The sequence below is a fragment of the Trichosurus vulpecula genome, chromosome 4 (assembly GCF_011100635.1).
Source record: "Trichosurus vulpecula isolate mTriVul1 chromosome 4, mTriVul1.pri, whole genome shotgun sequence".
NCBI classification, from domain to species: Eukaryota; Metazoa; Chordata; class Mammalia; order Diprotodontia; family Phalangeridae; genus Trichosurus; species Trichosurus vulpecula.
Genome location: NC_050576.1, coordinates 322,883,052 through 322,955,140, shown reverse-complemented (window position 1 = coordinate 322,955,140; position 72,089 = coordinate 322,883,052).

Sequence of the window (72,089 nt, the reverse complement as noted above, 5' to 3'; positions counted from 1 at the left end):
ATAACATAGTTTTTATCTTTGAATCTCCAGCTTCTAAAGCTTTGCACACAGGTGGAGCTCAAAGAAAATATATTCCTTGAATTGAATTGAGGATATCCTTAGGAGGAAGCAGAATTCATCTTTCAAAGGTGAAACCAACCAAATGAATTCTGAGGAAACAATCGCGCATAACCACAGAAAAACTAATAGAGGACATGGGAACAGTAAACAGTACGAAGCATTGCTAAACTAAATACAATTTGGGAAATTGAAATGGTGAAATTAGAAACTACTGAGGCATAGAAGAGGAATTTCTCCAGTCTATCAGTCACAAAAATACTGTACTAGCACACATTTCCATTATGCTATGACCCAAAGAAAAGGTGAGGTGAACTAACTAGACTTTCAAAAAAGGTTAAGGCTTTTTTTCCTGAAGAAAACATAACATGTAAAGTTCCAACAAAAACTCAAAATGAAATTCGAAAACATGCTGAAGCAGTTTTAAATGCTAAGACCTCTTTTGTTTCATAGAGATCACTTGCATTCCTATGAAAAGCTATATGAAGAAATATTTGAAAAAAACTTTTTAACCTTACATTATAAAAGGAAATAAGTTTATTTGAGAGACACTCATTTACTTGAATAAAATATGCTTTTTTATAACTTTATCTTTAGTGGTTATTTGCCTATTGCTTATTGCCCTAACACCTACCTTACGAGGTTGTTTTGAGGATCAAAGAAGATAATAGATATAAAATGTATTTAGAATAATGCCTGGCATATAATAGGAGCTGTATAAGTACTTTTTTCCCTTTTGCCTTCCATATTTGTTTTCCTTGCTCTTAATATTGGTTATGTTAGGAAGTAGTAAAAGAATAAACCAATTTTCATTTTTTCTTAAAATAATACACATTCACAAATGCAAATGCATATCCTAAACATGGAGCAGAAGATAGTCAAATAAACTTCTTCACACTGAGGAGAGTTGGCACAATCCTCCTACCTGTTTTTTTTAACCAGAAAAGAATCTGAGTTTTGATAAAAACAGAATTATCAAAAAAAAGGAGGGGAGCAGCCATTTCCCAGAATGCTGAAGGACTCAGACACCTGAGCAAAAATGTTTGAAACAGAGATTTCTGTGAAAAACAGAGTCAAGTAGGAAGTTTTCTAGATAAGGATATGAGTCAGATGCTGATGCTCCCAAGGAGCTACCTTTTTGAGGGGGAGTGGAGGAAGAGAGGATGCAAAAAGATCCCAAGGGTATTATGCTGAAAAGCCTTCAATGTTAAAACTAGTTAATCTGATCTCTTGTGTGTGTGTGCGTGTGTGTGTGTGTGTGTGTGTGTGTGTGTGTGTGTGAGAGAGAGAGAGAGAGAGAGAGAGAGAGAGACAGAGAGAGAGAGACAGAGACAGAGACAGAGACAGAGAGACAGAGACAGAGAGACAGAGAGAGGGAGGGAGGGAGGGAGAGTCTGTTTGTATGTTTTGTTTTGTTTTACAGAGCCTTAACTTGTGCCAGTATTTGATGTTTCTCACTCTTTTTGGAACAGGGGTTAAATTTGGGAAGCTCATCTGGGATATATTGAAGGACAAATTAGGCTATGTAAAGTAATAAAACAGATTAATGCTTAATATCTATCTAATTAAATGAATATACAAATGACCTGAAGCTTTTACATCTAGAGATATATTTTAACTAGTTAAGAAAAGAAGTTACAACCCTGCCCAACCACAACACAAATTAAGACTACCACACAGAATGTTTTGTACAAATTATATGGCTTTTTTGAAAGATCATAGAAAACTATAAATTGATTGGCAACTGAGAAGTATTCTTATTCTGTGTATTCATGCATCAGAAAAGTAGTTTTTATTGCACTTCCTATTAGAGGTTAAATTGACCTGGATTTCTGGGTAGAAGTGAAAGATTCTCTGACCTTTCATTAAAGCCACTAACATTTGGAGAATTTTCTTTTTGAAAATATCTACTTTTCATTTATTTAGCTTGTTAAATATTGTAGGGACTTTTGTCTGTTGTTTTTCATTTTCTCTGACAAAATTCATGCACTTCTAAATACATGAAGTACTGAATTCTAGATATCTATCCTAATACAGTATAAGAAAAATATGGAAATTAGAGAAACACATGACACCTTGTACTCAACATACTGTACTCAGCAACAGAACGGGACAACATATGGAAATCTAAGTATAAAGCAGTGTGAGTATAAATTTGAAATTAAATAAACAAGTAGTTCTGGGCAAGCAAATGAACGTGAGAAGCCTGACTACAGCTGCCATTCTCTAAAGAAATCAGGCCTGAGGCCACAGATATCATCAGTTGAGAACATTGACACCCCCAGTCTATTTGGGAAAAAAAAGATAGAATCAGTCTATGTCATAAAAAAACATTATGTTTAACTGGTCAATCTGTGACAAATGGGAAGCTTATTTAGGGGTGAACCAAAGATGATTTGCTTTTCTGGCCTGTTTATGGGTTTTTTAGGTCTATGCACCTAGAGGGAACAGAAAGAAAGAAGAGTCTTTTACCACTAATACATGATTGAATGAAAGTAAAAATATTTATTAAGTGCTTTTTATATACCAGACACTGTGCTAAATATGATATGATAAATGATATGATAAAAAAGAGATCCCCTGACTCAAAGAATGTATATTCTAACATAGTAAAGCAATATATAGGGGAGTAATGACTAGGGCTTAGTGTTTCTTTTTTGTCATGTGCAGGGTGTTCATGAGTAGCGGCAAGCAGATGGTTAGATGGATGCAATGTAAAGCTGAAATACATTCTGGTGTCTAGAGCTAGCCAGTAGATATAGTAGATAAAGAATAGGATTGCTTCATCTCCATAAGTAGGGATAAAGCAAGGTGACTTATTATCTTAGAACACATCTAAAGCAGAAGACTTTTGCAGAAGAGACTGAAGTAGGTGGACAACTGCTTCTCAAGATAAAAATACCATTCTTCATGGTTCCCTAGAAATTTTTGTAGAAAATTAAGATTTTTCTGAATGATTCCACAGAAAATTGCTTTACACACCTCTTAACACTAGATTCACAATGTGAAAGGACTTTGTGTGTATACATCAATATTATTGACAAGTGTCAATTACAAACAAGAGTTTAATGTAAATGTTTATATATAGCTATTTACATGAATGTATATATCTATATGTAATTATTTACATTTAACTCACCTTGCCAATAATGCTGATGTATACACACAACATGTATATGTGTGTTTAGATATTATTTTCTCTTACTTAAGATATGGTTTTTCCCTCAAAATTTGAATAGTAAGGTACAGTGCTAAGAACACTAGCACAGCACTCAGGGCAACCAGTTCGTAGTATACCGTTGGCATTTACCGCCTATGAGACATTGAGTAAGGTACTTGGCTTGACGTCCTTCATATGCATGTGATAGGGAACTAGCTGCTGAGTCCAGTCCTTGTGAAAATTAACAGTGTTATTCATATAATTCCTCATCTCCAAGAAATTCAGCACATCATTGTGCATGCATATTGTAAGCATTTAATAAATGCTTATTGACTAACTGTTATTAGGTTGTAGGGGAGGGGATGAAAAACTTCAAATATTTTGCAATAGCTTAATGAGCATATCCCCTAACCCTCTGGTGGCCAATAGCAGAAAGTCTCCAACCTCTATTGAAAGAGAATTAAAATATAACAAACTATGTGGGGATATGGTAATTGGACGGTGTCATCCACTGTTGTAACTACTTCTTGTCCTTGGATAAGAGACCCTATGGTGTTGTCTAAGAGGGCTTATATCACAACTAAAAAATAATGATAATAAAGATGAATATAAAAAATTTCTCGCCAAATTCCTCTTGTCTCCTGACTTTAAATATGAAATGTTTTTATATAATACATTCTGCCAGTTGCATAATAAATACTACCTTTTTTCTCTGTTCACTGAGCCTCTTTTCTCTACTTCTAAATCTCCTGTGAATTGCTTTACTTATGAATCTTAAGTTGCCACAAAATGGTGATTGGCTGTGTAATCTAAGTGGAGTTGAACAGTTATAAATTTAAGCTTTGAGTTTTAAATATAAGTTTTAAGGCAAAAAAAAAGTTTATGCTAAATTCAGTATGTTGGTTGCGAAACTGACCCACTTTTCTCTGTTTCTCTTCTGTGATTTTTTTTTCTAAATGCTCTATTGATTCCTTTTATTCTATTTTTACATCACTCTCACTAGCCCTGTTCTCCACCCCTCACTCTTCTATCCTTCAGAGAAAAACATCACTTTTTATACAAAAATAAGCATAGTCAAGCAGAACAAATCAAAACTTTTGCCATGTCTGAATATGTCTCATTCCACATTTCAAGTTCAACACTTATTTAACAAAAGGCGTGGCACACACTTCATCACTTTTCTTCTGGAGTCATGATTGGTTATTGCATTGCTCAAGGTTCTTATGTCTTTCAAAGGTTTTTTTTTTTAATAAATATTTACAATGTTGATATTAAATAAACTGGTCACCTGGTCACCTAGTTCTACTCACTGTACTTATATAATTGGGTCAGAAAGGTGTTCTTGAATTTCTCTGAATCTATCTGTTTCATTGCAACAATAACCACTTACATCTTTATATCATGATTTGTCGTTCCCCAATTGATGGACACACCTTAGTTTCTAGTTCTTTGCTTCAACAAAAAGGTGTAGCCAAGAACATTTTAAAATATTAATCTATCCCTCTTTCTCTTGTTTCTTTAGACTTATTAGTGGTATTTCTCAGTCAAATAATTATGTTCTGTTTAGTGATTTCTGTGATACAATTACAAACTGCTTTCCAGGATGCCTAGAAAAATCCATAGCTTTAACAATACTGTACCAGTGAAACTTATTGTCATAGACCCTCCAGGAATTGTCACTTTACTTTTTTAATATTTATTAATCTGATTCACGTAAAGTTGAAACTCAGATCTAATTTTAATTTCTCATGTTATCAATGCTTGCATTTTACTATGGTTATTGATTCCTTTTGTCTTCTTTTGAAATAACCATTCATGTTCTTTGACTGTTGCAAAACGGCTGTTGGCCTCATATAGTTGAATGAACTCCCTACATAATTTAAATATCAGTTCTTTATCAAAGAAAATTGTTACACAGATTTGTCCCCAGTACAATATTCCCTTTATAATTTTTGCTGCAATGATTTTGTTTATGTAAAAGGACAGAAGTCAATATTGAAAATTTTGCATGAGAGTCACTTTTCAAAATTATATGCAGAATTTATAGGGCTGGCATTCCCCAATTGATAAGTGTTCAAAGGATATTAACAGGCAGTTTTCAGATGAAGAAACCAAAGCTATCAATAGGCATATGAAGAAGTGCCCTAAATACTTTTGATTAGAAAAATGCTAATTAAAACAACTGTGAGGTACCAGTTCACACTTAATATGATAAAAAAGGAAAATGATAAATATTGGAAATTTGGGAAAATTGGAGCCCTAATGTATTATTGGTGGAGTTGTGAATTGATCCAACCATTCTGGAGGGCAAGTTGGAACCATGCCCAAAAGGCAACCAAACTATATATCTAGAAATACGACTACGAGGTCTATATCCAAAAGAGATCATAAAAAATGGGAAAGGACCTACTTGTGCAAAAATAATTATAACAGCCCTTTTTGTGTGGTGGCAAAATATTGGAAACTGAGGTGAAGTCCTTCAATTGGGGAATGACTGAACAAGCTGTGATATATGAATGTAATGGAATACTATTGTTTGATAAGAAATGATGAATAGGCAGATTTCAGAAAAACCTGGGAAGACTTGTATGAACTGATTCCAAGTGAAATGAACAGAACCAGAAAAATACTATGCACACTATCAGCAACATTGGGCAATGATTTACAACGAATGACTTAGCTCTTTTCAAGTAATACAATGATCCAAGACAGGTGCACAGGATTCACAAAGGAAAATGCTATCCACATCCAGATACAGAACTGATGAAATCTAAATTCAGATTGAAGTGTATTTTTTTCCACTACTTTATTCTTTCTTGTGTTTTTTTCTTTTGATCTGTTTTCTTCTTTCACAACTATGACTAATATGGAAATATGTTTTTCATGATAGCACATATATAACCTATATCAAATTGCCTATTGTTTTCAGAAGCAGGGAGGGGAAGAAGGGAGAAAGAGAAATTTGCAATTCAAAAATCTCATAAAAATGTATGCTAAAAATTGCCTTGACATGTAATTGGGAAAAAATATAAAATACTATTTAAAAAGATGAAAAAAAATTATAGGCCTGGATTTATAAATCATATATTGCTTCAATTCTAGTCCATATCTGGAGAGATATAGGCCAATTTTCTAACATATAACAATCTATGTGACTGAACATTCAATCAAAACACTAAGTCCAATATTTACTGTTACCATTTTTATTACAACAACTTTTCTCCCACCAATGATCCCATATTATAATGAAAAAAACAGGTAAAATAAATTGGCACAGTGACAGTGACTGACAGAAGTTTCAGCAATTTCACCTGTAATCCACTACATTTCTGTTAAAAGGGCAGAGAATTTTTGAGTTTCACCAGTTTTCTGGATCCAAGACAGTACTTTCTGCATTACATTTTAATCTATCCCCATATGCTTGGAATAATAGCTGAAGTTACTTGGCATAGTGCAAATTGTATCCTCTCTAGAATTCTAGGATTAGGTAAATTGCATGTTATTTGAAACAGAAAAAAGTATACAACTATGCAGTTCTCTCTATTTGTACTGACTGCTTCAAAATGAGGTCAAAATTCCCATTAAACATTATATTGAAATGATATGTAAATAAACTGATCTGATTATTCATTTTAGGATACCAGCTCTAAAGTTTGGTCTATTTTATGCTCAAATTCACTCAACCTTAGTCTTCTTTGTTCTTATTCCTTTCAAAGGTCACATTGTAAGTCATGATTTTTTCCCTCCTTTTCGATCAGGTTTTAACCAAAACGTACTATAATACTCATCTCATCCTTTTCAATCCAGATTAAAGACCAGACTTTCCCAAATTAACCTGATAATTTTCAAAGACATCACATATCATCTATATGGATATAACTTTACACTATATATCATTAAATGTAACTATCTTGCATCAGCAACATCTCAATGATATGAGAACAAAGTTGGAGAAAATGTGGCTCCTTCCTATTCAGAATTGATTAAAAAAACTGTGGAACAGTAGATACTGGTCCACAATTTGTTAAGAAATTCCTTTTCATCATATGGCAAGTGACTTGATTTGTGGATTGATTTACAGAAGTAGATGATAGTTTAGACTTTGTCAAACCTATTTTTATTAACAAATTTTAATGCTACAGTAAGAATTATACAAAGAAAATGATAAATTCTCTGTCAACTTCTGTGACTTCACATAAAAATTATAAGGGATTGCATAAATCTAGTATTTTGCTATATTATTGGTCTTTTAATGAGCAAAGGGGTACATTTGCATTTCTTTATTAAATATTGATGTAAATCAAACTTGACTAGATATAATTTATCTGATGATACAAAGTACATAAACTAAAATGTGAAAATCTGCATTCATATAATCCAGGAAAATCTTTGGAAGAAGAAAACAAGTTTCATACTGTAAGATTAACAAAATAAAAGAGAAAAGCAGTTTAATAGGTGGTAGGATTAAATTAGAAAGCCAGGGAAAATAGAAATATATTTAAAATATTAATTTTATTAATTATTCTTAGTAGTTATCTAATCACTTTTTGCTATTAACTGGAAAACAAGCTATCTTAATAGAAACATAAAATTATTAAGTGGTTTAGATAAAGGACAAATTGCCACAGGCAGGTTCTAGAGGCCACTTACTGTTTATATTATTTTGACAAATCACTTTTGCTCTCTGTGCCTTAGTTTCTTCACCCATAAAATGAGAGAGTTAGGCTAAGTTGTCTCTAAAATATTCTTTAAATAAATGGTCAAATGACTACTAAAAGGAAAACCAAAAAAGGAAGGACATATTAGCTTTATCCATCCATTTTCTTTATCAAAACACCCAACAATCTTATGTATTGGTGTTGATAAGTTATTTTTAAGAAAAAGAAAAAAAAAGAAGCACATGTTCCTGAAAACTGTGACATTACAGAACAGTCTTATACTATCAGTTGAAGACTTTCCTGATAAGGAGATTCAGTGCATCACATCAACTGTAGAACCTTACATACAAATGAAATATATATTTTAGGTAATGCTCCTGTGATCTCATTGTTACAGGAAACCCTCAGTGAGGCAACTCTCTCTATTGCTGTAGATTGGCTCTTGTTATACAACTTAAAAGCTTACAAAGTTGCTAGGAGGCACTGAGAAGTAAAATGATTAGTCCAGTATGACAAAGCCAATGGGTGTCAGAAGTGGGACTTTAATGTTAGTCTTCTTGACTCTAAGGCCAATGTTAAATCCACTGTATCATATTGCTGATGCAAATACTGTTAATAATAACTTTAAAAAATGACATTCTAGAAAAATCCTGGCCTGTAAGATCATACACAAATTTAAGTATATATACCATAAGAAGCATAATACTAGCCACTTGGAAGAAGTTATACAGCAATAGAAGCTGTGATTTCCTATGTTTGAGGAATTTAGGAGAATAGGATTTAAATTTAAATTGAACAAACTCTTACTAGATATTATATATCCTGAAACTATTATACTACATGTCTGCTTTTCTCAGCCAAACTTCAAGGGAAAATATTTTCACTTGTCTCCATTTCCTCTCTTCTCATTCACCCCTTAAACTTTTGATTTCATCTGACCTCATCACTTAACTTAAATTGCTTTCTCCAAATTTATCAAGTCTCTCTCTCTCTCTCTCTCTCTCTCTCTCTCTTTCTCTCTCTCTCTCTCTCTCTCTCTCTCTCTCCCTCTCTCTCTCTCTCTCCCTCTCTCCCTCTCCCTCCCTCCTTTTCTCTCTCTCTCTAACATTCACCACAAAGATTACTTCACATCATTCTAGACATAGTCTAAGCACCAACTTCTACCAAGAGCTTTTCCTAATGTTTCACCAACTGCTAGTTATCTTCCAGACTCACTACTTTGTGTTCAACTGTTTCTATTTAATTACCTGTATTTATTTGGCCTATATTTCTTTCTGTATGTTCATAATTATTTCATAATTACTTAATATTGTCTCCTTCAATAAAATCAAAGCATGTAGTTAGTAAAGGTTCTTTCAATTAAGGGGGAAAGACATATCTAGATTTATTTGTATGTAATTTAATTAGGACACTAAGTATTCTTTTAAGATATCATAATTTAGCAGACTAAGTTTATCTCCAATGAGAAGGTAATAGACAAAAACTTTCAATTACTTTCTATTGATATTTTAGTATTTTGGAAGTATTAAATGTGTAACTTAAGGACAAATTAAGGACGTCTCATATATTTTAAAGATTTGTAAAATGGTACCCAAGCACAAGTATCAAAACTACAGAGCAACCAAAAAGTTAGTAAGTTAAGTACAAACTACAGGTACTTAAATGAGAAGAATGATCCTGGGGGAGCAAGCTGGATGACTTTCCATGGACAACTGTTCTGTCTCTCAACCCAACCCATGGAGGAGCTCAGGTTCAGAGACCAAAGTTATTCCTAGGGTCAAGATTCAATTCTTTTAAGTAGTTTACATTTCAAATGTATGAATTTGTATGTGAACAGTTTATGTACTGAGCTATCAGCACTATACTATGAAAAGACATAGAGGCTGAATTCCACTGTTTGGAGACCTCCCTCCCTCCCCCCCCCACCTGCTTTGCAGAATTTATGAGTGGAAAACAAGAACTAGAGATGTAATGGTTGAGAAAACATAGAAAGACCTGCAAAATAAAACACTACTTTCAGTTTTTTTCCAGAACAAAGACTTATTTCGAGGTATTAATTATTTAATATTTTATAGAAATGACGAAACTCTTTTCAAAATGTTCTTTTATTCCCTGATGAAATTTCAAAAGTTCCCTGAGTATGTAATATTGAAGGAATATTTGTTAATGTTTTAATGTTTTAATTTTTTTAATTTTTTTCTTTGAGTCTCTGACATATTTCAAAATCTATAAATATGACAACTAAAAACATTATTAAGTCTTCACAGAGAGTATCAAAATTATATATATATATACATATATATGCATTTTTAAAAAGAATTTTGTGTTACAAGAATATCATTTGGTAAATCCATGTTGTGTTGTCATTTCTTCTCTACTGTACTGAACATTCAAAATTCTTTTGCAGTCCCTAGTTTTGACTCACTGTTTCGACTTATAAATGAGCACACGATTTTGGAACTTTCTTAGGTCCTTTGCCATAAAACAAATTATTTCACATGATATATTATCTTGAATGAGTCTACCAAAGCCATGATTACTTTTTATATCCAAAATACCAAGGAATTTTGTTCTTGACTCCATACTTAGAGAATAAAGAAACTACTAATTTCTTTTGTCATAATTATATTAAAAAAAACACTTTTCATGGGGTTAAGTATAATCAGACACTCTAGATTGTGTATTTGTGTTTTTTTAGGTCAATTAACTGCCTGAAGATGAGTGATCATGATAATGAGTATCATGGTAAGGATGACAATGATAGTAATCAGTTGATACTATCAATGCAAGGGAATGATGCTGCTGCTGCTGATGATGATGAAGATAGTAATCATAATATAGTTTTCATTTTTTAAATAAAATCAAAAATTAAAAAATTGAGTCCAGCATAATAACATAAAATGTTATTATGATTACTATCATCCTCATCACCATTGCATCTATATGGCTTTTTAAAGTCTGCAATATGCTTTGTAAATATTATTAAATTTTATCTTCACAAAAACTATGGGGTATATTGCTATTATTATCCTAATTTTACAGATTAGGAAATTGAGGTAAAGGTAGTGAGGGTCTGAGGCAAGATTTAATTCAGGTTTTCTGTAGGTCCTGTGTTCTACCTTCTGTGGGTTCAACATAACTTTATTTTTCTTGGTTCTGTATTTTCAATATTTCATTCATTAAATAATATTATTATTTTTTACCTTACCTTTACATAAGGTCTCATTCAAGACAATATACAATCTTACCTAGCTATCTAGTCTTATCATATGAAATTCTCTCTATAGAAATTCACTTTTCTAGTCAGCTAGTCTAGTCAGAAGACTTGGGTTATCTGTATTTCTGACTACCTTCAGCCCACATAGATTCTCCTACCTAAAACTCCTAATTTCTTTTTCTCCACTGAACCAATTCCTGCTCGTTTTAAATGGTTAAGCTTAGATTCTATCCCTTCCATGGAGGCTTTTCTAACTTTTCCAAACCACAGTGACTTGTCATACTTATTGCTTATAGCAAATGCTGTATTCATCTATCATTTGAAGGTTAATAATTACTGGATTCTTACTTAAGTTTTCACACAGGAGTGATTGTAAGATATTTATGGGCAGGACTTTTATTTGTCATAGCATCTGACACAATATTATGCACATTGTCATAGCCATTAAACTCTTATTGAACAAACAAAAGTTTCCTTTTGTATGTCCAAAAAAATTATAGCTGAAAAATGGTATATTCTACTTCTCTGATTTGTATTTCCTATTAGTTTGGATAAATTGGGTTATTTACTATTCAATAGGTATTATAGTCTTTGTATAACTAGTCTTTGTTAGGAATGGAGTAAAGATTTTGGATATGTAGTTCAGTATCTCCTTCATAAAAAGGGATAATGACCATTTTTATATCAAACAAATGATGGCGTGATGAGTGTCTCTTATTATGATCAACGTGAACAGGTCTATATAATTCTGTTCCCAAATGGATTTTTGAGCTATGAGTGTGATTTGTTGTTCATTTTGTCATGTCCAGACCCATCCCCCTCTCCACTGCACCACCTAGGTTTCCTGTATGGGATAGGGATCAAAAAAGAAATCAGCATTAACTAGTTATCCGGAGGTCTTTAAGAAGCAGAAGGAACTTCAGTCCTTTAAATATAAGTAGTCTTAGATAAGCACCCAGGAGAAGAAAAGACATTTATAATGTGTCCATTCAGGCTAACATACACATATGAACATTTAAGAAAAGTTTTATTGATATATTTTCTTTTTATTTCATAGTCATTTCCTCCATGTTCTAAAGTGAATGTTTAGACTTGCAGAAAAGAGTCACAGAATTTTAGAGCAGAAAGGGATTTCAAGGGGCATCTGTTTGAAATATCTCTATTTTACAAAAATGCAAACAAAAATCCAGTGAGATAAAGTGATTTGTTTAAGATCACAGAGTTATTTAGTTGGAGAGTTGGAAATGGGGGGGGGGCAGATTTATGATTACAGATCTGGTGCTCTTTCCATAACATCAAGCTACACACATATGAGTGCTGCAAACAAAATGTTAAGTTCAATAAGAGAAAGGTCATTCCAACTGGTGCAGAAGTATCAACTTGGGAAAGGCATATAGGAAGATTTTGTGGATGTTGTGGCTTCTGTTGACTTGGGATTTTAAAAAGGAGTTATATTTTGAACCACAAAAGCTAATTAGGAGAGATAATAGCATGATCAGATGCATAGTGGCTGGGAAAATGTAGGGCATTTATGAGCGTTAGTGTACTGCCCAGTTTAGTTTAAGAGTAGAACATGGAGGGTAGTCTGAGGTGAAGCTGCATGTGTAAGGTAGGGCCATATTCTGGGGAAGCTTAAAGATTTACAAAAAATTCTGAAATATAACTAGGTTGGCAGCAAGACATATTGAAAGATTTTGAGCATTTGAGTAGCATGACCAGGTCTATGACCAAGGATAACTATAATTCACCATGCAATGTGAAAGAACAATGAGAGGTCCAGCAATGCTATTTTTAGATAATTGGAGACTGATCATTGCCAGTATGCAGAGTTAAACCAAGTTTAAATGTTATCTGATGATTTTAAAGTTATAAAAAACCACTTTGATCTAGCTTTACAAGGTGCCTATTTTCCTATAGTGTTTCCTTTTTTCTTTGATTGTTTTTAAATAGTGATCTTTAAAAAGTGATTTTAAAATTACTTTATATAATGATTTTTGAAACAAATAAATAAATGAAAATTTAAGAATTATTTTAAATATTTTTACAACATAACAGAATATTTCCTAAATAATAGAAGTAATGTTTTTCTAGGAACACAAGACTTAGAGCTGGAAGAGACTTATGAGTCCACCTGATCTGGCCTCCTTATTTTATAGGAAAAAGAAACTTAGACCTAGAGAAGTTAAGTGACTTATTCAAGGTCACTCAGATGCTAAGTAGTACGGTCAGGATTTGAATCCAAGTTGTGTAATTTCAAAACCATTGGCTGTTATTATCATAACACTACCCTTCCTTTCAATATAGAGCTATGGACATTAAAGTTTTAAAATATATTAGGAATAGCTGGATAGCGCAGTATATAGAGCACTGGCCCTATAGTCAAGAGGACCTAAGTACAAATCAAGCAACAGAAACTTAATAGCTATGTGTTCCTGGAGAAATCACTTAACCCTGATTGCCATATGTGTATATCTCTCTGTCTTTGTACACACACATACACATATGTATGTGTATATATATATATATATATATATATATATATATATACACACACACCCCTATATAACTATATGTATGGATGAATGGATAGATGTATCTGTATATCTATCTATCTATCTATCTATATGACTGTGTTTGTGTGTATTCTTACAATGACCCTGTAAAATGTGCAGTGTAAATATTATGAGTCCATTTTGCAGATGATCAAACTTAAACTTAGATGTAGTAAGTACCTTACCCTGGTCACAAAGCTCTAAAGTTTCACAACAGGCATGGTGCCAAGTTTCTTAATTTTAAATCCAGTGCAATTTCTTTCTTTTCTTTCTTTTTTGTGTTTGATAATTTTTTAAAACAACTTTTTAATTATTATTTATTTATTTCGTTTTCTTCTGAATTCCAAGTTATGTCTCTCCTTCCCTTACAACCCCACATTTGATATAGATATATACATGGAAACATACAATACATACTTCCATATACAACTGGAGATAGTGATTAGGTCAGAGTTGGGAGACCTGGTTCATCAAATGTGAAAGAATTCACTTAGATCTTCTTTGTAGCCATTGAGAGCTTTATTTATGCAAAAGCAGTGGGCCTGAGATTCAGCAAGGAGCTAAACAAAGGCACTGATGTAGGGAAGGAACCAGACTTATACGGCCCAAAAGATATACACCCTGCATGATGATTTTAGGGTTTCTTATGGGGGTTGGAGATTTAGGGATAGGATAAGTCTTACAAGATAAGGAGACAGGTAGAGGACAATAAATGGCACAAGATAAGGCAGACCAGAAATTTTATGACCCAGGATGGGGCAGGAGACAAGAATTCCATGGTCCAGGGTAAGGGAGAAATTATATGGTAACTCAAGATAAGAAGAGAGAATCTAGGATGCCCTCAGGCTCAGGAGGGGCCTCATAAGGTGCTGAGAAAGTAACCCTTAATATTATTTTTATTCCTTAGAGATCCACATCTATAGTATTTGTCTTGATAAGTCCTTCAAAGTTGATATGAACGACCATATTTCTTAGAATAGCTTAGTCATTCACAGTTACTCTTCAAACACTATTGCTGTTACTGATTACAACATTCTCTTGGTTCTATTCACTTCACTCTGTATCATTTCATGCAAGTCTTTCCATGTTATTTTAAAACTATCCTTTTTGGCGTATCTTATAGCATGGTAGTATTCCATCATAACAACAAACCCCAAATTTTTCAGTTATTCATCAATTGATAGACATCCCCTCAATTTCCAATTCTTCACCAACCCAGAAAAAGCTACTATAAATATTTTTGTACATATAGATGCTTTTCCTTTTCCCCTGATCACTTTGGAAAACAGTTCATAGAGTGATATTGCTGGATCACAAGGTATACACAGTTCTATAACTCTTTGGGAATAATTCCAAATTATTCTTGAAAACGGTTGGAACAATTCAAATTTTGACAAATTTTTCCACATCCCCTCCAACATTTACAAGTTTTGCCTTATTTCATTTTAGCCATTCTGAAAGGTGCAAAATGGTGTCTCAGACTTGTTTTAATTTTCGTTTCTCTACTCAATAATGATTTGTAGCATTTTTTTCATGCCCTGTAGAGGATAAAATAAAATTTACCCTTTAACAATTAATCCTCTTTCAAAACTGGATCTAAACTACCTTTCCAAACTTATTATATGTTACTCCTATTCACACACTCTATAGTCCAGTAAAATTATATTCTATGCCCTATTATTGGAATGTCCCCCTTTGTTTTCTCTGCTCTTGAGACCCCTGGTTACTTTCAAAGATCAATTTGAATAGCATATGAGACTTCCCTTCCTTACGTCTGTTGTTAAAGCTTTCCCCTTATGAGCTTACTTTAAATTTGCTTTATAGATGTTCTGTTTTCAAGTTAATTGTGTATATATTATTTGCCTTGAGGAGAATATAACACCTTTGAGGGAAAGGACAGGGTTGGTTTTGTTTGTTTGTTTGGATGTTTTTGTATTCTAAACAAAACTGTGGTTGTAGGCAGAGAGTAAAGATTTAACATATGTTTTCCAAATTAAACTACTGATGACAATGTAATAGTGAATTTGCATTGGATAAATTAATTTGGAAAGAGAAAAAATTGTAAGGAGGAAGATTCTACATCCTAAGGGATTTAATGGACTTGAAAGAGCTGATTATTAAATTTTCAGTGTAAATATTTACAGTCAGAAAACAGCAACACAAATCAGAGCATGCTTCATTGTTTTTTTAAATTTTCTGTATTTGAGAAAGTGATGGAAAAAATGCTAATAACTTAAACTGACAAGTTTAATTGATATAAATATTTCTTTTCAGAGAGCTGCTTGTTAAACATTTACCAGCAATCTACTAGGCTAAAGCCAATGAATATTCTAAGAAAAGAATTGCTAGAGGAGTGAATAAGTCTTTTCAAAAGAAATTATTTTTTTTGACTAAAAATAAAACAATTTTTTCTATCATATTTAAATGGTCTATGACTTTTTTTTGTAGGTAGTCTAAGTAATGTTTTAAAGAATGAATGTGAGGGTCAAATCAGTACGCGATTTCCATTACAATGCAGATCCCTCAGAAAGGAAATCCTATTGAGAAAAAGGCCAACCAATAATACATCCCTATGGTGTGTATAGGAAGCTTTGTTTTATGAATCATTTTGTAAGAAGGGATATTATGATATCTTGTTTTCTTCCTACAGAAGTTATTTGGAGATAATCCATAGCTGTAAGGAAGCTCAGGCTTACTAAGACAATGGCCATCCTGACTAGGCTGGGATGATATGGTTGGACCAGAAAGACTAGGCCAGGACAACCAGTTCAAGCCTGAAGGGTCATATCCTGGTCCAGTACCCTCACTACCATGCCTACGTAATCTGCATAATCTACATAAGTTAAGAAGGGAATGTAAGGAAATAAAGAATGTAAACTAATCCTAACTCAGACAAGGAAGGTAAAACTGGTTAACCTCACTCCTGCTCCTGTATTGCTGTGGGTGTTCCTAGTGAGCAGTGTACCCACTTTCCCATGAGAAGTGTAATAAATGTCTTCCTCTGCCCACACTGTTTCTGAGTTCTTTGGGTGAGAGTAGGCTATCACATGGATCTTCCTAAGGCTACGCAACCAGGAAAGCAATGAGCTATGGAAGCACGTCTTGGGCTTACTTCCTAACCCCGCCTAGGGAGTCCTGTGATCTTCATAGTTTAAGGGGCTATCACTTGAGTCTTCCTCTGGGTCTGACCCTTCCTAGGGAGTCCTGTGATCCCCAGAGCCATATTAAGGGGCCATCATGTGGGTCTTCCTCAGGGTCTAACCCTGCCTAGGGAGTCCTGTGATCCCCACAGATTAAGGAGCTATCACTTGGGTTTTCCTCTGGGTCTGACCCTTCCTAGGGGGTCCTGTGATCCCCAGAGCCATATTAAGGGGCCATCATGTAGGTCTTCCTCTAGGGAGTCCTGTGATCCCCACAGCTATGTTTCTCACAATTTGAAAAATTTGGAGGAGCTATCTAATCTTGTGACTTTAAGGCAAGGGTAGAAGTAACACCACATTGACTGCTTCTTTTCAGAAGTAACACAAAGACCATAACATACTTCATGAATAGTAGGATGAATGCTATTACTAATTCTGGGTTGCAGAAAATATACTTGGCCTATAATTTAAGAGAGAAGATAACAGTTCACCATTGACACAAGAAGTATTCAACTTATGACTTGCCAATGGAGAGTAAAGGAAATAGAAAATAAGAGTAAGGAAGTGGATCAGATTACACACACACACACACAGACACGCACAGACATGCACAGACACACAGACACACAGACACACAGACACACACACACACACATATATATATATATATGTATATATATATATATATATATATATATATATATATACATACAGACATATTTCTAAGAGAAACATACTGAAAATAGCCATGTTACCAAACATAATAACATCACTGTTATTCAGAGTAACTGAGGTCAAAGATAGTGGCTGAGTAAAGATGCAAGCATCCAATGTCTATCCAAGGAAAAGTGATAAGAGAGAAGAAGAAACAAAAAGTGTCTTGAGGATTGGATTTCTTCAGAAGATCTTATCACACATAACTGATTTGGTTACTGCTTACATTAGGGCAATAACAGGAATCCACTAATTGCAGTGCAATTGTGTCTGGAAAAGTCACGCAAGATAATGTGATCAAAGGCAGGAAAGTCCAGCATGCATCAGGAGTGTGAAGAGTCCCTGGTGGCAAAGGCCAGATGAGGGAATGAAGGAAAAACAAGTTGTGAGAGACTTAACTGTAGTACTTGCTAGGAAGAGCTCAGAGAACTGAGCATCTCATTTTCAGTAGACATAGAGATCAAAGGGAAATGCTCCAATATCTTTTAGAGTTTGTGCTACCTCTATGTTTCTTCTGGAGTTTCAAAAATTATGTGTGCTCAAAGTGCAGATTGGTTGACTTATTAAGAATAGGTTGAAAAGGCTATAGAAATGCATCTGTTATTTGGAATATATTGTATTCTTTGAGAGAAAGAATATTTAAATAGTAAAACAAAGGAGGGAAAAGATTCTGAAGAGAGAGGGGGATCCATATGGGTGTCAGAGAGTTGGTGGTACAATTTAACATAGAGGAGGAAAGGAAGAATGATATCTGAACAAATAAAGCAATATAAGAAAGGTGAAGATCTTTTTATTGGATGTGGAATAGACTTCATTAAGAAAAAATTCTCATACTTCTTGAAAACTCCCCACCATTTGATACTAATGATTGAAATCTCCTCAAGAACACATCCTATTCTCAGGGATTTTGTGAAAACTACTCTCCATGGGTTCTCATCCTATCTGTCTGACCATTCCTTCTCAGTCTCCTTGGATGGATCATTATCTACTCTATATCCATAAGTCCTACCTGTGCAGGAACTACAATGATTGCCCCAAGCCTGATTTTCTTTTATATATTCCACTCTTGGCAATCTCATCAATTCTCATAGATTTAAATATTATATTTGTGTACATTCCCTGTCACTGTAGTACGATAGGTGGTATTCTTGATATTTAAGGAAAAGGAAGCAATATTGCGATTTTCCAGGAGATTTAACTAGATTGGTCAACATTTAGATGGGCAGCTTTTTATTATTTCACAGAGAAAGAGTTGACTCAGGTGAGTCTCCAGAGATTGGGCATGTGGCCAGTGCATTGTTTGACTTGCCTAAGGAAAAATTTCCCTCACAAGGTTATGTCTCTGTATTTCTTCCCCTTTTTACTAGCTGGCAAGAAGGAAGCTGGGGAAAGAATGTAATTGTCTGCATGGGTCTTCATCCAAATCTGGCTTCTTATAGAATTACTTGGTAACAGTCTCAGTTGGCAAGAGGATGTTTTAGGTAAGGATTTAACCTATAATGAAAAACATTTTCAAAGAAAACCTTAGCTGCATTTCCGACACAAAATTTGTTCTGGGACCACACCTTCATCATTATGCATGTGTGTTTGAGAACCTAAATATTATAGAGTGCAATTAAGCTAATCCTCAAATGAAAAAAAAATGTTTTTCATTATTCATAGAATCATGGTAGCAAAAGAACTAGAAGAGGAAAATACGGAGGATAAATTTCAGGTGATGATTGAAAGGGAGGTCCTACATAGAGATGGGATTGAAAATGGAAAACTAGTAAAATGACTTTTTGAAAATGATAAAAAATATGCTATAAATCAATGAACTTGGCAGTAATTTCTGGTGAACTTCTGGGACACATTTTAAAAGAGATGACTTGTGAGCACTTATGAAGGGAAGCAATGATCACTATTAGCCAGCATGGATTCATTAAGAACAAATCATGCCAGAATAACTTCATTGCTTTCTTGACAGGGTTATGAAACTAAAAGATCAGACTACCATAGCCACATGATATCTGAATTTCAGCAAAGCATGTGGCATAGTCTCTCACAATTTGTTTCTTTTAGACAAATTTGAGACACGTGCCATACATAACATTACAGGTTGGTGGATTCAGTTAAGGTTGAACAATAAGATACAGTGATTGATAGATTCATGGTATCCTGTAGAAAGATCTCTAGGGGAATGAGATAAGAGTTATAAGGCTCTAAGACCAATGGCTGACACATGGCGGGTAAATAAATGTGTCTTTCCTTCTCTTCTTTCCCTTAGGCTATACTATTAGCTCAGCTCTACAGGATTATAGGATTTAAAAATGGAAGGGGTCTTTGAGATCTTCTAGTCCACACATGTCCCCCTTTGGCAAATAAGGAAACTGAAGTCCAGAAAGCTTAATGACTTGGCAAAGTTAACAGTGACATTTTTTAATCAATGATTTCCTTCAAAGCAGTCATTTTTTCTCAAACTTGTAGAAGAATCATAGCTGAGAGGGCTAGCTATTAAGTCTGATGACAATTGGGATAAGATATTATCCTACACAAAGTATAACAGGGAAAAATTTAAAGTCTTAAAATTGGGTTAAAAGAATTCACTGCATAATTACAGAGGAGGGAGATGATTTGAGACAAAAATACATGTGGAAAAATTCTTTTTTTTTTATTTGTTTGTTTTGAGGGAGTTTTTTTGATAGAAAAAAAGCTTCATATTAGTAAATGATAGGATATGGCATCCTAAAGAGCTAATGTTCCCAGTCAGTTTTAATGGAAGCATAATTTCTAAAATAAAGGAGGTAATAATGCTGATGGACTCTACCCTGGGACAGGCCAAGTCCGATGTGTTGCACTGGATTCTGGGTACTATGCTTTAGAAGTGCTATTTGTTCACTGGAACTGTCAGGAGGAAAGGGACCAGTTTGGTGAGAGGGCTTTAAAATTAAGCCACATAAGAAGCTTTTGAAAAGTAATAGGGTTTTTTTTTGTGTAGTTAAGAGAAGGTAGAAGGATAGCATGATTGTTGTTTTTAGTATTTTAAGGACACTCATGTGGAAGAAGGCTTAGACATGATTTGTATGTCCCCAGAAGAGTGAATTAGCATCCGATGGGTAAAAGTTGCAGAGAAGAAAAACAAGAAAGTGGAGAACTTCCTAATAGTCAGTGCTACACAAAAGAGTCTTTCACTGCCTCAGGAAGTGATGAATTCCCTGTCACTTTAGATCTTCACGCAGAGGCTAGATCATCATTTCTCAGGAATATCATGAAGGTAACTCATGTCCCAGGCAATAGCTTTTCTTTTTAAGCTGACTTGTGAGATGTCTAAGATTTTTTTATTCTGTGATTTTCAGACCCTGGTACTTCAGGAGACATTCAAAGGCATTTGAGCCTGGTTAGTTCAAGAAACCTGCAGGTACACTAAGCAAGTCACTCTGGTATCTGTCCAAGCTCTTGCTCAGGGAAAACCACAACTGAGAAAAGAAACTGAACCATCAGCACAAGCATTTTACATTGTCCCATGGAAATCTCCAGACATGCTCCTCAATCTCCCAGAGCCATTGTGGAATTCAGTAAAAAAAAAAAAAAACAAAACTCAAAATAAAAGGCTCCACAGTAAACTTTAAGGAGTGGGAAATTCTGGTAGCTCCCAGGGGACAATGGCTTGACATGGTACCATAACTACTACTGGGTACCTTAACTACTACGTTTGTCAAACCAGGACTTAAAACTAGAAGAAAATATTAGATCATTTTTTGATGTGATGTGTGTTCTTCTTTAATTTTTTATTTAACATTGACATTAAACATGATATGACGTGTTCTTTTATTTGTTCTTTAACACTGATATTAAACATCCTTTATAAATTCTGTTACCAAATCGATTTTTGCAAAATAAAAAGAAAAAAAATTTCCTGAAACAGCATTAGTCTGTGCATTTCTTAAAATAAAATTATTTTGAAATGGACAGATATCATTATTAATAGACTCATACTGGATTTGCTTTTTAAAAATGGCAAAATCTCCCAGGATTAGTTCAAGGCCCATAGCTATTTAACATATTTATTAACAATCTGGAAAAAGAACTGAGAAGCAGATGATTTAAAATAGGGAGGAAAAGCAAATACCATGCTCTAAGATTTAACATTCAATAAAATGTAGAATGATTAAAAGAATGGGCAAAGGGGTTCTTAAGTCAGCTTCAGCACATATATTAGTAAAGTAGGGAGCAAAAAAATTATTTGAAGTTATAAGCAGACTCTCCTTTTGTAGAGCAGATCTGCAGAAGTGTATTTTCTAACGGAACATCATTTGAAATATATATAATTAAAACATGTAATTATGTATATCATTATTTAATATGTATGAGTATGTAATGTAACATATTAAAATGCCAGAGAGGGATTCTAAAACACTGAGATCTAAAACAACCACAACACCACTAGAAACACGGCTGCAGATGGATTATGGAGAATAGGTAAATTTTATTATAGCAATGAAAAATGAAACAGTTGGATACACAACTAAGGATACTGAACCTCAATCATTGGGGGAAAAAAACTACAGCTGTAACATGATTCTCCAGTGTATTTCTCTTTCAAGTACACACTGAAAGAATGGGGTGTTGATATTTTGAGTACGTGTAAAATGAAGAATGAGCAATAAAATAAGTTTTAATTGGAAAAAAAATAAAACAAAATGAAAGATAATGGGGAAAAAAGGCCTGCAAGTTGTATAGAAAATGCCATGAAGAATTCTTCTCATAATAAATGAAAAACTATAAAAAAGAACTATTCAACACAAATACATTTCTGTTGGAATACATGAAGCATATGGAGCAACTCTGACTCAACTCAACTCAGGCTCAACAAACCCAAAACAAGGTGGTTATCTTTATACCTAAATCTGCTCCCTTGTTTGGATTTACTTCTTTCATGGGCTTATATAAGAGATGTTACAAAGTTAAAATTGACCAGATTGGGAACAGTTTGGATATCAGGAAAGGAGGAATCAGTATGACACTAGCTGGAGATGCAAGATGACTGGGAGGATAGTGTAATTCTCAGTAGCAATAAGAAAGTTTGGAGTAGGGTGAGTTTGGAAGGAAAGATAAAAATTCACTCTGGATAGGCTGATATTAAGATGTCTATAGGACATTCACTACAAGATGTCTGACAGGCACTTGGAGATATGAAACTGGAGCCCAGGAGACAGGATATGAATGAATAAATAGTTTTGGCAATCCTCAGTATTGAGATGATAATTGAATCTATGGGAGCTGCTGAGATCGTCAGATGAAATAGTACAGAGGAAGAAGAGAAGAAGGCGAAGGACTGGACATGCACATGTCCTTGTGGGACATGTGCAGTTAGCAGGTTTGACCTGGATGAAGGAGCTAGGTAGCATAATTGATACAGCATTGGATCACAGTGAGGAAAATCTGAGTTTAAATCTGGGCTCAGACACTTATTAGTTGTGCGACCCTGGGCAAATTACTTAGAGTCTGTGTACCTCAGGTTCCTCAACTATAAGACAGGGATAATAACAGCAGCGATCTTGCATAGTTGTGAGGATCAAACAAGATAATATTTGTAAAGGGCTTAGTACAGTGTCTGGCACGTAGTAAGTGTTGTGTAAACACTAGCTATCGTTGTTCTTTGCTGCTGCTGCTGCTGCTGTTGATGGTGCCATCATTATCATTATCTAGCAAAGGATACTGAAAAGGAACAGTTAGATAAATAGGAGGAGAGGCAGGTTAAAAGTGTCACCAAAACCTAGAGAGAAGACAGAAGCAAGGAAAAGAGGGAGTTTGACAGGGTCACAGACTGCAGAAAAGTCAAGCAGAATGATAATTAAGAAAAGGCCCTTAAATGTTGTAATTAGATCATTAGTAGCCTTTGGAGGGAACAATTTTGGTTGCAAGAGGTTGTAAGCCAGATTGTAGAGATTTTACAAAGGAATCAACAGAAAGGCTACTGTAGACAGCTTTCTCAAGGAACTTAGCCACAAAAGGTAGGAGAGATACATGGCAATAGCTAGTTGGAGATCGAGTACGGGATTTTTGAGGGTGAGGAAGCAGCCAATAGAGAAAGACTGAATATAATGAGGGAGTATGGATGATAGAGGGGGCCATCTGCTGGACAAGATGAGATATAAAAAGATATGAGGCCGCATCTTCATGTGAGAAGGGGTAAAGTAGGAGATAGTCGCAGAAGTGATATGCCTAATATGAGGAGGAGGGAAGAAGCATCCCTCAGCAAATGGCCTCAGTTTTTTTCAGTGAAATATAAGATAGTGTTATCACCTGAAAGGAAAAGGTGAGGGAAGAATGGGAGGTTAAAGGAGTGAAGAAAAGATTTAGAAAAAGCCACACAATATTATATTAGTGATGTATTCCAATCTTCATTATAGCTTTTAATTAAGATAGAATCTCTAGTTGTAAGTGGTAGAATTAAAAAAATCTATCATCCTCACAAACATTCTCACCTAAAATAGCAATATATAACCACCAATTTCTTAAAAAGTTCATCTCTGTGGGAAATGGATTACACCAAAAGAATACGAAAATATTGGTTTTATTCACAGAGAAAATTATTTCTCTGTTGAATTTGGCATGTCAAGAGAAAATTCCATTCGCAGAAATTTTCCTGATTGGCTTGGAGAAGTTAGCATAATAAGGACTACATTGAAAGGGACTTTAGAGATATTCTGGTCATTCATAGACTTGAAGTGAATTGCCCTAAATCAAGCTACTGGAAAAATCAGGGTCAGGATTTCAATCCAAGTTTTTGCCTTTCTAAAACATTATTCTTCCAATATTCTCTTAGTTTTAGGTTAAAATACACATTTGAGTTCTCTTTCTTTTGAGGTCATGGAAGGCTGGATCTGGGAAATCTCTTTCAATCACTTTGCTGTGGACACATTTTTGAATTTTATCATATGAATATATGTAGATAACTTAGAAGGGAAAAACATAACAGTTACTAAATGTAGATCTAATGATTTTGTGAAGTTTCCTTAAATATTCATGAGGAAATTATTTTAGCATTGTAAATGAAGGTTGATACAGTGACAGCATTGTAGACACAGATTATGAGGTTTTAATATGGCAACAATGTAGTATACTAACTGTGAAATTGTTGCTGTACTTAGTGTTTTTATGAAAATATGAATATCTTTCTGAATGAGTTAGAAAGCACCAAGATGACTGGCTGAAACATAAGTCTGAATCATTCTTCTCTTGGACACTATATGTATTGAGAGCGACTACAAACCAAGGTTATGGAGGTGGAAGGGTCACAGAATATTTTGTAGCTACTGTTTTTACTGTGTAATCTTAGTAAATACCTTTGCTAAGAGTTAATTATGTCCACTGACAAAGTTAGTCCACCAGTGCAAACTCGTGAGCTATACTATTAGAATGGTGACACCACTGGCTAATTCTTGAAAACTAAAAATAGCCACTCCTCTGTGGCTATACCCAGCCTACAAAACCCTAAGAGCTAAGACTTTGAGTGCAAATTAGAGGAGTAAAACAGATTCTTGGTGTCTGTACTTCATTCTCAAAGACGACCAATGGCATCAGGAAAGTGATGTCTTGACTTGCAAATGAATTGAATTTAAATGAGGCAGGGCTGTGCAAAGTCACTAGCCTCATGCTCGCCTCCTGAGTCATCTGGGTCCAGTGGCAAGACATAGATCAGAACAACTTGACATGACCCTAAATGTAGTGGGAGACTTTGGCCTTTTTAAGCTAAGATCTTTCCCAGGTCTCAGTTTGTCTGAGGTAAAAACCATTCAGTTATTAAAGCTAGGTAAGAAATGAGACAGAGAGTGGCCTCTTTTCCTTCTTAAAAAAAAAAAAAAAAACAATTTGGGAGAGGAAGACCCTCAAGAGTTCCTGGCCAGAACAGATAACACTCATGTGAGGGAAAATATAGAAGAGGCAGAAGTGTTCTCAGTGACTTATAAGAAAAGTTTTTAAGACTGTAGTGATCATGCGAGCCTAGAGTCACTTCAGTTTTCCCATAGGTTAGCAGGGGTGGGGAACCTGCAGCTCCGAGGCCGCATGTGATCCTCAAGGTCCTCAAATGTGGCCCTTTGACTGAATTTAGTCCAGTCAAACTTCAGTCAAACATCAGTCAAAATTAAGACTGAATTGAATTCAGTCAAAGGACCACACTTGAAGACTGAGGACCTTGAGGGTTACATGAGGCCTCAAGGCCACAGGTTCCCCACCCCTGGTAATCTAGCCTATATTCGTCATAGGCTGATATGGATTATTTCACCTCTGTCACAAAGTCCTTTGATTCAAATTCATTGTCATACACTTTGAGTCCCTTTCTCATCCCCTTCTTCTCCTCTTATCTCCTTTTCTTTCCCTCTCCCATTTCTTCCTTCTTTTTTTTCCTCCCTTCCTTCCTCTCTTTTCTATTCTTTCCCTCTGGTTAATATTAATGTATCAACAAATAATTAGTTTAAGTGCTCTTCAAATTTCTTCTCCTAAAGATATTATCCACCTATTAAGTTTCAGACAAATCTCATTATTAAGCAAACAGGCACTGTCTCCTTCATGGTATCTGATAAAGAAAATGAGATTATGGTTCTTAAAATATCATTTAAATGAAGCAAAACATTTTCCATTCTCATCATTTTTTCATTGTTTGTAAGGAGTTTAATTTTGTGACTTTTTTTGATCTTCTATTATCCTTGATTATTATTCAACAAAATAGAGCTTTACTTTAGAAGCATTCTCATTTTTAATGTAAAGAACAAACATCATCATTAATTCCAAGCATAAATTGCTTTTAAAATCTTAATTTGTGATACACAATTCCTTTTTTTCTGGGGAAATTTCAAGAAAATAAATGCATTATCTGTCCATATTGCTATGGCAATGCTTCAAGAGCTATCAGAATTCCTAACATACAAGATGCAGATAGCATATAATAGCTTATTTATGAATATTTTAGGGAGTATTTTTAGGATGCATCCTTCTGCATTACTTACACAAAGTTAGATTGAGAAGGCTAGTTCAATATAAGTTCCTCAAAAAGTCTAGGTGTGATCTGCAATTCAAACATCCACAGTGAGTACCTCTGACTACAGTTCACACCTGGTATTTCAGGCAACATATCATTTGACAGCAAGGAGATCCCAGGAGTCATCCTAACCAAAATCATCAGAATTCAGTCACTCTTCAAGTCAGAAAGTCAAGTTAGAATGGATATTATATACTTGACTTTTTCTCCATCCAAATTTATCTATACTGCTTTGGAACTTGAATTGACAAGAAGAACATAGTAAATATAGGAAAGGAGACAAAATTATCTTCTTCTATGTCAGAGGCATAAGACACATGGCCCGCAAAGGACAACATATGGTCCATAATGTTCCCAAGTGATGGGGAAATTTTTAACATAATTAATAAAAATGTAATAAACACAGTTACTATTACACTTTAAAACTAAGGCATTATGCAGTCCACAGGAATGCTTATGTAGGGATTAGTGATATCCATTTCTATTTGGGTTTGACCCCACTTCTTTCTGTGACTGCCTCCAAGTTTTTGCTCTTATAACACAGAAATCAGTAGACTTACTTTTTGAAAAATGAAAAGGTTCACCTTTAGAGTTATGTCAAGAACATAACTAGTTGCTTGGTTGTAGAAAGCAGTTATGACACAAAAATAATTTAAAGTTTTAAATAATAATTTAATAGTTTAAATGATTTTGCCATTAATTTATTCCTATTATATGAAAATACATTGTTGAAAAATGGTCAATCTGGTGCCTCCACTCATGACTCAACTATTACAAATTTTCTTTAGCATCCCATTAATGTTTTTTAAAACCGACTTTAAAATATTTAATTTATGGCCTTTTTAGATGATTTTAGTATTGTGTTTATTATTTTTTGTTTAAATTTCCAGATTGACATTATCATTATAGTCTTACCAATTACTGTTTTCTGGAAGACAAACAATTATAAGGGGTAGAAAAAATGTTTCGGATCAAAAAAAGAGTATTTCATAAAAAGTACCAATTCTCACATAAGATAATCAGTTCTTTCATTTTGACTAGGACAGCCTTTGTTTTTCATTACAGGATAAGCATTTATACTGCGACTACTTATGCTTTCAGTTATGTAAAAGATTTATGTGGTACTTTATAAATAATATTTTCTTTTTCTTTCCTAAAACTCCTCAGAGACAGGCACTACAACTATAATTTTGCAGATGAGGTAAACAAAGGCTCAAAGAAGTTAAAGTGCTTTGCCCATGGTCATAGAGATAATACATTTGGAAAGTGTGATTTAAACCCAGGTCTTACTGATTTCAAGGCCAGTATTTTATCTACCACACCCGATGTCAAGAGGTTAAACTAAAGATAAATAGAATAAATGGAAAATCATTTGTGAATTTCCACATTAGAATAGTAAACAGACTAAAAAACTTTTTAAAAGTTCTTGAGATCAGTGACTTCTTCCCTTACCTAATGTTGTAAAATACATTAGAGATAAATATAGCTATGAATGGGAAAGAAAATGGACCCTTCCCATATTTAGAATGAAATACAGTAGATGGACACTGGTTCACTGGTAATAGTAATTAGGTTAGTGGTCCACTGGTAATTTGGTAATTTGGAACAATTAAGAAGCATTTGTTAAGCTTCTGCTTAATTGTGGTAGGCATGAGGATTCCTTGTCCTTAAGAATCTTATATTGTAATAGAGGCATTCAATGCATAGAATTAAGAAGTGGTTAGAGGAGAGTTTGAGGGCCTGGAAATTAACAAGAATTGTGAGTGCAGTCATAAAGGATTAAATCATCAGGTATTTCCCAGTAGCAATAGTAGTATTTATTCGATTATTATTGCCAAAGCATAGTCAAGTAGGTAGAAAGCAGTGGGGGCACAAGGTAGGGTGGGGTTGATTTTTAATGGCAGAGCAGATAGGTGGGTGAGCAGGCCCTAGTGCATGGCTGGATGGGATGAATGTTAAGTGTTTCTGAGGCTGGCTAGATACAGTGGGTAAAAGAACAAGAATATGCATAGTTGATATATTGCTTGCCTTCCCAGTGGTGGGAAGGAGAGAGAGAATTGGAAACTCAATTTTTTTAAAGGTTAAAAGTAAAAAAAATAATAATATTTTTTTAAAACGAATAAGAAGGAAGGATACTATAAAATTGGGTAGATCCTCTATAAGGTCTTATGAAAATATGGAAAAGAATTGCATAAGAGAAGGTACATAATAGAATGTCTGTCCATGATCATTTACTTTATATTTCTTTTTAGATATATTTCTCCCCGAAAGAATGCCAATTCTTTGAGGAGAGAGACTACTTCATTTTTGTTCTTATATTCCCAGGGCCTTAGACCATGATTGACATGTAATAGACATTTGACACATGCATATTGATTGAATGATTGATACCATCTGTATTAATGGAAGAAGTACCCATAGCAATGAAATCACATATCTGCCAAAGTAAGCTGTTAAATATTTAATATTGTGGAAGCTAAGCTACCTTAATGTCTGGGAGCCTTGGCCTTGTCTAAGATTTGGAGATATCTTATTGCTAATCAGTGGTGGATCATGGAAAGCTAGGACCACTCTCTGGGCCCCTCTGGTTCCTGGTATTGACTAGTCTGGGGGGTTAGAGGATAGGTAATTAAGCTCCTCACTGATGCTGAAACTGAATTAAAACAGTGCCTTGTTGCCACATGTACCTTATTTAGCCCTTACCCTTTCTCCCTTCCTGGATGGTGCAAGGTTTATCTTCCTCAACTAGTCAGTTCAAAATAGAGTGACATCTCTATATGGATCGTTCTTGTTTTCTTACAAAATACCAAGAAAATCTCTTCCCAGCAGTATCATTTCTTTTCTTGAAATTGATTTTATTTCAGTCTTTCTTCATTCTTTAAATAAAATTTTAAAATATTTATAGGTTATGTAACTTCTTTATAACTTCTAGGAGATTCACACAGCCTTTTTGATTTTAAAATTCAACTTAAATCTTTGAGATCTTACTAAGTGCAAATAACAGTGCAGCTTAAATTAAGCTATCATCTCCTTAGTGCTTTGTGTTAGAATCAGCAGCAGCTGCACTGGCTCTATTTCTGCAGAACTTGATAAATCTCAACAAATATGGGTGGGTAGAGCAAGGAAAGATTTTTCTAAAAGTGAGAGAATATTTCAGTGGCAATCTATTGAGTCACTTCTTTTTCCCATTCTTATTAAAGCACAATATTAGGGGACAGTGTTTGAAGGTTGCTGAAAAATAAAATTCACTCCGCAGGACTTTTACTCCCCAAGGTCATGTGCCTTCCAGCCTGGCAAGATGCCATTTTTGGCAGATAGGAATGAGGCTCTGGTGCTATTGCCTCATTAGTTTCCTCCACAAAGGCATGAATGCCCTTTCAGAAGAATTAAAGGAAAAGTCAGATGAAACTAGGGCAGAAATTGCTACCATGGATACAAAGCTGGACCAAGTACCATAGTTGCATATCTGAATAAGTTGGTGTACAAAACTACAAGAACAGGAAGGGTGAAAAAAGGAGAAAGAATGTCTTGTTACAGATAGAAAAAAAAAGATTTCCAAGGGCAAAGCAGAAAAAGAACCCCCAGTTTAATTTAGCTTTCCACTTACAAAAGTCACCCTGATGCTATTAACAAGAAGACACTGGAATTATAAGACACACTGGAGAGGGGGAGAAAAGTACATAAGGTACATCTGAGTCATTCTCCAGACAATCAATAGTAATTTTTGCGATATTTAAATAAGGAGGAAAATCAATACTCTATAGAAAGATATACAAAGTCCTATGGAGGAAAAAAGATAGGAATGTCATAACTGGTAAAAACTAAAATGCAAACTGTCAGATTTAGAAGATAAAGATAAAATAGTAAAAGCCACCCTGGGCCACAAAGAGAGAGTATAAATTCAAACAATTTTGCTTTTCCCCTTTAACCTAAGCATCTCTGTATAGACAAAAAGGACATCCCCTGTTTTTGAAAAAGCTCTTTCTTAAAGAAATGAAAAAAATCCATTTCTCTCACAATAGAAGGTGATACATAATAGAAAATTGTATTTGTTTTTGTAGAAAAGAAGCAGTTGCAGCAGAGGCAAAGGTTGCTAAAATATGGCCTAAAAATCTCTAACTGGAAACATCATGGAATCAAATGTAGAAAATGTTGAAAAAGAACACTGGTGTCCCCTATTATTGCTAAAGCATATCATTTTGTAGAAGTCATAAAAGTGGTGCTGAAATTACTATTCAGTCTTGTTTATTGCACTCACATATCCCAGACAGTTAGTTATAAAAACCAAAACAGTAACTTCAGGGACAGTCCTTGCTATTATATAATGAGAGGGAAAGAGAAGAGATAGAGAGGAAAGATATTTTAAAAGGTTATGAAAATATATAGGGATCCATTGAATAAATCTTCCTGAGAGAAATGAAGGAAATTGTACCTCCATGGCAAAAGAAAAGAAATAAAGCAGTATGAAGAAGTTGTAACTGAAAGAAGTTTTGAAAGTAGAAGCTCAGAATCCTGGGTCTATTTTGCCCCCCAAAACTCTGGGAAATCTTTCTATCTAGCTTGTGCATAGGTTTCCACAGATTTCAGTCAGTCAAGAAACAAGACAAGAAATGTTTATTAAGCACTGACTTTATGTAATTCATGCGTGCTAAGTGTTAGGGATAAATAAAGAGGCAAAGTGATCTTTGACCTTTAGATTTTGTCTTTTGATATGAGAAACAAATAAAAATTTGTGAAATTTTTGTGGAAAAAAAACTATGACAGACATAGAAGTAATATAGAGACTATGTGTGATCATCTGACACATGAAGATATAAGCACATGGGAGAACTATGAAAGGCCTCCTTCATAAGGCAGGGTTTAAACTGAGTGGTAAAGGAAACCAAGAAAGCTAACAGGTAGAGGGAAAGTAAAGTGATCCTCTAGATATGGGGGCAACAAGTGCAGAGACACAGAGATAGGATACATAGTGTCCTTTACAGACAGATAACTAAAAAATGGCAACATGGCCAAAAGAGGTGACCATGTTTCTGGAAAGATTGGAAATTATACCATATCAGTGAGAGTTTGAGGAACTACCTTTAGTCTAAAGGAAAGAATATTTAGGAGGGCAGGATAGGGAAGCAGGTTGTAGTGCAAATGTAGGGTATTTAATATTGCCCCCAGATGAAGTGGTCCCTGAGCAAACAGAGGGCCCTTTTAGCAAGAGAATTTCAAAGAGTAGTTTTTGAAACTGAAGTGGAGACCACTGGGAACCTGAGACCACAGGGAATGTCTTTGAAGATTGCTTTTTTAAAACCTTTCTGCTGCAGAACCCACAAAACAACAGAGGGAAGCAGGGCTCCAGACCAGGACAGCCTGGATGGTCTCTGGGTGAGGTCTATCCCACACGGAGCTGGGAGCAGAGTGGAGCAGAGCAGAGCCCAGCTTGAGCAACGCGGACCAACCAGACCAGGAGCCAGGTGGAGTGTGCCCTAGTGCCCTGAATCAGTGAGCTGCAGCAGTTACCAGACTTCTCAACCCACAAACACCAAAGACAACAGAGAAGGTTAGTGGGAAAAGCTGTGGGAGTGGAAGGAGTTGGCAGGTCAGCTACTGCCCTGGGGGCAACAGAGGTGGGGAGCTACAGAAGTACAGCTGTAGTTGCTTTCAGCCCCCTGGCCCACCTGGTGGGAGGAATTAAGTGGCGGATCAGAGCAGGAGTGCACAGCCTGCTGAAGATCTAACTCCAGTCCAGGTTGGTGGATCTTGGGGAGCAGGAGTGCTGGTGTGGCAGAGGAAAAATTGGGAAGAGAAATGAGAAGGATGTGAGAAAACCATGAGAAACAAGTCAATGACTTGCTAAAGGAGACCCAAAGAAATACTGAAAAATATACTGAAGAAAACAACACCTTAAAAAATAGACTAACTCAAATGGCAAAAGAGCCCCAAAAGGCCAATGAGGATAAGAATGCCTTGAAAGGTAGAATTAGCCAAATGGAGAAGGAGGTCCAAAAGAACACTGAAGAAAATACTACCTTAAAAATTAGATTAGAGCAAGTGGAAGCTAGTGACTTGATGAGAAATCAAGATATTATAAAACAGAACCAAAGGAATGAAAAAATGGAAGACAATGTGAAATATCTCATTGGAAAAACCACTGACCTGGAAAATAGATCCAGGAGAGATAATTTTAAAATTATTGGACTACCTGAAAGCCATGATCAAAAAAAGAGCCTAGATATCATCTTTCAAGATATCAAGGAGAACTGCCTTGATATTCTAGAGCCACAGGGCAAAATAGAAATTGAAAGAATCCATCGATCACCTCCTCAAATAGATCCCAAAAAGAAATCTCCTAGGAATATTGTCGCCAAATTCCAGAGCTCCCTGATCAAGAAGAAAATACTGTAAGCAGCCAGAAAGAAACAATTTGAGTATTGTGGAAACCCAATCAGAATAATCCAAGATCTGGCAGCTTCTACATTAAGAGATCGAAGGGCTTGGAACGCGATATTCTGGAGATCAATGAAGCTAGGATTAAAACCAAGAATCACCTACCCAGCAAAACTGAGTATCATGCTCCAAGGCAAAATATGGATTTTCAATTAAATAGAGAACTTTCAAGCTTTTCTCAGTGAAAAGACCAGAGCTGAATAGGAAATTTGACTTTCAAACACAAGAATCAAGATAACCATGAAAAGGTAATCACGAAAAAGAACAAGAAAAAGAAATTGCAAGGGACTTACTAAAGTTGAACTGTGTTGTTTACATTCCTACATGGAAAGATGATGTGTATGATTCATGAGACCTCAGTATTAGGGTAGCTGAAGGGAAGATGCATATATATATATATGTTTATGTTTATGTTTATGTGTATATATATATGTTTATGTGTATATATATGTTTATGTGTGTATATATATATAAGTGAATGTGTATGTATGTATATATGTATGTGTATATAGAGAGAGAGAGAGAAAGAGAGAGCAGGTACAGGGTGAGTTGAAGATGAAGGGAAGATATCTAAAAGAAATAAAATCAAATTAAGGGATGAGAGAGGAATATATTGAGAGAGGTAGATAGGGAGAGATAGAATGGGGTAAATTATCTCGCATAAAAATGGCAAGAAAAAGCAGTTCTGTAGGAAGAGAAGAGAAGGCCGGTGAGGCGGGAATGAGTGAATCTTGCTCTCATCAGATTTGACCTGAGGAGGGAATACCATACATACTCAGTTGTGTATCTTACCCCACAGGAAAGAAGAAGGAAGAAGATAAAAAAAGGGGGGATGATAGAAGGGAGGGCAGATGGGGGTGGAGGTAATCAAAAACAAACACTTTCGAAAGGGGACAGAGGCAAGGGAGAAAATTCAATAAAGGGGGATAGGTTAGGAAGGAGCAAAATATAGTTAGTCTTTGTGGAAGGGTTATACATAATGGTACACATGTGGCCTATGTTGAATTGCTTGACTTCTTAGGGAAGGGGGGTGGGAAGGGAGGAGGGAAGAGAATTTGGAACTCAAAGTTTTAAAAACAGATGTTCAAAAACAACAAAAAAAAAAGTTTTTGCATGCAACTAAAAAATAAGATACACAGGCAATGGGGTGTAGAAATTTATCTTGCCCTACAAGAAAGGAAGGGAAAAGGGGATGGGAGGGGAGTGGGGTGACAGAAGAGAGGGCTGACTGGGGAACAGGGCAACCAGAATATAGGCCATCTTGGAGTGGGGGGGAGGGCAGAAATGGGGAGAAAATTTGTAATTCAAACTCTTGTGAAAATCAATGCTGAAAACTAAATATATTAAATAAAAAAATGTGCATTAAAAAAAAAGAATAAAAAAAATAAAAAGAGGAAAAAAAAACCTTTCCTCATGTGGATTTCATTTGTTTTTTTTTTTTATCTACTTAACTATTTTAAGTCACTTTGGACGGGAACTGTTATAAAAGCCCTAAAAGCATTTAATTGGTAGAAGAATCTAGAAGATCCAGGACCTTGCAACCAAGAAATGGGGTGGGATATTTAATAGGGTCATTATCTACCAGGATTCCTTCCTCTCCACTCTCCTATTCTCCCTACAACACGAATACGTATAGGTTTTGGGTTTTTTGTTTTGTTTTGTTTTGTTTTCCCCTTTAAAGGTGACAAAGCTGGCCCTGGCAACATGATTAACCCAATGAGCTACAAAGCTCAAGCTCTTCCTTCCCTAATGTAGCTTTTCAGTAGCCTCTGGTTGTATCAATGGGAATCTCTGGTCACCTAAGGGCATAAAGAAAACATTATCATGTAGGGTCTGGTCTTACAGAATGGGCAGAGTTCAAGGACTGTCAGAGATATGGAGGGAAGGGTACTGAATCTACTGAAGCTAAGTGCTGGTGTATCTTTCATAAATAACCTTTTATGCTCTGACTATATAAACCTTTTTTCTTTATTAATAGCTGAATGACTTATGAGTACCATATTTGTTCCAACATTAGACCTGAAATAATAGAGACTTCCTGAGTCTGGCCAATCCTTGACAAGAGGAATGGGAGGACATTACAAAGGGGCAGATTTCAACCTAATATACAAAATACGTAATAGCACAGCTTTCTCAAATTGATGTTGGAATTTTATCAGCACAGTTGCCCTAGATAATGATAAATTGCTTATCAATAAAGATCTTTAAATGGAAAGTCAATGATCATTTTTAAGGAATGTTGTAGAGGACATATCTTTTCAGTCAGAGATAAATTAAATGACCTCTTAAGTGTCTCCCAACTGTGACTCTATAGTTCTGAAATTCTGGGTGGGGCCGGGAATAGAAACAGATTAGCTATTTGAATGGGACAAAATTGCAAATAAATAACTGCTCTGTAAGACTATTGTTTTGGAGATTAATGGTTAAATGATTACTTAATAAATATTGGGACTATCATCTTAAATAAAAGTGTTAAGAGTTTAAAATAACTACATGATGCATATTGTTCCATATTTATTTTTTCCTTTTTATCATTCTGAAATTGACTTTTTTATGTGAAACTTCAAAGTAATCTTGGTTTACTATTCCATTGGTTCAGGCTGTTGCTAGACTAAGTCTTTCTGGATTCTTACATAGTTCCTTGCTTGTAGGCAATAAACTACTTAGTTTTCCTAAACAAGATAAATTTTGCCCTCGTATTTTACTTATCTGAATAAATACTGTGTGTGGATTTAATAGTATGATTGGAACATGCAATGAAGCAAGGAAAAGGAAGGGAAGGAAAGGAGTGAGGGTGATGAGGGTTTGGGGTGAGAGGTGCTCGACACCCCAAAGTACTGACACACCGAAAGAATTTGACTCAAGCTTTCTCAGCCAAGGGAAAAGATAAAGTTTATTAAGAGTTAGCCACATAGGCCTGCCCCCAAGACATCCCACCCCTTGCGATGCCTGTAAGGGAAGCGGGCCAGATCAATCTGAGCTAGATTGGATCTGATCCCCTTCATGGAGGCAAGATGGAGATTATATACACAAAGGTTGTGGGAGGGATTGAGGGGTGGTCTGGGGTGGCCAGAGGAGGGGTCTAGGGAAGGACTTAAGGAGGAGTCTAAGGAGGAGCCTGAAGGGACTGGGATGAGGTCAGACTCCAGGGTGGGGGAAATAGCTGAAGGCTATATGGAAATGATAGACCATAAAGGGCTGGGGTAACAGAGCTAGGGTATAGATGTTTTGATCAGGATTAAGGATGGAAAACAGGATTAAGGGTGGGAAACAGCTGGACAATAGAGGACTGGGCAAGGTAGGCATTTGGGCTTAATGGTTATAGCCTCAGGCCAAGGCCAGGTCGAGTGGGAAGATTCAAGGAGAGTTCAAGGGTTCAAGGGGTTCCCAGAGACTGTGCCCTCATCAAGGGAAGGAAGGAAGGAAGGAAGGAAGGAAGGAAGGAAGGAAGGAAGGGAGGAAGGAAGGAAGGAAGGAAGGAAGAAAGGAAGGAAGGAAGAAAAGAAGAAAGAAAAGAAGGAAGGAAAGAAGGAAGGAAAGAAGGAAGGAAGGAAGGAAGGAAGGAAGGAAGGAAGGAAGGAGGGAGAGAGGGAAGGAAAGAAGGAAGGATGGAAGGAAGGAAGGGAAGGAAGAAGGAAGAAAGGAGGGAGGAAGGAAGGAGGGAGGAATGCAAGGAAAGGAAAGGGAAGGAAAAGAAGAAAAGAAGGAAAAGGAAAGAAGAAAAGAAAAAGAAACACTAGTTAGGCTAAGAGGGAAAGAGACTATAGCAGTTTTTCTCGACTAACATATTAATTTTCCTAATAAAATTGCATGCAAAAATGAGCTGAAACAGAGCCATCTTGAGTATTTTGTATTCTATTTATGGATATTAAATTATAGGCAGACAGTTGGCGTCATTTCATAATTGTACTACTTGCCAGAGTAGTGCTATGAGATGAAAAATAAATAGTGTTGTGTTGTATATTAGTTTGTCAGGCATACATAGAAATGTCTTAGTGAACATCGTATATCAAAAAAATCACAATATCCTATGATATTAGAACTAGTGTTTTGAATATGGTACATACATACTATCTGTTACTCTTTTATCATGTACAAAGATAATTTTTTTTACTTGTTTAAGGTCAATTATTAATCAAAAATCAAAAAATACTTTAAAAATCTAAAACTGTTCCACATATAAGCACATTTAAGAGTCAAGAAATCAAAACTCTGGTCTCAGTTCCACCATCCATTTGAATATTTAAAAAATATTCAGTCTCTCTGCATCCCAATTTCTTCACCTGTAAATTGAGAGGTCCAGACTAAATTGTCTTTAGGGTCTCTCACAATTTTATATCTAATTTTTATATGGTTCTAATTGTCATTTACCAGATTATTCACTTAATTTTGGGAGTTCAGGTTAATTGCATATCTTGAAAGAAGATAAATAAATTTTCAATATGCTTATCATTAAATTAGCTCCATTAATAAAGATTTTTGAAATCATTAATATTTAGAGGTCTGTTGCAAGGTTAATGGCATATGTACTTAAGTAAAGATTATGGCCTTAGTTACAAATCTTAGTAAATCAAACTATAGTTCTATCCCTCAAACTGTAGTTGTATCCTACACATCTTCATCAAGGTGCTAGTCTCATCAAAAACAGTCATGTGTTAGGATGTAAGAACAAACCTTTAGTTATATAATTACTCTAGAATAAGGTGGGAAGACGTATGTTTTTTCTTTAAATAATTACTCTAAAAAGGGGGATAAACTATCCCAGAGAATAGACAAAAAATCATTGGAGAACACTTTTGGAGAAACATTACCCAGGCAATTTGACAAATCTAAAACTAAGACACATTTTACCTAATGGAGCTAGCCTTGAACCTTAGAGTTTAGTTTGTAGTCCTAGCACATCATAGATGAATTCCTATTAATTGATTGATTCATAATAATTCTGTCATAAAAATTATTTAGCCTGATATGTCTGTTTGTTTTGCCATCTGCTGATGGTTAATATTGTGAAAAAGCAGCTAGGCAATTCATACTGGGTTTGATATTCCCAAGTATCTATAGTGTCAGTAGCCAAAGGAGTATATCTGGTGAAGAGCCAGCACAAGTACCAAGCCCAGGAGTGGACTGGCCTATTAACCAAGACAACACCCTGCAAGTAACCAACCCAGTTGAATGAGGGAACAGCATTACCTGAATTGAAATGTGTTAGGGCTCCCAGGAATGGAGAAAATTACTCTGAGGATGAGGAGTCTTCAGGTACCCTTCAGCTCCATGTATTCCCTATATCTGTGCATCATGATTTGTGCTTTAAATCTGAGCCCATTCTCCACCAGGGCCATGGGTATGCAATGGAAAAGTGGGCTCCCTACTTTGGGGGCATTGTTTTTCAATTAATGTTTTTGCTATGCCTTTTTATTAAATATCCTTTTGTGTGATATCAAGCAAGTCACTAAGGCTCTGTATGCCTCAATTTCTTACAGGGAGGATCAAATGATTTCCAAGATACCTTCTAGTTTTAAATCTATTAACCTGTGAAAAGTGAATCCATGCCAGCTGGTTAATTGATACTGGTCACGAGATGAAAGCTTGTGAACTAGGAAATTGTTCTAGAAATTCTAACTTTAGGAATACTCTAAACCCTAGAACTCTGAGGGGAGTAGTCAGGCACCTTCTGAGGACCCACCTTCCTTTGTAAATAGGGCTTGGGAGAGTGAGCCCAGAAACTGTATTACATAGACATATCAACTCCATTATGAGGAAAAGCAAGAAGGAAAGGAGGAAAAGAAGAAGGATAAGGAAAGAGAGGAAAGGAAAGAAGGAAATAAGGAAGGAGGGAAGGAAGGAAGGAAGGAAGGAAGGAAGGAAGGAAGGAAGGAAGGAAGGAAGGAAGGAAGGAAGGAAGGAAGGAAGGAAGGAAGGAAGGAAATAAGGAAGGAAATAAGGAAGGAGGGAAGGCTGTCAAGGTCGTATTTGTGAGTGTGTTCTTTGGAGTCAGTGTTTCTCTTGATTTTTTTCCCTTACACTGCACTGCCCCATCTCTTTTCCTTCCTCTATCCTTTATAAGCATTGCTACTAGCATCACTTTTAGAATGTCAAAAAGTCAAAAAGGAAAGTGGTTCTATACAGTAACCAGGTAATTCTCTGGCTTGAAGCCAAATTTAATCTTGACTGCAGTAAACATTCTACTATATTGAACATCAGTTATGAAAACTAAGGACTCTCTAGAGGACCTGGCTGTAATTACCATCCAGAAACATTCACTCCTATAGAGGAGCAGACTTCTCCTAGCCCTTAATATCACAGAATAAGAAAGTTTAAAAGCATGGCAGAGGGCATAAAACCCTTGTCCTATAATCAATAGATAAAAAACTGGTTGGCCTGTTTTTTGACCCTGCCTGCCTATGTTTGATCCTGAGGTATTACTAATGTCTCCTTCTCTGGACATTTTTATGGCTCTTCCCTTATACCTGGTTTGAACCTTTAACCCTGGTCCTTGTCTGTATTCTCCAATTGTTTATGCCTCTTCCCTCATAATCTCTCTGGATTTCTGAATGCTGACACTGACTCATCACAACAAATGTATACCTTCCCTGTTGCCTGTGAATTGGTCTGATGTATCTGGCTCTGACCTAGACTTTTCCCTTGAAATGACATGATCTCTCTGTTTCCTTGACTCCATACTAATCAAATCCCGGGTGGTAATGGATTGTCTATGTGTCAAAGTGTCCCCTTTGCCCTACTGGCTTCTAATCCTGAGGTCTCTTTGTCAAATATGTCCCTTTGTTGCCCACTACTGAGTGCTGATAGTAATTAATAAACATACAATTGATTGTCTTCTGAATACGAGGGGATACAAGGGAATACACATAGTTCTTAATTCTGATTTCATTGGTCAAAAGTAGTGATGTCAAATTTTTTTTAAAAAAAACCTGGGCCAGTAAATCATACTTAACGATCCTGTGATCATGTATTGACTTAGAAAAGTACAGATTAATATTTTATATATATATATATATATATATTATATATATATTTATATATATATTCTATTGTACTTTTCTTTGTTTTGTGAAATATTTTCCAATTACATTTTGATTTCATTCTCGTACAACAGTGTTGCAGGCCTGTCTGTGACACCTTTGATTTAGAATTCAGTGTGAAAATCCTTTCCACCAATGAAAATCATAAACTTGTCTATAAGGTATGGGTGTAGAGAATTTTCTGGGGGCACTGAGAAGCTGAGTGACATATCCATGGTCATACTTCTATGGTATATCAGAGGCAAGCCTTGAGTCTCAGTCTTCCTGATCCCAATGTCAGCACTCTACTAAATAGGACACACTTCTCAGGATAGCAGAATGCATAATGAAATAATAACATAGGTAAATGTGAGTTAATTTTATACATGCATATTTATTAGATAAGCACAGTTACAGAAGGTGTATTGACTTTTCTACCCAAATCTCTCTCAATATTGCATTGGGTGGTATGAGCTGAGGACCTACCTTTCATGAGATAAGTGAAATATTCAGGTACCAAAAAAACTGGCAGGTATAAAATCTGGGTCACTTTATATTTTATGTTTGAAAGATCTAGGGGAATAGAAGAGGTTTCATAATACTGGTGAAGAAAAATATCTCAATTAAAAAAATCAGGGTGAGAGGAGAGAGAAGGTAGAAAAGAATTTGCAAACTATAAGCCAGAAATCTTCACTTGGAAAACTTTTACGAAGTACTAGTAAAGAGATGCTTGGTTAATATCCACAAAAGGGATCACTGGTCACAAACAGACTATATGTTACCAGATAAAACTCATTCCACTTCTAAGAGGCAGATATGATATGCCTGGATTTTAGTAAAAAGTTTGTTAAAGTACTCCATAATATTGTTGTAGAAAAGATGAAAGAGATTGGCTGGATGATAGTACAATTATATGAATTTGGAGGTGGTTGAGTGGTCAGTCCCAAATAATAGTCAGTGATGGTTTCATATCAACCTGGGAAATCTCCAGTGGAGTACCGCAAAGATATTTTACTTGGCACTGTACTGATTAACATTTTTTCTCAACAAATTTGATGAAACACTTGTCATGCTTATTAAATATGAAGATTACTCGAAACTAATACACTGCCTCAAATAGCAACCATTAGTGCTTGAATGTCAGGCACTGCATTAAGTGCAGGAGATAGTATCAAAATCCAAAAAGATAATGACAGTCTAGAACACTGAGCTAAATAAAACTGAATTAGAGTGAAAGTAAAGTCTTTCTTTTGCATTTAGAAATCAGCTTCACTTGTACAAGTGTGTTAGCAAGGCAATAAACACAACATCGACAATAATCATGAATATGCCTATGTAGTTCTGTATCACAAAATATGACTCTCCATATAGAAGGTAGAAGAAGTAAAACATTTATTCAGACACCAGATAACCAAATCCTATAACCAATAAGTCCAACCTATCCAAGCAACAACCAACTCCCAAAACCAGTAAGCCCACTTCATCATAATAGCAAGGAACTTAAAACACAATATCACAGCATGGAGCCTCACCATCCCATTAGCCTTCCACTCCCACCCCCACCCTCCACCTCCCAGTGGGGCCTTCCCACTAATACACTTACAACACAACTAACTTGCCTGTGTCTGCTCTTGCCCTCAACTCTAACTGCTCTCCCTCCACATTTCCTGTGACACACTTCCCTTTTCCCCCAGCGAGCTCCTCCTGCCACATGTGACTTAGGCTTCCTGTGATGTAAGCAGGTCACGTGGCCTATTAATGGGTGGAAAAGATCTTCAAATCTAAATTACCATTACAACAAGATAGGGGAAGCATGGTTAGACATAAGTTTGTTATTTTTTTTTTCTGAAAAGGTGAGTATGTTGGTGAACTTTAAATATATTATGAGTCAATAGTGTGATATAGTAACCATAAAAGCTGGTGTGATATCTGTCTACATTAAGAGAAGCAAAGCTTTAAGGAATAAGGTCAGAGACCCATTTGTACTCTTTCTTGGTCAGAACATATTTGAAGTACTATATTCAGTTCTAGGTACTGCATTTATAGAAGCACATTGATAACTTCCAAAGTGTCCAGAGAATAACAACCAAAATAGTGATTGCCTACAAGTTCATATCATTTGAAGATTGGTTAAAGGAACTGGACGTGTTTACATAAGAACAGACAATACTTAGGAGATGATGTGCTAGCTATATTCAAGTACTTTCCATACTATCATATGGAAGAGCAATTGGGTTTACTCCGTTTAGCCCCACAAGGCAGAGCTAGGAACAGTGGAAGGAAGAAATGAAAGGAAGTTGTAAAAAAAAATCTTTCTAAAAGTTAGGAAGAACTATCACAAAGTTGAATGGGCTCACTCAGCAGTTATTTTGTTTTACTTCTTTGAAGATCTTCAAGCAAAGGTTGGATGGTCACTTTGGACGGCATGTTATACTGGGGATATCACATACATGTTGAATGAGGTCTCTGCAATACTTTCTAACCCATTTTTGTCATTCTAAATGAAGAGATAGAACAAAGAAATGTCTTCCCTTACATAATTACCGCAAATCAATTTGCCTTAGAGTTGCTTGCTTCCCTGATATACTAATAGATAAAATGAAATGCATTCTGAAAGAATTATTAACTGTGACTTACATATACCTGATAGTCAAAGTCACACACTCTTATTAATTACCCAATCTGTGCAACACATTGAGTTAATCATTCTTATGGGAAGATATAATTAAAGCAGACTGGATAGAGATTATAATCTAGTATAGGATATGATATATTCATATTTAACTAGAAGACAATATAGACCATAAAACACATGAATGTAGAAACATAGGGCAAAGCAAAGGAAAAGAGAATAAGCAGTTTCTAAAATAATATCTCATTTGATTCTCAAAACAATCCTGTGAAGTACATACTATTATTATTCCCATTTTAGACTTGAGGAAATTGATGCAGAAGTTAAGTGACTTGCCTAGGGTCATATAGCTAATAAGTATCTGGAGTTAAATTTGAACTCAGATCTTCCTGACTCCAGGCCAAGCTCTCTATCCCCTAGTACGTTTCAGTTTCTGAAGAGAAACTGTTTTTGACTAAAGAAATCAAGGAAGTTTTCATGAAAGAACCCTTGAAGAATGGGCATAGTATTCCAAAGATAGAAATAGGGTCATAGAAGAAAATGGCATGAGTTTCCAATTTGTTATTATTCACTTGAGACCCTATCTACATGACAGAAAAAAAATTACTAGTTTAATGTGGGAAACATTGGTCAAATAACGGGCTGTTTTGTCTTCATAATTCCAATTTGATTCAATTTATTTTGTGAGAATAAGTCAATTTAAATTGATTTTCCCTCCACAGAACTGACTGATCATTTTGACATGCAATTCAGCAAATACCTACTGAATGTCTACTGTGTACAAGACATATATAACCCGAGGTGTTTATAGCTTTAATAGGGGGGATAAGACCTGTATATAAATAAGAAAAATTACAAGCAGAATGTGACAAATTTTATAGTGTAGGTATAAACAAAGTGATGCAAGAGTACAAACGAAAGAGATAGTCTTTTAGGGTCCACAAAATACAGATTCTGGAGATAGTTCATGAAAAACACAATCTCTGAGTTGGGTCTTAAAGAATGGATAGGATTTTGAATCAATCTAACAATCAGTTATTAGCAAGTTTCCATTAAGCACCTACTATGTGTCTGGCTTTACTAGGCAGTGGAGATAAAAATACAATAATGAAATATTCTCTTGTGAACAAAGGCAGAGAGATGGAAAGGTGAAAAGTAGGTTTGGGAAATTGCCAATACATACGATTTCAGGGAGCCGCAAATCACAAAGGGCCATAAATGCTATGCCAGCCTCAGTATTTATTCCCTTCCTACCTCTTGAGCTTTTCTAATGCATACCTTGCTTGAAGCTCTACCTTCCATCTTCCCCTTGTGTTACTTATTCAGTTTACCTACTGTTTCAACAATCCAGCTAGCAGCTTCTGTGGGGGTATGAGATCCACCAACAACCAGCACCCAGAAAGCTGCCAACACAGGCCCTTTTGATCTGCTTTACTTAAGGAAAGCAACGTTAAGGGGTTAACAATCTTACTTTAATCCAGCATACAAATATCATTTGCTTAATCCAGGGGGAAAAACCAGCACCCTGAATTACAGACCAAATGTAATTCAACATCTGGGTGTACAGCCGGGAAGCTCATTATAACGGCTGGCCCAGAGTCATGCACCACTCCTGCTGTGGCTCAGAGCCCTGAGCGACAACACTAACCTCTGTGCTTATGTATCCTGTTCAGGGCCCCCCGAAGGGCCCCGACCTCACCCAGGCTGGGCGTGGAAAAGCTCCCCATCCCCAATATCACATCAGATACAAATCAATGGCTCCCAATTGTCTCAGCGCTGAGAAATACAAAAACATCCCACTTTATCTGCCCATTCAAACAAAGGCCAGAATCATTAAAGGTCAACAGCAAAAAGTCCCACCTTAATTACTATTACACCTACATCGATAAGAAATTCAACACTTCCCTACCCTTACTAATTGCCCTACACTATACCTGCCCTTGTCCCTCCTGTCTCTGATTCCCTCAAATTTACTTCCAAATTATATGATCTATAGAAGTAAAGATCAGGAGAGCCTATGGATAATATGTAAATTTTTCAATCAGTCAAGTTAGGGTTCTAATTATTACTTTGACAAGGATAGTGATATATGAACAAACACATTGAGGCCTTGGTTTGTGGAAGGAGGGAACAGAGGAAAATATTTTTCCTTCTCCTTACTTTAAATTAGTTTTCCATTACAAATGCTATACTATATCCAAAACACTTTTGTTTACTTCTAAATGTATAACCTATAGGAAAGAGACCTAAGCTCCGATTTATAGACACCAACCAGAATCTTGGACATTGCTCCCCAAATGCTATTTCTTTGTCATGTTTGCCTTCATCAAGACATTCTACTGAGAGCCTCAAAATGTAGCTCATGTCTGAGCCTACATGTATATGAGTTAAAGAATTACCATGCGAGCATTCAAATAAAAAATGTACCTTATATGTAGAACAGACTTTATTTCACCCCACAGAAAATGAAAGAGAATACAAAGGACTCTCAGCCATCGTAATTCCTCTTCCCTTTCTGACAGAAGAGGTCCAGTACTTCTAAAGGTCTCAGACCACACAGTGCCATTATAAGGTTTTAGACTCTCCTTTGAGGGAAACAAATGGACTTACTAAAGAGGAAACCCCCTTTCCTATTAGACCTATACTATTAAAATAATTGATGATAATAACAGAGGGAAAAATCCAGGTTTTTGATTCTCTTTATCATTGTTAGGTCATTGCTGACCCATTATCTTAAGGACCACCTTATAGATTCTTAGTTTAGGAACTCTTGACACACCTCCAAAAGTCTGGGACTTCAGGTATTCTCAAAATTCCTCAAAAAAGCTGAGTGATTAGTGAAACATTGACATTCCCTCCAAGTCTAAAGTTCAAGAACTTCTACTATTGGTCCTTGTGGTTCCTCTCTCCATAGTTTCCATATCATAGGCAGAAAAGTTATACTACTTCTTCTCTGAAACTGAGTCAAGAAACTTTCTCTTCCTCTATCCACAAAACTGAGTCATGTGAGCCTATATTCTCGCAAAGCTCCGTGAGGGACCACCTTATGTACTTTTGCTGTGACCTCTTGGGCAGCATTGATGAAACCATGGGCAACTGCAATGTGACTCATCCTTGCCTTGAAAAGTGAGCCATTAAAGTTCCTTGGACCCTACCGCAGTATCCAAGACTGATCTTAGACCTCTATTAGCTCTTTTTCCAACTATCTTAATCTCTTTGAGCATCTTTTTTTTTCTCAACATCCCATTTAATAGGTTGAATAAAAAGAGGCTGACTCTAAATCAGGAATATCTGAAGTCAATCAAACTATCCCTGATTGCTGGGACTTAATCACTCATTAATGCATTGACACTATAGTACCCAGGTTATTGAAACATCCTAGAACCTTGCACCTAGGTATTGATGTGCATATCCACATTTCATAAGGAAATTATAATTAAGGTCCCTAACAAAGACTCACTTTCCAGTAACTCTAACTAATCAGATTCCCCTGATTATCTTTCTATATATAAGTGGAGAAATTAGAAAGTGGAAAGAGGTATAAATGGCAACTTGTGTGATATCAGTATTTTTCTGGTTTCACAGTGACAAAGTAGGCAACCCTTTCACAATAGCATCAAAGTGTCATACAAAGTTTATATGGTCTTTGGTTGGAATAGACTGCTCTTTCAAAGAATTAATACGTCTTAACAGGCTTAAGCCCAGTTTATACTGAGAATGTGGATAAAAGCACAGGAAAGATCTCCATGGTCTGAAGGGTTTATGTGTCCATCCAGTTATAGAAAGAAAAAAAACTGATTTAATTTAATAATTTTATTCGACTTTTGGAAAGATACATGTTTTTTAATTTTACAAAAACAAAAGAGAAAAAGACTCAATCATGACTATTAGAAATTCAGATTGATCATATTGAAATATGGTTCTTTTCAGATGGATTTCCTAGTGGGTACATGACCTAATAGCCTACCTCTGTGTCATTATAGTAAACAATTTAAAAAAAAATTTTTTGTTATCTCTAGTTATTCATCTACAAAATTGTATTCATTATCCAATTTCTCACTCTTTGGTTTTTGAATTGCTTTGATAGCAAATAGAACTATGAAACTACAGTTGTTAGTTGGAATAGTATGAGATGCAGTAGGTTTGCTTAGCAAGAATTACAATAAAAGCAAAGACTCATTTATACAGTACTTCACATCTTAGGTAATGTAACCTCAAGCATTATGATGTACATTTTAAAGAAGAAGAAATAGACTAAGCAATCCAGTTGTCTGTGTTCACAAAGCATAGTATTAGTGGCAAGATTTGAATTGAGGTCTTCTGACTCTTAGTCTCATATAACTCCCATTCTGCCAGTTCCTTCCATGTAGGAATAAGTAGGTGACAACCATCAAGATCAATTAACTGATATAATCAGTCAGTGTGGATAATTCTGACTGCTAAGCTTTATTTGTCCTCTGTTTCCTTGGATGTTTAATTTTGTTTTCATTAACTAATTTAAAGGTATTTTAAGATATGATATAAATCACTTTCAAATATAAAGAACTTATTTATAGAGAAATATATGTAGGTGCTTGACTCCTGAGTCACTTTCAACTTCATTATCTTATCACTACAATAACATCAGCAGGAAATATAACATATTCACATCTGCTTATGAATCTCTTCTGATCATTCAGAGATAGGCAAAATTACCTTGGTGGAAGTAAAGGCTCTGAGATGACACAAAATTTCCCAACTTATAAGCATTTGATGCTTTTCTTTGCCTACTGACCTAGTCCATGAGGTTATAGTTTAATTTTGTTAGTTTTGGAATTTTTGTTCGGTTCTTTCAGCTGAGTCCAACTCTTTTTGCATCCATTTGGGGTTTTCTTGGCAAAGATACTGAAGTAATTTGCCATTTCCTTCTCTGGATCATTTTATAGATGAAGAAACTGAGGTTAAGTGACTTACCCAGAGTCACACATCTAGTAAGTGTCTGAAGCCAGATTTGAACTCAGAAAGATGAATCTTTCTGACTTCAGACCTGGCCTTGTATCCACTGTGCCACCTAGCTTTCCACTTTTGGAATTACCACAATAATAAATTATGTTAAAGGATATCAAAATTATATTGATTTAATAACTTATTTTTATTAAAAACTGACCAGTAATTATCAGGGTGGTATGTTCGAAAGACAGTTTCACTGAGAATGATTGAATAAAACAAATGAAAAAAAAACAGTTCGCAAATACATACCAAGCATTTTGCAGGAAATCAAAAGAACATGAGTTCTCATCTTGGCTTACTCAGAAACTTACTGTTTCACGTTAGGTGAAATACTTAACCTTTTCCAGTCTCCATTTCCTCGTGTGCAGAATAACAGTGTTAGGCCTACATGTTCTCTAAGGTCCTCTCCAGCTCTAGAGAGTGATGATTTATCATACAAAAATAAACAAATAATAAACAAATAAATAAAGAGCCATGCATTACTTACTACCAAAAAAAAATTATTAAACTGCCTGGAACAATTCTAGACTTACATAAAACTTTAGCACTTATTCCAAAATTCAATTTAGATTAAAATAGTTCTTGTACACTAAATACATGATATTTTAATAAACTTAAATAAGTAAGAGCAGTTTTATCTAGTTGCCATATAATTAACCCAACTAGGCAAGCAATAAATGTGGTATTTTACCCTAATTGATACATTAAACTTGCAAAGAGTTTGCACATTTAACTGGTGTTCAACAAAATAACTGTAGTGGGTTGATTGGATATCAATTAATTGACAAAAATTAGCATGTTAATTAGCATTTATCTTATTATAGTGGTAGTTATCTAGTCAATTGCTAATTAAAACATTTAAAGCATTTCCTTCAATTTTCAGGAATGAAATTATACATGTATTACCCCCTTAATTTTTGAGATAATTATATGGCAACTAGATTTATTTCTCATATATAGCAACTCTCTGGAGCTGATATCATAACAATCAATATTTAAGTCCCATTAAGGAGTTTTATTAAATTTAAATATGTGGTCTGACACTTGAATTAGAAGATTATTATAAGGATTTTTTTAGGAGGTGACATCTTTGATTAGCACAATTAAATTGTTTCCATTATTTGCTAATAACTTTAAAGTGTCACCATAGCAAGAGACAGGAGAAATGGAATAGTGGATACTTTTTCTGCTTTCTTTGCTTATTCTTGGTAGTATTATATCCATTTTTAGAAGTGGTATAAAAGGGTTATATGACTTATCCTAGGTCACATAACTAAAAAATATTAGAGTGAGTATTCAAATGCAGGCCTCTCCTGACTCTAGGTCTGATATCAGTTCTGTCTATTAAATCTCACAGCTTCTAAGGAGTAAATAGTCCTGAATGAATTGAAAACAATAAAAGAAACAAATAATTTTTATGACACTAAGATAAAAAAATAATAGTTCAAATATAGGGGAAAATTTGAAATCATAAGGCTGTTATCCTTAGTACTGGAACCATCTCAATGAAGATAATTAAATTGACTATAGGTCAACTTAAAAAAAAAAAAACAACTAATTAACCCTTTTTAGCTACTTAGTTTATCCAAGTAACTTCCTGCTGTTCACAGGTGTTGGTGGATGGATTGAGTTTGGGAGTTTGAGAATTCTGGGGTAGGGCTAAGGCAAATAAAGTACTCTCCTAAGTCTGGCACCAATATGGTGGGGAGGGGAATGGAGTAGGAGAACATCAGCCTGCCTACGGAAGGTCAAATGTGTTTAGACAAAACAGATCAAAATTTCCTTGCTGTTTAGTTCGTGGGATCCAGATTGTGAGAGGAAGGAAGGAAGGAAGGAAGGAAGGAAGGAAGGAAGGAAGGAAGGAAGGAAGGAAGGAAGGAAGGAAGGAAGGAAGGAAGGAAGGAAGGAAGGAAGGAAGGAAGGAAGAAAGAAAGGGAGGCTCACAGTGAAGTTCCCTCACTATTATCTCCCTTCTACACTCTTATCTCTCTGCTGCACCCTGCCTGAGTGAGAGAGATGGCCTACAATGCAGTTCCCACAAGCCTAAGTTTCATTCCTCCAGAAAGCCTTGAGTTAAGTTTCAATTTTCCCTGATAAGTTTCTATTTCTCCAGAAACATGTCAGCATGGGTGGGGCGGGGGTGGGGGTAGGGGTGGGGGGCGGTTCGGTACCTGGTCGCTCCCATTTCCTAGTACACATATGGGTCTAGTCCAAACACGGGCATGTTTGCTTCTATTGGTTATTAGCTGCTGCATTTAGAATGTATGCCCTGAGTACCTAGTCAAAGGAGAAAGGGGTAAGAGAGTGGGAGGGGCAATGCAGGGTTGGAAGTGGGAGTTAGAATTAGGATAAAAGAAACCTGCGAGCTTCCACATTTCTCACTCCCTTGCCAGCACTATCTTGGGCCACACTTAAAACTCCTTTTTGCCTTTTCTCAAGAACGGTCTCTGTCTATTTTTAATGTGAGTAGTGGTCTCTGACCCACACAAGAAGATCATGTGATCCACAAACTGTATGACTGTGACATCTCATGAAAACATAGGGAGTCATTCTTCATTCTCTTCCCAAAAAACAAGGTTGGTAATAAGACAGGGATTTATGAGAGTGCCCTAGTTGGGGAGCCCGAGGAAGTGTGGGGAGATCTCAATACTTATACCAATGCCTGCCCAGTGAGCTGTAGCCCTGACAATGAGGGGTAACAGCAACAATATGACATGTTTGATCCACAGCAGGACTTCATGAGCAGAACATGGATACAGCAGGTGCTTATCTGATAGTTCAGAGAACACCTTGTGCTGGTTAAAGCAATACAATAATTATATGAGACAATTCTGGGATTTTGCTATGGCTGAGATCATCCAGAGGGTGAGCGAAAAGGATTTTTGGTATGCTAAGCTCAAAGCACAGCCTGATTACTGGACCTTAGCTCTGGAAAACAGGGAGTCTCCTAATATCTTGATACCCATTTTACAGATGAGAAAACTGAGGTCCTCAGTGACTTGCACAAGGTCACAGAGATGGAATTTGAATGCAGGCCCTCTAATTCTAGACCCATTTCTCTTTCCACTTTACCAAGTTGCCTATACCATAGGCCTATCCTGCCTCTCAAAAATTGCTTCTCTATTACTGAGAAGATAAGGAGTGAGATAATTAGTGAAGGGAAAGAATAATAAATATTAATGGTAAAGCACATTGCTCACACTTAGTTGAAGGTTATTCCAGTGACCGAAAGGGTAACTGTTGGGGCTAGAGGTAAGGATTTGGCAATAGGATTATGAAAAGATTGGAAGACATTTTATTAAAGACCCATACTAGTAAGGATATCGAAGTGGAGCACCGAGGGTCCAGGTAATAATAAGAGACATTAGTAAGGTTGTTAATGAAGAAATCCCAGGAATTTTCTCTAATCTTCATATCTCACCCATATCAGAGTATAGATGTTTTTTGGTATCAGCAGATATTCTATATCTGACAGCATTGTGTTTGAGAGAGGGGTAGTAGGGAGAAAGTTTTTTTTTTAATTAGTTCTTATGGGAAGAGAATTAAAGTAACTTGCCAGTCAATCTCACCGTAATTCCATCACCATAACTACCTTTTCCTGTTTCAGTATTTCTGGTGGGAGTTAAAACCCCACTGAAACACATTAACCATTGCAATGCTTCCTGTTTAGAGGATAGCATCAGAAAATAAAATTTCAGATTTGTAAGGAGATTCAAAACTAATCAACTCCAGTTTCCTACTCAGCCTCCCCATCAATCAATAAATATTGTTAAGTGCTTAGCTGGTCCTGAGCACTGCACTAGGTGGGCCTAAAGACCAAAGCCAGTCTCTAAGCACTACCTCACAAGGCAGTTCACTCCATTTTTCAACAGTTTTAAGTATCAGACTGTTATCCCTTACATTGAATTAAAATCTGCCTCACTAGAATTTTTATTCATTTGTCCTCCGGAAGTACAAAATATCTTGCTTATTTTTATTTCCTTTCATGTGGCAGCCTTTCAAAATCCTGATGACAATTCTCACAACTCCTATTTTCAAGACTATGCATCCTCAGCTCCTTTTCTTGTCCACATTGCACAATCTTTTGCTGTCAGACATTCATTCATTCATCCATTCAGTCAATTGTTGTTGTGTTTGTCCTTCGTTTTTGAAGAGGACTATGGCATCATGGAAATGATGACATGAGACTTGCAGTTGAGTTTGATTTGAGTGAGGGAGGGCCGTGCAAGGTCACCAGCCTCACATTATCCTCCAGAGCCCTCTGGATCCAGTGACCAGCTATTCATCAGGATGACTGGAGATGGCCCAGGATGCAATGGGAGATCCTGGCCCTTTTAGGCTAAGGCCTTTCCAGGTACTCACTTAGGTGAATACAGGTGGGGAACATTTACCTGAGAGGCTTTGGTCATCTCCTGTTGGTTTGCTTAAGTATGAGGCATCTGAATTGTCTTTTCACTTCCTTTTTCCTCTCTTCTCCCAGTGCGTCCTGTGAGTTCTGCTTCCTCTCTCTCCAACAACAATAACATTCATTCAATCAATAAACACTTTACTGTGTAAAGAGTTGGGAATACAAAAATAAAAAGAGAGTCTCTGCCCTCAAAAAGCTTGCAAGCTAAAGCAGGGGGCAGGTATAATACATAAAAAGAAGTTGAAAAAGTGGAGGAATTGTAAAGACGATAACTTTCTCTGGGGCATTATGAAGAAGTCTAGAGTAGTGGAGCAGGATAGGAAATATAGAAAGAGCTGGTCTGGGCCTTCTCTTTAAATGGAAGTTTTTGGAAGAGCTCTCCAACTCAGAAAAAAGAGTCCCCAGGGGAGACAGTAATGATGAGGGAACTTGATGTGGCTGACTTTTACCTAGCAACAATGAAAGCCTTGCCTAAATCTAAATCTTCCCAGTAACAGGGTATTCTGTCTGTTGACAAGAAATCCTTTTTTATTTTCTATGTATGTGACTAACATCTGTGGTTTGTGCCCATATCCTTGAATGTTGCAAGTTAAGTTCCCTACTTTGTGACCACATCCCTGAACTGTTTTATAAGTACTCAACACACCTGAATCTCCTTTCCTGACTCCCCTTACACACCTGCTTCCCCTTTCCTGATATCCTTCCCTGTGGTTAACTGCCCACGTAGGAGTATGACCCCCATCCTTAGCTGAGTGCCCAAGATATAAAGAAGGACTAGCCCGCCAGTTTTGCAACAATAAAGCTCTCTTGTCTAGGAGAACTCTGGCCCTTGAATTCTTTCCAGCCAACCCAAATCTGAACGTCATCTACCTCTTCAGTACTCATAAGGATAAGTTTCAGGGATAAGTGATCTTGCAGAATGAAGAAGTTCTTAGGACGTGATGGAAATGTCATCATGTCATTCTCCCAAACGTGAGACCCCAGGGAGATAATGGAAGTAGTTAGATAGTGCAACGCACAGAGTGATTGACTTGGAAGTCAGGAAGACCTGAGCTTGAATCCTGTTTCAGAAATTAGTAGTTGTGTAACTCTGGGAAAATCTTCTATTCCTTGGTTTCCTCATTGTCAAATGATAATAATAATAATAGCACCTACATTCCAGGGTTATTTGAAGGATTAAATGATTATAGCACATTTAAAGTTCATGATAAATATTAAAGAACTATATAAATGTGAGCTATAATTATTCATTAAAAATAGTCCCTTTTTGCCAAAAAAAAAATTGCTATCCAGATCCCCTTTCTCAGGGCAGTTCAGGTGGCACTCCTTCTGATTTCCCCAATTTTCTAGAACCCTCAAAATGTGAGCGGTCTTTCCCTCTTCATGTTACCTAGTATAGTCCTGTACTGGACAGTATATTGGATCTATTTCCTTAGCAGAATATGCCTTTTGAGTTAAAAGGAAGAAATGTTGAGATGCTAGTAGAAATGCCGAGGATGATAGTAGAGGTAGCAGTGGACACTGACTTTCTTCACACAGGCTTCCATGTGGCCATTGATGTATGGTGTTTTGAGTTGTTCCCTTTTTCTCGTCTTTATTCTTCCCTATTCCTATGTGAGTAACCATTGGAGACAGAATGACTTTGTGAACTTTGAATGGTTGGAAAAGCTAATGGAGGTCCATGAAGAGGAGCACCTTGCAGTAGCTGAGCCCAGGGAACCAGCACAGACATGATACACAATGAGTCACTGCTTGATTAAGACAAGCACTGAATATCTAGAAGCTGAGAAACCAAGTTATGAATGTGAGGGATTGAGCTGTCCACTGGCTATCCTGCAACAAAATGTGAATTTGGTACAAGGAATGTTTGTAGCAGTCACTTTAATTTTGTGTCCATTCTCTCCAGGGAACAAGGTGATAGAAGTAAGTGGACTAATGTTTTCAGAGTTCTATATTTGGGGTATATGTTTTCAAGTAAAGACTCACTTGCAAAAGCTAATTGATATTAATTGGTTATTTGTAATATCGAAGTGAGGAAACTGAAGCAGAGATTAAAAGACTCAGGTCACATAGCAAATATCTAAGGTACAATTTGAGCTTAGGTCTTCTTGACTCCAGGCTGAGCACTCTTATCTGTTGAACCACATAGCTACTTCAAATGGTCAAAAATCATATTGGGGCACTAGTCACTTTAATTGATATTAAAGATAAAATAAGTGTTGAAACTGATATCAAGACATTAAATTACTGGAGAATAATATTAGAGAAGGAATACACCAGATGGGGGCTCACAAGAAATAGTATTAGAAGAAATACATTTCCAAACCTCAATGCTCCCTAGAACTCTTAAGGAAGTAGTAGTCAAGTTTTATTGTTGTGATTTAATAGTGAGGGTTGTAATAATGGCCCCCAAAGTCTATAAGCATTGCATATGTAAGCAGCAAGTTGTTATGTCATCCAAATGATCTGATGTATATAGTTTTCTAATTATAACATTCCACAAAATATAAACACTAATGAATAGACATAAAATATTCATCAATTATTTATGAAAATGTAATACCTAAGACCCAACTATGGAGATGCTGAAGTTAAAACTTAAAATTATCTTCATATAATTATATAATTTGAGGGCAGGAAGAGATTTTGATATTTTCTTATCCTACTTCACTTAAAGATGAGTGAAAGTTTGTGAAAAGAACTAAAGTTACTGTAATGGCAAGCAAAGTGGGACTTTTTGCTGTTTTTTTTTTATTTTGGAGTGCTTCTTGGCACTAAGGCAATCAAGTGCCTTTGATTGAGCCTTGCATTTGTTTGAATAAAGAGTCTTTGAAGACCTGCGTAAGTCACAAGAAAGCCGAAGTCACTTGAGTTTGAATCACATGGTTGTGACATCCTCTGTGGGCTGACCCTGAAGAAGTGTGTATACACTCTAAGGTTAGCCTTTTGCTTTGGAGGCTCATTCATTGGAAGAGTGTTTCGTGTGATTTGGCCAGACGACTCTGGGTAGCTGTTGAGGAGCTCTCCAGCTTTGAAAACCCGGATATTGGTGCTTCTCTCTCTGGTAACTTTGTGTGTTTTGCTATGGACAGAGAGTTAGAAGCCCTGTATGCTGATTTGTGTTATTTGCTCTGTTTGTATAATTTCTGCTTGTAGTTTCTGTTTATGTTTTCTCTGAAGTTCAGGGTGCTGACTTTCTCCCCTGAACTGAGTGCATGATTTATGTATGTTTAATTAAAGTGAGATTGCAAACCCCTTAAAGTTGTTTTCCTTAGAAAAGAAGATCAAAGATCTGTGCTAGCAGCCATCCTGTGTGCTGGTGTTATTGGACTTACACCTCCACAGCAGCTGCAAGCAACATTGTTGTTACAGTTACTAGTAGAAATTTGGAAATTTGTTGCAATTATATAACAAGGCACTCATCAGTTTGGTGAATTTAGGTTTGGTTAAAACTAGGTTTAAATGAATATACGTTATTTTGGTGATACCAGTCATTTCAAATATAATAAGATTGAGATTAATTACCTAATACTGGTATTAGCTCATTTATGACTCTGGATACAAAAGAAACATTTAGTTCATCTATGGCTGTCTATTTTTTTGCTTGATTCTTAGAATAAAGCATCCTTATCTTATTTACTTTCACTTTGACACTTCTTGTACTGATTATGTCTCAAAAAGCCCATGATATATTTTTTTAATCCCTAATGAATTACCTAATCTGAAGCAGCAAAGAAATGACCTTTTATTGATTAGTAATTAATTGACTTTTGTCTTTCTATCATACGTGAAATGCCATTAGCCTTTCAGAGAATAAAGAGTAATTGTCAAGCATGTCCGTGAAATGTTTTAAGAAAAAATTCAAAAATGTAATCTCGGTTACAGTTTAGACAGAAAACTGAGTTAAAATCTATAATTAGCAAGATTATTGATTTGCTTGGCGTCATTATAATCCTTGAACAATGACACTGTTTATATACTTGTAGTATATGGGGTATATGCTGAACCATGTTGACTAACCTTAGAAGCTAACTTTCTTTTTTTACTTTGCATCATGACCTGAAATTAATTTGTGTATTTACAGCCTCAGACAATTGTTACCTGCTGACTTCTACTGAAGTGAGTAATTGGGTATTCTAATTCCTACTTTGATTTACTAATTCATAGCAGGGTTAGAAAGTGTTGTTTTATCTTTGTCTTCTAGGAGACACATAATTAAAAATAAATACAGAAATGAGAGAAGAGCTAGAATAAATGATTTACTGTAGTCTATATTGTCAAAAGCTATTTGGAGAATTTTCAGTTCACAGGTCATTGAAACATTTTTTTAAAGGGCCCATTATTATCTTTGGAGTCCACTAAGTGTTAAGCATGCATAGTAATGGTTCAACTCTGCCCTTCAAAACAAGGGTGCACAAAATCACCTATCTTCTAAAGATATTATAAACTATGGATAAAAGCAAGCATATCAGGTAGTTTCATTTTTAATTGTCATTTTCTCATTCAAAAATGACTCTGCTGACATGCTATTAGAAGGGCATCTGTAATAGTAATTAAGGTGGGACTTTTTGCTGTTGATCTTCAATGATTCTGGCATTTGTTTGAATGGGGCAGATAAAGTGGAATGTTTTTGTATTTCTCAGCACTGAGACAATTGGGAGCCATTGATTTGTATCTGATGTGATATTGGGGGTGGGGAACTTCTCCACACCCAGTCTGATAGAGGTCAGGGCCCGCTGGGCCCTGAACAGGATATATAAGCACAGAGGTTAGCGTTCTCGCTCGGAGCTCTGAGTTACAGCAGGAGTGGCACATGACTCTGGGCCAGCCATTATAATGAGCTCCCTGGCTGTACACCCAGATGTTGAACTGTATTTGATCTGTAATTCAGGGTGCTGGCTTTTCCCCCTGAACTAAGCAAATGATATTTGTATGCTAGATTAAAGTAAGATTGTTAACCCCTTAACGTTGCTTTCCTTAAGTAAAGCAGATCAAAAGGACCTGTGTTGGCAGCTTTCTGGATGCTGGTTGTTGGTGGATCTTACACCCCCACAGAAGCTGCTAGCTGGATTGTTGAAACAGCATCTTTCTTCTATAGTAGCAATGCTGATTTTGTAATACTACTTCTACAAACTTGCTTGGTACTTCTTGTGATCTGAGTAGGTGGTCAATACTTAGACAAGTTAATTCTATGTCCTACTGGAAATGACAGCAGGATTAGGGAAAGAATAAAGCCAGCACTATCCCCTGCTACCTACTCCATGGGGAATCTAGAAAAAGAAAGCCTGACTTATAGTAGGGTACAATAGAAGCAAGAGATTCACCTTTAAAGCTGTTTCTTCTTTTAATTGACACACCTACCTAAGTGCTATTGAGAAATGGGAGAAATAAGGGACTTCTCAAGGTTTGCCACTATGTACTAAAAAACAAAGTTCTCTTAACACTGGGTGATGGCTGATGGGGTCAGAAGCACCTAAGGAGTATTGTCTCTGAATCACCTTGCTTCTGGAGACACAGAAAGTTTCCAGGGAAGCTCTGAGCACCAAGTGCTGGTGTAGCCTCTGTAAGCCAATTCAGTCCACACTGCATATTGCATTGGGGAGGGGGTGGAAGGTAGTGGGGAGAGAGGAAGAAGGTCAGCTTTGAAACCTGGCAGCAAGTATTAAAAAAAGGAAAAGGGAATATGTTAAGACCAATAAAACAAAAACTATGAGTGATAGCCCTTCAGGTAAAAGACTGTATTGTTTTCTTTTTCTTTGTAGTTCCAGCATCTGACACTGCCCACATTCTTAATAAATGTTTGCTGCATTATTTTAAAAAAAAAGAAGAAATAGAAGAAGAAGAAATACATTTGGGTCTTAAGAAGAGGTGAATTAGAGTAAGCTCTGAGTGAGAAAAGATAAAGACATGAGAATTGTCATCACCAAGATGAGCAAAGGGAAAGGTCAGAGATATTTGATGGCTAGAAGCAGTTAGTGAAATTTACATCTATAGATAAAAGGTTTGGGAATGCTTGAGTATAGGCAATTTAGACATTAAAGGTAGAATATGAGTTCAGATGTTTATGTTTGCACCAATTAACATTTTAAATTGTAGAGTGGCTCAGATGATTATGAAAGTTAAAAGACTGGGGGGCGGGGTATTGATAATGTTCATTTTTCTCTCCCCAGGGAGGCAATAGGCCATGGAGTGAATTAGCAACAATAAACATAATTTTTTAAATGCTACTACCTTCCAGGAGGATCTGTAAGGCATCATATAGCAGGAAATACAGCTCTCTCCACATTAAGTAGTATAACTACTGCTACAAGAACTTTGGCACCTAGTAGAATATTTATTGCACCTGGTTTTATCATGAGGAACAGTTAGGGACCATGTATTCAGAATCCATAGAAGTTGCTCCCTTAAATTTCCATCTAATACAATCCATCTCTTTCATTTCCAAATACCCGAAAAAAGTGATTTTTCATACTTACTAGGACATACCATTGTTTGTCTGAATTTACCAGGTCAACTTTTCAACATGGGCTAGAAAAAACTAACACACTAGAACCAAACCACCTTCAGAGACCAGGTTTTGAAAGGAACCTCAGAGATCATCTGGTATAAATTCTTCATTTTACATATGAGGAATTGGGGCATGAAAAGTTTAAGTGCCTTGCCCATGGTCACACAGGATAATATGTATCAGAGGCTTGAATTGAACCAGGTTTTTTGACTCCAAATACTACATGATTTCTAATGTGGAAAGAGTTGGACAGTAACTCTAGGACACATCTTGGAAATATTTAAACACAAAGACTCCTTAATCCTCTATTTGACATTTTTAACCTTATTTTTGCTCATTACAATATGGGAAAATTCCAGTTAATTGATTATGCCAGTTGAATTTTGGTTAATTGGGATTCTATCACTCATTAATTCAATTAAAATGGAAGATGGTATGCCAGTCCACTTTGCTGCAAATATAGGCTCAAATTTGCTCTTTTAAAGTGCCTTTTTTGAAAGCCCTCAAGACTGCATTTTTTTTTGAAAACTGTTGTATCTCTTCACATGATTTGGTAAATTTAGGGGCAAACAGGCAAACAGGAATTTTAAAAATAGTGCCTCAATGTTTCTAGAGCTGTGATTAGTGCTCTAAGTAAGTAATTAATTCTCCTTTGATTTGGCAAAGTAAGGATTGTTATTCCATGAACTAGTCCACTAGTGTATTAATCAAGCTGTTTGATTTCTACTTTATGAAGACAGAAGAAAAGGGCATAGAAAAGATTAGAATATTATATCAGTAGCTCAATTTGTGCTTTATATTATAATTCCATAGTTCCTCTTTTTTATGAAGACAAAGCTGTGAAGGTGAAATATAATACAGCCACACATTTGTCATTTCTTTTTCATAGGCAATATATTCAGAGGAGAATTTCTAGCCACTATTCGCAATTTCCATACTCAGAATACCTAACAAACTCTTTTGAAGTAATACTGAACTCCTTGATGGAAAACAATATCTAATCCTTCCCCAGTGTATGAGTAGGGGCCTCTAAATCATGTCTGAAAAGTTTAGTGAATAATTGAAAGAGATTATCAATTGGAGGTAAACAATAACAGAGAAAATTCATTCTGAATGGCTGGACACTTTTAAAAAATTAGTTTCCATAAAAATAGGTTAAAAATGAATGTTTAGGGAGGTGAACTCAGATCATTTGTTAAGAAAAGATATGATTAGTAATGCAGATTAATTGTTTTACTCATCCTAGCACTGAGGAAATTTGCATAGACAATGAGCTCTTTGAAAAGGTCAGATTTATTCACTAGGGAGATGACGTCCAGGATAGAGCAAAGGAAGAAAGAAGGGGCACAAGTAAGATTGAAATGAAACCAGTTTAATCTACAACTGATCTAAACTTGTATTCTCTCCCTTTTCAACTCTTAATAATTCAACTCAATAAAACAGAATTTTAGGGTCACCATGCCCATTAATAATGATTATTCTAATAGTTAACATTTATTGAAGTTTACAAACCAATTTTACATATATTATCTCTTTGATATTTATAACAATCCTATGAGTTCGGTGCTATAATTATTCCCATTTTTAGATAAGTAAACTGAGGTTGAGAAAGTTTAAGTAGCTTGCCCAGGGTCACTCAACTCTTAAGGTCTTACTGACTCGGATCCAGCCCTCTATCCTCAATCATATTAAGGACCAGACATACAGTGAGGAAAATCCATACGATCCGTGCCCCTTAAGGATTGCACGAGGCAATACATACAGACTAATGCGATCCCAGATACAATGTTACATGGGTAAAGGAAATAGCCTCATAATGAGCTGAAGGAATATTTGGAGAGATTACATCACTTTCAGCTGGGAGAAGTCATTAGTCATATCTCTGCTGAAATTTTAAGGAAAAGGAGATTTTCAATTGGTTGGGATATTTTGCTGCTTCCTTCCCTCATGTTTTTGTTGTTTTTTTTAATTAATTTATTTATTTAGGAGAGGACAAGGATAGGACCATAGGTTTAGGGCCACAAGAGACCTGAGAGGACGCAAAGAGTAACAACCTCATTTTTTAAATGAGCAAACAGTCCCAGAGAAATAAGAGGCTTTGCCCTAGGTTGCATAAGTAAGAAGAGATGGAAGTAGAATTAGAAGCCATGGGCTCTGACTCCAGAAACAGGTCTCTTTCTAAACCCTGAGATGAGGAAGGAATGCATTTTATAAATTAGGGATGATCTATATGCATGTGACTCCCAATAAACCCTTCCATGATAAACTGTTATAGAAACATACCTCAGAATTAATATCCTTTAAAAGTTAACTAACCAGGTTTTGTAAAGAAGCTCTAAAAGAAAAAAAAGTCTTCTTTCCTTGAAGAAAATAAGTGTAGGCATAAAATGACAATTTACCTTTATCTATCTATGCCTATATACTTTTTGAATACCAGAAAAGAACTATATTTCTGTATACAAAGACGGTGAAGAATCTGGTCAAAGACATTTATCACTGAACTCTTTCTTTAGAATCATTTATGGAAGCAGAACTAGCTACTTCCCATTTGCATTTACTTAATCTAAAGAAACATCTTCTCCAGTTTTCTATGTCTGGGAAACATAATCTACAACAGAGACAGAGAAAAAATACAGAAGAATCAATATTGAATTTAAGTAAACTATAAATTGAGATAATATCAGTGAAACATGAGTAATTATTCTAAAAGAGCAAAATTGAATTTTTAAAATGTAATTAAATGCCTAAAACTATTCTGAATTCTTAGAGGCATATATTTATTTGATATCTTTCTAATGAGATTTGATATAAGAAAGAATTTACAAATAAATTAGGAACGACATGCCTATGTCATAAGGCTAAATGTGTCTTCTTATAAATATGTGAAAGAAAATACTAAAATATACAAAAATTCTGATGTCATACTTGAAAAAATCAGCATTAATGTAGAAGTTATGATTTAAAAGCAATTCAATATAGTAAAGGAATATAAATCTGTTGTTGTTTTTCAGTTGCATCCAACACTTCATGACCCCTCTTGGGATTTTTTTGGCACTGATACTATAGTAGTTTGCCATTTCCTTCTCCAGCTCATTTTACAAATGAAGTATATAAAGGCAATGGGGATAAGTGACTTTCGCAGGATCACATAGCTAGTAAGTGTCTGAGGCAAGACTTGAACTTATCAAGAAGAGGACAGCACTCTGTTGTGCCACCCAGCTGCCCTTTAAAGAAATATAAATACCAACCAACATATGACATTTTTTTTCACAAGTTCAGTTTGGAATTTTAGTTAGGGTACATGTATTACCATTGCAGAAAAAAAATTAATTCTTAATGCCTCACATTGAGTCTGTGATGGGAAAATGTTAGAGGCCACCAAAATTCACTGTTACAAATATTTGGCAGCATCCTAGAATTTCAGAATTCAAAGGGATCTTAGTGATTAGGTCACCTAGAGCAATATAAGCCAATATGTTGTTGTACGAATATGAATATGTTGACAGAGAAAAGAGAATGGAGCAAAGACCTGCTGCGTAGCACAAATAAAATATCAAGATAATCCAAAGCCAAAAACTAGAATATATGTATATTTAACAATCATGGTATACAAAGAACTTTAGACACCATTGGGAGAGATGGATGCCAGAAAAATAAAGGACATGGTCTCTGCCCTTCAGGAATTTACAGCTTATTTATAGATTCTAAATATGTACATTCTAATTTATGCACACATAAATAACTTTAAAACACTTATAAAGCAACATTTCTGCAAGTACAGGTTATTATGGAACACATTTAGTACATAAGTGCTGAGGGGACATGTAATAAAGGTAGTCAGGTAGGGTTAATAAGGAAAACACACTGGAGGAGGCAAATTTTGAGCATACATTTTCAGTAATGGGTGTCTGCTTTTTCTGCTTTGCTCAAATTATTCAATAATTGCTCAACAACTGACCCATTTAAAAGTTCTCTTCTGGTTCTCCAATTCAGGGTTTTTTTTAAAACTCATTTGAGGTTGTCTGTTGCTAGGATTTTCCCAAAAGGATTATACGAGCCAATACTACCAAAAAGAATAATCCTTTTATTTAGAATACCTAAGCCACAAGAGGAAATAGTATGAAGATGTCCAATGGCATGGATAGTGGACAGAGCATGGAATACACCCGCACTACAGAGAAGCCAGGGTACATGGGGCCAGTCATAATCAACAGTGACACAAGGGTGAAATACAATGGTAGATTGAGAATTCACATAGAAAGGACCTTTTGTGCCAGGATAAGAGGAAGGTATAAGAGGTGTTTCTACATTTTGATATAATGTTATATCAAGCTCTTGTCATTCATCTTGTCATTTGATATATTAAAGCAGGGCTGTCAGACCTTAAGTTATCTTAGGCCTGCATTAAAATAATTATTTGAGGACCACACCCAGAATTAAAAATGCAGTACACTAATAGAAAGTGGGGGGAACGTGCATCATCAATACAACAGGCAAAGGCACGAAGCATAAAAGCAAGCACAAAACAACAAAGTAACAACACAACAGTATAAAGGTAGGTGCATACTGACTAGTCCCCATTGTATAGATGGAACTCATCCCACAGATCGATTGAAAATTCTGTGCAATATGTTCCGTCTGTAATACTGCTTAAAACACCAAAGAAAATTAATATCGAAATTATTTATTATTAATGAAGTTAAAAATCTAATGTGCATTCCATGCAAATTATAGTTTTATTTTTTTGCTCATGAAAATTAAAACCTACAGGCGGGCCACATTTTCGAAAGCCCTGTATTAGAGTAACTCAGGAGTGTTGAAGAGGTTCTAATGTTCTAAGGAGAGGGTGTGAATCTTATTCAGTTACAACTGAGGTAAATAGCAATATGATGCTATTGCACCATTTACTGAGGTTCTGTGAAAGACAAAAGTTTCTACTCTGTAAAGTTCACTATAAATTCCAAAGGAGAGTTGTTGGGTGAAAGAAGAGTACATATGTAGGACAGACTCTGATGTTGAAATAATAGGGTCTGAACCTGTGATTTCATTGGTTTAGGGTCCCAGCTCAGAATTCAGGTCGGCATTTTCTTTACAGTATATGATCATTGAGAATTTCTCAGAGTACTGAGAAATTTAGTGACTTGTACAAGGTCACACAACCAATATTTGTTAAAGGCAAGACTTGAACCAGGTCTTCCTGGCTTTGAGGACAGCTCTCTATCCATTATGACACACTACTTCTCATGCCGAAATCTACACCTGAAAAAACAGAGATGTTTGGGGGTATGATTTGCACATTGGTTTTCTCCTTCACTCAAGGGCATTTCCAAGGCCAAATGAAGAAATGTGGCTCGGAATTTTCCCCTACACTCGATGTTTATTCTCAGGGAAAGAAAAGAACCAAACCCTACACAAAAAAGCATATTGAATTATAATGACAACCTTACAGGCCATACATACTTATTTGGATATCCTGAAAAAAGACAATCTTGGAGAGCAAAGTAGCATGGGCAATATCCAGAATGGCTATGAAGACTCTATCTTCTGGGGCCTGCAGTGATTCAAAAAGCTTCACTTTTCTTAGATTTCAAGGAGAAACAAAGCTATCCTTGACCCTTCTAGTACAACACACCATATTGACATTTAAAATAGATAAACTGCTAGGCATTTTGGAATCACTTAGAGCAGACAATAAAAGGAAATAGACATCCCAGGAAAAAAAGACATATGGTTTCCCCCATATCTAACAGATCATGTCCTTGAGATGACAGGTTTTGCTTTATTTCATCAGTATTGTGACCCTCACTAAAGCTCTGTCTCTGTATTAGCATGTTTTACAGAGCATATTACAACTTCCACTCATCTCTGTGAGTTAGGTCCCCACACCTCAGCTACTACATTCCCTTAATCTGTATGTGTAATGCTGAGAGGTTAGTCTTTCTAATGCTATAGGTCATGAGCACCCAACCAATATGCTTCCCACTATGATTATCATTTGAAAATAATTTTGTCATCTAGATTTAAGTTGATTGAAGAATGGAATATTTACTAATATGGCTCAGTAAGAATAGTTGGTATAAAATATATATTCTCTCCCAAAGCTAAAATACTCTCCCAGCATTACATACAGAATCCACAGAAGAGTACCTTCATATTTTCAGAATACAAATGGCAAAGGGTGCCACAGTTCCTGACTGCCAGAAATTCTTTTCCTGCCTACAAAGGAACTTTCCATGCACCCCTTAAAGGAAAGAAAAGGACTTCTGGCAACTAGGAACTGTGAGTTACCCTATTGCCACATTTACTCTCCAAGCATAGGAAACAGAGAACAAACTTGAAGCAATTCTTTGCCAGACTCTTCATAGATCTCTTCCAGTCTCTCCTTAGTGCCAAATACAGACAGTGCCACCAGTTTCAGCAGTCCCAGAGGGGTCTATGATAGCATGAAAACGGAAGGATGGAAAATTTCAAAATATTTCAGACCCCTCAAAGTTCTCAAGGTCTTCCTCTGGTCAAAGGGAGAAAGGGGAGGCTACAAAGGCTGAGTCCAAAGTACTTTTCTCCCTTACCAAGCAACTATTTGTAAAGTGTTCAGCTGGAGTGTTCTTTCCTCATTTGCCACTTGCTGGCATAGCCGGATTTCTCAGTTTGATGCTCGTCTGATATTTTGTAAAAGATCCACAAGGCGTGCTTCCTCAGCCAATCTAATCACTTTCTGTTGAATATCACTCTAGTCCCATCAGTGTTTTAACAGACATCTAAATTCATTAAGATCTTTGCACACTTATTCCAAATGCTTTTGATTGGTTTGATTCAATTAAGACACATTCCCACCTGGTAAAGACACTAGCCTGGCGCATTTTTTCACTTAATTTAGGTGGGGTTGAATAATTTGACTTCACTCAATCAACCTCCTCCTTATATCCTCATATCCATTAGTTTTCTTACCTTAAATAAACACCTCAAGTGGCAAAATTAAGTCAGATACTTTGTCTTCTTTTTCCCCCATCTATGACTAAATATATATGATATCATACATTATTTCCACCTTCCTACAACAGGACCCTCTTTCTGTCATAACGAAATGTAGAACAATAACATTAGACAGATAACACACAGGAGGCACTGGAGGTTCTGGACTACAGCCTCTAACAGGTTCACTCTCGATCTGGTCAGACAGGAAAATACCTTCAAAGGGGTTACTCTAACACAATATTCCTGATAACAGAAGCACCACAAACTCCTACAGTATTCCCTAATCATGTGAGGGAGCCGGTGAGAAGGGGCTACAGCGGCAGGGGCGGGGAACTACTCCTACATCTGGAAGGGGTCAATCGAGATAGGCACATCTTATGTGTCCCCTAAATCCCCTCAAGTCTCAATGGGGGCTAGTTGAGGCACATATAGATTCCCCCCTCCCAAGCCTTGATGGGGGCCGAATAAGGCATACACAGAATCCCAGCTTGTTCTTTCAACCATAAAGTTTCGCCAACTCACTGACCAATAGCCACCTGTTTTATAGGGCATCAGACAAAGAAGGCAGATTGCCAACAATAGCCTCATCCCTATATCTCACTGTGCAGTCGCAGTGGATGTTTATATATTATTTATCAATATATAATGCGCAAGCATGGTGGAGATGTTTTGAACCCTGAGCCTGGGAACCCATATCTAATACCTGGGAAACAGAGATTGTTATGGCCACAGATCCTGGGAAACCGAACTCTAAGAAATAATAACAAAAATCCACCTCACACACACTAAAATCCACCTTACTGACAGGCAGAAAGAGTGGGAAGATATGTGTAGTTCTTTGAATTTATGGGGAGTGGAGTGAAAGGGATATCCTTGATCACCTCACTGCTTCTACACAAAGTATGCCTCTATTCTCTCCTTTCCCTCGCTTCTCAGGACCCAAGGCTTCCTTCAAATCTCAGTTAAAATCTTACCTTCTATAAACAGCCTTTCCTGGGCCCATCAGCTGCTAGTGCCTTCTCCTTTGGGCTTGCTTCCAATCTATTCTGTATATATCTTGGATGAACCTAATAATCTCTATATCTTCCCCATTTGAATTGGAGTTCTTTGAGGACATGGACAATTTTTACTTTTCTTTATTTCCCCAGCACTTAGCACTGTGCCTAGAACATGATAAGTGTTCAATAAGTGTGTTTTAATTGAGTGGTTCCAACAATATTTATTAAATGTCTACTTAATAAGGGAGAATCAAAATGTATTTATGGCTTGCATTAATTTGCTTCTTCAGGGTAACTCCTGTCACTGAGGAGTCAATTTGGGGAGAGGCTGTCCACTTTGGAATTATCCAATCACCTGAAAACTGTAATCCCAATACATTCCACAACTTAAGTGTGACAATGATGAGTATATGTTTCTCTACTAGCTGAGAGGCCCTCAGCTTCCCTTTTCAACTTCATAAATTCCCTCTCTTCAGAAGCTAATTGGGCATTAATTTTATAAAACTTATTCTCAACTTGTTCAGCTCAGATGTTTCTTTCTTTCATGGGTCTGACGTGAAATTCCACAGTAGGTTCAAAACAATTCACAAGATGGTCTCTAATTAAAACCTAGTAAAACTAAAGTGGGGAAGATTTAGACTGAAGTGTCTACTGATTAGGTGGCTGTTGAGTCATCGCCACCCACAAGCTTCAGCAGAGAAGCCAAAGTTAGCATTCAAGAAAATTGTAGAGAATAAGTCTATCCTGAAGTTAATAAAGAGAAACACAGCTCACACTCATAACCAACTTAACTAGTTATAACTTACAAATAATGAAACAAAGAATACACAAAAAGATATGTGCTAGTCAGAGACATAACCACCAAGGCTCCTTTTGTTCTGTTTTGGGACACATCTCAGAACATATAAGGTATAATTAGGAGCCAGCCCCCTCTGCCAGAAACCCAGAATGAGCTAACTGGATCCTGAATACTAGTGCTTAAAACAGTGTATTCAGGAATACAAAGAGAGATGGTCACCCTCACAAATATTTGCTAGGATGAGCTGATTCAAGTCACATTTTAAATACATCCAAACATGAGTAAATTAGATTACAACACATAAGTCAGTAAAAACTCTTTTGATGGTCAGTGGTTATACCTATTGATATAGGCATAATTGGAGTGCCTCTAGTTACATCTTTATAAATATCTCCAGCTGTTTCTTTTTTCTGCTTTCCCCATTCTCATTCTTGAGAAAAAGGTCTAATATGAACAGAAATAGAGGGAAAACATAATCAAGTGAGGGGCAGTAACAAAATTAATGGCCTCAGATACTTGTATATAAAATATGTAAAATATGGGTAATAAGTAAATTGAACTTGATCCCTGAATACAATAGGTTGTCGCTAATACATCTGTTTATATATTGTATGTACCAGTAGAATAAGCACTTTTCAAGAGTAGAGACAGTGATTTGTCACTGTGATTGTATCTACAATGCCTAGAACAATGCTTTGCACACACCTGACAACAATAAATGTTTGTTTGATGTGACTCATGAAATATGAACTTTATGGGTTATACTCCCCCCACCCCAAAGGAAAGTCTTAGGTTAAAAGGTGAGCTGTATAGCATAGACAGATGAGAAACCCATGGTAGGAAAGGTAAAATTAAGGTTTTTTGCTGAGAATCAATGGAGAGAGAAATAAAAAAGATAATGTAGATTTATACTATATGCCATTCAGGCCAAAGGAAAAAAAAACAGATGAACCCGGACCTCTTCCTGAAGCAACAAGCTTTCTTGATATGTTATTTTGGGACAATATCTACACACACACACACACACACACACACACACACACCCCCATACACATCTAGAAGTTTTCTTCCCATTCTGATCTATCAGTTTCCCAGGACTTCCCTTGTTCCCAAAACAGATGAGGTCACTTTCCTGACTCCCATATGTCTGGGACCCTTGCCTAGGACATTCTCCATTATGGGGTACCCAGCAGACATGATGCTGTCTAGCTTCTGCTCTCCCAACCCATGGCCAGGTCTCCTGCCCTTCCACTGACAGGACCTCCATCACCACCCTTTCCAGCACAGTCTACCCTTTCTCTTATAAAAACTCTGACTCACTTGGTTTGGTGGGAGCATCAGTATACAATTTGTTCTCCATTACCAGTTACAGACCCTGCCCACCCTTAACCAATTTCACCTCGTGGCTTTTCCATCTCTGAGGTACATACTATTCAAATTTGTTTCCCAATCCAGATGCTGGTGGCTGGTTTTGATAGTCCCCCGGGGTATTCTCATTCCCTCCTCAATTATTTCAGCATCTGGCTCACAATCTTCTCTCCTCCACTGACCTTATACAGGGGTGTCCCAAAAGTTTTAGTGCTGTTTTAAAATTTAATAATCTTAGACATGTAATGTTACAAACTTACAAAGAAACAACATTTGAAAGATTAATAATTTAAATTTTGAAATATTGATGTATATCTTATTAAAATTCAACATAACCACTGTATGTCGCTTAAGCTGATTTTTTAACTTTGTAAAAACTTTTATCAATTGCCGTTCAATTACAGAAGGGATCGTATTCATAATCTTGGCCTTAATAACATCTAAAGAATGAGATTTTAATGCATACCAGATAGTTTTCATGTGACCCCACAAGAAAAGTCTAATTGAGTTAGATCGGGTGATCAAGGTAGCCAAGCAAGAGAACTTCCTCTTTTGAGCCTCTGAAAGTGTCAACCAGAAATTGTCAGAGTTGGGTCTTTCTAGTAATGCAGATCTACAACATCAGTGTCATCCTCAGCTCCTTACTTTTACTCTACACATCCAATTCATTGCCAAATCTTATGATTGCTCTCTTTATAACATTTCTCCGTATGGAGGAGTGGATAGAGTGCTGGGCCTGGAATCAGGAAGACGCATCTCCCAGAATTCAAATCTGGCCTCAAAAACTTACTAAATGTGTAACCGTGGGCAAATCACTTAATCCTGTTTGCCTCAGTTTCCTCATATGTAAAATGAGCTGGATAAGGACACAGCAAACCACACTAGTATCTTTGCCAAGAAAATCCGGAACGAGGTCACAAAGAGTTTGACATGACTGAAAAATGACTGAATCATAAGAACAACACGTATGTTCCTTTCTCTCTCCTCATATAGACAATTCTTTTATCAAGTACAACGAAACTATGACTTTTGGACTCTAATACTTCTTTACTCCATGCATCGTATAAAAAAATGTAAATGGCACTTAAGATGAATTCAGAGCCTACTGGACCAAATGTAATACACATAGAAGTCCTTATGAGGATAAAATACTTCAAAAAATATTCAGATACAATTTTTAGAGTATCTAAAAATGGCTAAGAAATCATTAAGAAAAAATGCATATGTGGGGCAGCTAGATGGCACAGTGAGTAGAGTACCAGCCCTGCAGTCAGGAGGCCCTGAGTTCAAATCCGGCCTCAGACACTTGACACACTTACTAGCTGTGTGACCTTGGGCAAGTCACTTAACCCCAATGTCCTGCCTTGCCCCCTCCAAAAAAACAAAACAAAGTGTTTAAAAAAAGAAAAATGCATATGTAATCACATGTAATTACTGATTTTTGCTAAAGTTGGAAAGGGGGAAAATTGTGAGAATAGCCATAACTATTGACCTATATGCTTACTTTCTCATTTCTCTCAATTATTTATTAAATGTTCTAAAACCTATCGAGGATCTCTTTGATGAAAATGATAAATGATTTTCTGTAGAAAACAAAATCTTCAGTAACATCACTGATTGAAAGGTGTAAAGCAGTGGTCCCCAACATGTAGACTGTTCAGTCTTGGGGAACCATGAAGTTATTACGAGGAGCACACAGGTACATGTGCTATCCAGTCATTGTAATTTTGATCTTTAACTTTAATAAAATAAATAGCCTGAACAGTTGCTTGTGTGTCCATGGTTTTATATTGATGCTTTATTTGTACTTAATAGAAATTCCTTTGTTCTGACTTTTCAGAATAACATATGACCTTTGTTTTACCCAGAACTCCCCTCACTCTAATGCCCCTCTGAAGTGAGACTTCTTTTAATACTTCTTTACTCCATGCACCGTATAAAAAAAGGAAATGGCACTTAAGATGACTTCAGAACCTACTGGACCAGATGTAATACAGGTAGAAGTCCCTGTGGGGATAAAATATTTTTTTAAAAAATATTCAGGAATATTTTTTCTTTCAGGTTGCATAAAGAATCAAATTTATTTTCTCTATGATAACACTGCTTTCACATACATGTAGTTGGTATTAGAATAAATACAAATTAATTTAAAAGCACTACATGCCTTTTTCCCCCACCCAATATGCAGTAAGAGTATGTATGTGTGTTGGGTGTGCAAAGGAGATATTTATTAATCATTTATTAAATCATACTCAAAAATTTGGGAACCACTGAGCTGCAGACAATAATGTATTCTCCTTATCTGTGTGAAGGTGACTGAAAAGGTCGTTAGATGGTAACTTTCTATTTAGAGGATGGACTTTTGGCTTTTATTTGCTGGTGTGAACACTGTCATTTTTATCAAGCATTTGATGGTGAATAAAAACATATATTGGAGCACCTTCTTCTCTTGACAATATATGGCCTATTTCTCAGCCCTTTTCCATCTCCCTGCAAACAGGATTTGAGAGGTTGTAAGCTCCTGCCCAATTTTAGCTTTCTATTTTATAGATCTGTCCTCTAGGCTGCCTGACAGTTTTGCTGAAATTGAGCCAATGTATCTTGGATTATCACATGCTGGGCCAGTCTGCCTGCTACCTTCACTTCCCGAGGATCAGTGACGATGTTAGATTGCTTTGTGTTATGCTGGAAGCACCTTATACCCACTGTGCTTACGGTAGTCTCTTTCACCTTCTCATATAGCCACTGCTTAGGTGCCCTGTTGCCATCTGCATTGATATGACAGGCTCCTACTACTGGCAGATGTTTTCTTTAAAACTTGCTTGCTAAGTCCGGTCAGCTTAATTTTCCAGCCTGGGGAATGCTACTGTACACCAAGGTGAGAGACAACTGTTCTCCCACATTTCTTCCTGTTCCTCTGGAGAAACAGGGGGAAATGTTACAGTCATTTCTTAGGATTTATACTAATCAAAATAGAGGGAAGTTAGCAAAAGCTTTTTCCACTATAAGCTTTTCACTAAGCATTTCAGACAAATTTGACTTTTGCCTATGCTTACCCAGCCCCTAGTACAGAGTCTGATGCATAATAGGTGCCTAATAAATATTTCGTGATTGATTGAATTATAATGGAGCCCGGAAAGGGAATATGGCACAATGGATAAGGGTAAACCTTGATTTTAGAAAGAACTGTATTCAAGTGTTGCCTTTGAAACATTCTGGCTATGTCCATTAGCGACAACTGGATGGCACGATAGATAAGAGTCTTAGGCTTTGAGTCATTTTCCAGAGTTCAAATCTGGCCTCAGACACTTACTAGCTGGGTGACCCTGAACAAGTCACTTAACCACATTTGCCTCAGTTTTCTCATCTGTAAAATGAATTAGAGAAGGAATTGTCAAACCACTTCAGTGTCTTTGCCAAGAAAACCCCAAATAGGGC